Source organism: Vigna unguiculata, chromosome 2, assembly GCF_037176805.1.
Source record: "Vigna unguiculata cultivar grain cowpea cultivar isolate G323 ecotype 2 chromosome 2, ASM3717680v1, whole genome shotgun sequence".
In the NCBI taxonomy this organism is placed as follows: Eukaryota; Viridiplantae; Streptophyta; class Magnoliopsida; order Fabales; family Fabaceae; genus Vigna; species Vigna unguiculata.
Window position 1 is genome coordinate 25862203 of NC_140793.1, and position 50587 is coordinate 25912789.

The window sequence follows — 50587 nt, forward strand, 5'->3', positions numbered from 1 at the left end:
GTCCTAAGACTAGGATCTCTTGCCACTCTTACCACATAATACATTGTACCCTATATGAGTATGAACGATTATCAAAATATTTTCCTATCTAGACATCTCCTATATCAAGACATACACTAAAACACCATCACCAAGAATTTTCCTTGAAACTCTTTAAACATCACCACCTCATGTGCTCACACATCCAGGGGCGGAGCATAGTTGAGGCAGGGAGGGGCCACGGCCCCTCCAAACTTTTTCATTCTTTCAATTTTTTAATCTTTTTTTAAATTATATATGCTTTAAATTTGTTAATTATTTATTTTTAAATTTTTTTAGATGCATATCTTTTTAAATTAGATAATAGTATATTGAAAAGTTAATAAAAATAAAATTAGGTATTTTTTATTTCTATTATAGAGTATAACATTTAATATTAATAAATTAATAAATTATAAAATATAAAATCAAATATAATAAAGAAAATAAATTATTAAGATAATTTTTATTTTTTATTCTAATTGTCTTTTTAGTTTTTCACATATTGTATTTATCTCTCATTTTTACCTAATTTCATTTTGTTATGTTGTGAAGAAACAAAAAAAAGTTAAGAAAAAATTTATTATCTATGTCCTCATTTTTTCTATCTTCTCCTTCCATTCTTAAAAAAGAAAAAAAGTAATTTTCTCCGGTCTCACTTGGTACTGAAATACGTTTAATATTTACCACTATCTTTTTATCTCAGGACCCTTTTGTGTGTGTGTGTGTATATGTATATATATATATATATATATATATATATATATATATATATATATATATATATATATATTTATAGACAATTTTTAATTGTGACTTGTTTATCATAATTTTTTAGTAATTATGTCTCTCAATTATTGGTTATATTATGATAAATTATTTTTAGTCTTAAACTTGTTTTTTAAATAAGTATATTAATGAAAAACAAAAAATTAAATTCATTTTTTAAAATTGATAAAAAATGAGTGAAAATTAAAACATGACAATATGGTTACTCATCGCATACATATGATGGACAATCCATTAAATAGTATAGTTTGTTTTATAGTTATAATTATACTAAAGTATTATTCATTTTTATTGAATGAGTGATAATAATATTAAATATATAAATTTTAAGTATATTATTTTGGCTCCCCCATAAATTTTGATCAAGATTCGCCACTGCATTCTCACCCAACGATACAATGCTCGTCCAACGAGTTTATCACTATAGTTTCAAGAAGAGTTTTTCCAAATAATTCGCCCAACGAATATTTTCTCGCCTAGCGAGTTAAAAGTCAGTGAACCCCTGACTTGAAACTCGCCCAGCGAGTGAATGCTCGCCTAATGGGTTTGCATAATTTTGCAGAATTAGATTTCTGCATAATTCTGTAATCCCAAGAAAATTTCTAAGTTTTCGCTGGACCTTTATAGATACCAAACACATATCACAATCAAGTTTACACCAACATTTAAATCAATTGATTTCAATTACAATCTTAAACATCAACATTTCCAAACAACATCATTTAGAACTTAGATTCCTTAGCTTTCATACATCACATACTATTTCACAGCTTAGATACCAAAATCAATTACAACATAACTAAAAGATTTACTATTTTAACATGTTTATAAATTAAAAAGGTGAAATTAGCTTCCCTTACTTGTTATTCTGCTTAGACGATTCTATAAACGCCAAATACCTCTAACTCCACAGAATGCTCTATCTATACAGACACATCATAAGAACGATAAGAACATATGCCAACGGAGAAACTAGACACAAGATGATAAGGACAGACGACTAGAGAGACAAAAATCCTAGAGAGAAATCAGATAACTATAGAAAAGTGATTTATAGAGGGATAATGTGATAAAACGATAATGAAACTCTTTTATAACAATTTTATTTATACTAAAACTATTTAATATTTAAATAATCGAGTCTCACTGTTTTTGAATCACTATATTTCTTAAAATATCATTTTCTACGATTTTACACTATAACATTAAATGCATTTAAAAATAATATTTTTTTAGTATAATTTAAGGCTTACAGTAGAACTTTAATTTCTTTTTTAATATTTCTTTTCGAACCATGTAAATTTAGAAAAAAAAGTCAAGACCACTCATTAAATTAATATTTAGTAAAACTTAATTGATTTAATTTAAAAAGTTGGAAAGTGATTACATATTTTAAAATTGTTTACGTAATTGGTGAATAAAATATAAATCGTTCTGATATGTATACAAACAATCAAAATTAAAGAGTGAATTATTTTTTATGATAATAAAAAAAAATTAAATTTGAACTTACTAGCCTTTTATAAAAATACGTTAAAGAATAATATACTTTTTTTTTTATGTAATTTGATTTCAATTTTTTTTGTTTAAATTCAGAGAAACGTAAACTATTTTTCTTATTGCTTCTTAAATGATTAATAATAAATTTGAAGCAATCTATAATAATATGGGTGCACATATATATCTTTCCAAATTTTATAACCATATCAATAAATTAACCACAAATAATAAAATACATTATTTAATAGTTTATTCATTTTTCTTTAAACATGTATAATTAAAATTGTACTATAGCATAGCATACAGCAATGACCTCATTTGCCCTACCTCAAACACAAACTTGGACCTCGATAGTGACTGTTATTTCTTGGCTATTGCTTTCTACACCTCATCAAAATTTTCATCCATCCCATAACAAAATTATCCAGAATTTTTTTTCCGTAATAGAAGGAAAAGAGTGATTCCTAAAGAAATCGGAATTATTTATCGTGTTCTGAAAAATAATTTTCGAAAATGATAGGGTGCTGGAAGAAATCTGATTCGATACAGGAAATAATAGCCTTTTTTTTTTTCCTTTTTTTTTTCCTTGTGATAGGAACAAGGAGAAAATGTAGGCTACTTATTATTTTTAGAAGTGGTAAAATGCACTGGCTCCGATGGACCAGCTCGTTTGGAATGCAACAGTCGAAGATGAAAATTTTAATCCATCATGTTCTTTTGGTTTGGCCGGTTCAATCTATTAATTTGATAAGTCAGTTTGGTTCTTTGATTTTTTTGTTATGGTTAAAATATTTTCTCGATTCTCGTTTGTATATATATATATATATATATAAAGGTTGATTTGTAATCAAATTCGTGGTTGTTGTATGAAAAAAAAAATATTAATTAATAAATTTTAAAAAATTGTACAAAAAGTAATACAAATCTCCTCACTTATTTGCTCACTTATTTGCTTATGTGGTTTGACCTATTTTTTCTTCAAGCCAACCATCTAGTATAAGGGTTGATTGTTGAGATTTATAATCAAATTTTTGGTACATAAAAAGTACATCCTTTGATGATAAAAAAAAATTGATTAGCAAATTTTTTAGGGTTGATTGTTGAGATTTGTAATCAAATTTTTGGTACATAAAAAGTACATAAAAATTGATTAGCAAATTTTAAAAAATTTTATGAAAAGTAACAACTCCTCACATATTTGTTCCATGCCCCACTTAGATTGAGATCTGATTTGACCTATTCTCTTTTTCAAGTTAGCCACCTAGCTGAAGCAATAAGGGTTGATTTTGTTAACTTGTGAACAAATTCGTGGTACATAAGAAGTACATTCATTGGATGACAAAAAAAGATTGATCACTAAATTTTAAAAAATTGTACGAAAAGTAATACACAACTTCCCACCTATTTGTTCTTTGTGCCCAACTTATTTGCTTATCTGGTTTGACCCATTTTTTCTTCAAGCCAGACACCTAGTCCAAGCAATAAGTGTTGATTTTTGTAACTTATAATCAAAATTCATGGTACATAAGAGATACATCTCATTGGATGATAAGAAAAAGATTGATTAGTTAATTTTAAAAAATTGTACGAAAAGTAATACTCAACTCCCTACTTATTTGTTTATTATGCCCATTTATTTGCCTATTTGGTTTGGCCTATTTTTTTTCAAGTAAGTCATTCAATTGATTTTTGTGAGTTGTAATCAAATTCGTGGTACATAAGAAGTACATCAAATTGGATAATAAACAAAAGAACAAAAGATTGATTAGTATGTTTACACAAATTGTAGAAAAAATAATATGCAGTTCCCCATTCATTGTTCCTCACTTAGATTGAGATATGATTATACATTTTTTTTAAGCTAGCCACCTATACAAGCAATAATGGTTGACTTATTTGTTCATTGGTAGAAATGTCAAAGTGAGCCAACCCGGCTCACACGGGTTGGCTCACCACAAGCCGGGTTGAAAATGAGTGAACCCAACCCGACTCACTTTCTGGTGAGCCACAAATTTTGTAACCCGGCTCAACCAACCACGGGTTGGTGGGTTAAGTGGGTTGGCTCACCAACCCACCTAAATTTTTTTTGTTAGTATTCAAATATTTAAATAAATTTTTAAATAACCTATGAGATGACAATCATAGTAAAATCAAGAACCAATGTTTTGATCATGCTCACCACCAATATATGAAGAATTATTTCCAAGAAAGTATCCATTAGTCTAAGAAAACATGGCTAATATTACAAATTTTTTGTCCTGCTATTCAACAAAATATAAATAAAAAAACTATACATTTTTTTTCATACTAATTTAGAAAAAAAAAATTATAAGATGGTTACTTGAGTAATTTACTATAAAGATTATAGTTAAAGATTAAAGTATCAACATATATATATATATATATATATATATATATATATATATATATATATATATATATATATATATATATATAACTTGATAATCAAATTAATTAAACATTTAAACTATTCAAATATAATTAAGCAACATTCTAGAATTTAAAAGTATGAAATTGTGAACAAATATAATAGGAGTAGTAAATAATTATTAAAAAAATAAAAGAAAATTAAAAGAAAATTAAAAAAATAAATAAAAAAATTGTAAAAAAATGTTGGTGGGTTAAGTGGGCCAACCCACCTTCAACCCGGCTCGAACCTGTTTAACCCGTGGGTTAAGTGAGCCGGGTTGAGTTCAACCCACTTTTGAAAAAGTTTAATTTTTCTCAACCCAACCTGGCTCGAACCCGTGGTGAGCCGGGTTGGCTCACGGGTTGAAACCCATTTTGACATCTCTATTCATTGGGCACCACTTATTTCTCTATCTGGTTTGACCTATTTTCTTCTTCAAGCTAGCCACTTAGTGTAAGCAATAAGGGTTAATTTTTGTAACTTATAATCAAATTCGTGGTACATAAGAGGTACATCATATTGGATGATAAAAAAAAGATTGATTAATAAATTTTAAAAAATTGTACGAAAAGTAATACACAACTCTCCACTTATTTGTTTACTATTTGTCACTTATTTTCCTATCTTGTTTGACGTATTTTTTTCTTCAAGCCAGCCACCTAGTGCAAGCAATAAGAGTTGATTTTTGACTTGTAAACAAAGTTGTGGTACATAAGAAGTACATCCCTTTGGATGATAAAATAAATTGATTAGTGTTTTAAAAAATGGTATGAAAAATAACAAGCAACTCCCCACATATTTTTTCATTGTGACCCACTTATTTGCACATCTAGTTTGATCTATTTTTTCCCAAGTCAGTCATTGAGTGCAAGCAATAAAGGTTGATTTTTTTGACTTGTAATCAAATTTGTTGTATATACGAAGTACATCCCTTTGGATTATAAAAAAAACATTGATTAGTAAATTTTAAAGGATTGACCGCAAAGTAATACGCAGCTCCCCATTCCCACTTATTTGCCTATCTGGTTTGACCTATTTTTTTTACTCAAGTCAATCATTCAATGCAAACAATAAGAATTGAGTTTTGTGACTTGTAATCAAATTTGTGGTACATAAGAAGTACATCCTTTTGGGTAATAAAAGAGAAGATTGATTAGTAAAATTTAAAAAATTGTACGAAAAATAACGAACAACTCCCCACATATTTGTTCATTGTGCCCTACTTATTTGCATATCTACTTTGACCTATTTTTTTCCCAAGTCAGTTATATAATGCAAGCAATAAAGGTTGATTTTTGTGATTTGTAATCAAATTTGTGGTACATAAGAACTACATCAATTTGGATGATATAAAAACAAGATTGATTAGTGAATTTTAAAAAAATGTACGAAAAGTAATAACCAGCTCCCCACTTATTTGTTTATTGTGCCTCACTAATTTGCCTATTTGGTTTGGCCTATTTGTTTTCAAGTCAGTCATTCAATGCAAGGAATAGACGAAAAAAAAGATTGATTAGTAAATTTTAAAAAATTGTACGAAAAGTAATATACAACTCCTCACTTATTTGTTTATTATGCCCCACTTATTTACCTATCTGGTTTGACCTATTTTTTTAAAGCCAGCCACCTAGTTCAAGCAAGCGTTGATTTTTATAACTTATAATCAAATTCGTGCTATATAAGATGTGCATCAAATTAGACGGAAAAAAAATTGATTAGTAAATTTGATAACATTGTACGAAAAGTAATACGTAACTCTCCACTTATTTGTTTATTATGTCTATCTTATTTTTTTCTATTTGATTTGGCCTATTTTTTTCTTCTAGCCAGCCACCTAGCGCAAACAATAAAGGTTGAATTTTTGTAACTTATAATTAAATTCGTGGTACATAAGAGGTACTTCCATATGGATGATAAAAAAAGATTGATTAGTAAATTTTAAAAACTTGTACGAAAAGTAATATGCAGCTCCACACTTATTTGTTTATTATGCCTCACTTATTTGCCTATATGGTTTGACCTATTTTTTAAAAGACAGCCACATAGTGCAAGCAATAAGAGTTAATTTTTGTAACTTATAGTCAAATTCATGGTACATAAGAAGTGCATCAAATTAGACGAAAAAAAGATTGATCAGTAAATTTTAAAACATGGTACGAAAAGTAATTAGCAACTCCCCACTTATTTGTTTATTATGTCCATCTTATTTGCCTATCTGATTTGGCCTATTTTTTTTCTTCTAGTCAGCCACCTAGTGCAAGCAATAAAGGGTTGATTTTGGTAACTTATAATTAAATTTGTCGTACATAATAGGTACTTCCCAATGGATGATAAAAAAAGATTGATTAGTAAATTTTAAAAACTTGTACGAAAAGTAATATGCAGCTCCCCACTTATTTGTTTATTTTTTCCCACTTATTTGTCTATCTGGTTTGACCTATTTTTTTTTTTAAAGACAACCACCTAGTGCAAGCAATAAGAGTTGATTTTTGTAACTTATAATCAAATTTGTGGTACATAAGAAGTGCATCCAATTAGACGAAAAAGAAAAGATTGAATACTAAATTTTAAAACATTGTACGAAAAGTAATACGCAAGTCCCCACTTATTTGTTTATTATGTCCATCTTATTTTCCTATCTGATTTGGTCTATTTTTTTCTTCTAGCTAGCCACCTAGTGCAAGCAATAGGGGTTGATTTTTGTAATTTATAATTAAATCCGTGATACATAAAAGGTACTTCCCAATGGATGATGAAATAAAGATTGATTAGTAAATTTTAAAAAATTATACGAAAATTAATACGCAACTCCACACTTATTTATTTATTATGTCCCACTTATTTGCCTATCTGGTTTGACCTATTTTCTTTAAAGACAGCCACATAATGCAAGCAATAAGGATTGATTTTTGTAACTTATAGTCAAATTCGTGGTACATAAGAATCACATCAAATTAGACAAAAAAAAGATCAATTAGTAAATTTCAAAAAATTGTACGAAAAGTAATATTGCAGCTCCTCACTTATTTGTTTATTATGCCCCACTTATTTGCCTATCTGGTTTGACCTATTTTTTAGAAAGCCAGCCACCTAGTTCAAGCAATAAGGGTTGATTTTTATAACTTATAATCAAATTCGTGGTACATAAGATGTGCATCCAATTAGACAGAAAAAAAAAGATTGATTAGTAAATTTTAAAACATTGTACGAAAATTGATACGTAACTCTGCACTTATTTGTTTATTATGCCCATCTTATTTTCCTATCTGATTTTGCCTATTTGTTTTTCTAGCCAGCCACCTAATGCAAGTATTAAAGGCTGATTTTTTTGACTTGTAATCAAATTTGTGGTACACAAGAAGTACATCCCTTTGTATGATATTAAAAAACAGATTAATTAGAAAATTTTAAAAAATTATACGAAAATAACACGCAGATCCCACATATTTGTTCATTGTGCTCCACTTAGATTAAGATCTGATTTGACTTTTTTTTTTTTCAAGCCAACCACCTAATGCAAGCAATAAGAAATGCTTTTTGTGACTTATAAGCAAGTTCGTGGTACATAAGAAATACATCCACTGGATGACAAAAAAAGATTGATCAATAAATTTTAAAAAATTGTACGAAAAGTAATATGCAACTCCCTACTTATTTGTTCTTCTTGCACCATTTATTTGCCTATCTGATTTGGCCTATTTTTTTCTTCAAACCAGCTACCTAGTGCAAGCAATAAAGGTTAATTTTTGTAACTTATAATCAAATTCGTGGTACATAAGAAGTACATCTCATTAGACAAACAAAAAAAGATTGATTAGTGAATTTTAAAAAAATGTACGAAAAGTAATACGGAGCTCCCTACTTATTTTGTTTATTATGTCCGCACTTATTCAACAAAAGTTAATTTTTTTAACTCGTAAGAAAATTTGTGGTACATAAGAAGTAGATCCCATTGGATAACAAACAAAAGGTTGATTAGTATGTTTAAAAAAATTGTACAAAAAATAATATGCAGTTCCCCTTTCATTTGTTTACGAAAAGTAATACGCAGCTCCACACTTATTTGTTCTTTGTGCCCCACTTATTTGCCTATTTGGTTTGGCCTTTTCTTTTCAAGCCAGCAACCTAGTGCAAGTAATAATGGTTGATTTTTGTAACTTATAATCGAATTCGTGGTACATAAGAGGTACTTCTAATAAAAAAAAGATTGATCAATAAATTTTAAAAAATGGTACGAAAAGTAATACGTAACTCCCCACTTATTTGTTTATTATGCCCCTTTTATTTGCCTATCTCGTTTGCCCTATTTTTTCCTTCAAGCCAGTCACCTAGTTTAAGCACTAAGAGTTGATTTTTTTGACTTGTAATTAAATTTTTAGTACATATCCCTTTGGATGATAAAAAAAGATTAATTAACAAATTTTAAAAACTTGTATGAAAAGTAATAAGTAGCTCCCCAAATATTGTTCACCACGCCCCACTTAGACTGATATCTGATTTGACCTATTTTTTTTCCATGTTGTACCTAGTGCAAACAATAAGGGTTGGTTTTTGTGTCATGTAAGCAAATTCGTGGTACATAAGAAATACATCCATTGGATGACAAAAAAAGAAAGATTGTATGAAAAGTACTATGCCGCTCCCCACTTATTTGTTTATTATGTCCATCTTATTTACCTATCTGGTTTGACCTATTTTTGTTCAAGTCATTCATTCAATGCAAACAATAAGGTAAGGTTGGTTGTTGTGACTTTTAAGCAAATTTGTGGTACATAACAAGTACATCTCATTTGATAAGAAATAAAAGATTGATTAGTATATCTAAAAAATTGTACAAGAAGTAATATGAAATTTCTCACTCATTTGTTCATTTTTCCCCACTTAGATTGAGATTTGATTTGGCCTATTTTTTTTTTCTTCAAGCCAGTTTCATATCATTGTCTTAATATCAATTTGATTCCTATATTTGTTATTTTAATTCCATTTTAGTCCCATTTTTTTTTAAAATATGTCAATTTTGTCCTCTCTAAATTTAGACCAAATTTAACTTTTATACAAATGTTCTATTGATATTTTTTGTTAACATTGATATTTTTATTAAATATTTTAATAATATTAATTTTATGTAAATTTATATTTTACATTAAAATTTATTTATATTTCGTTTTAAAATTTTAAATATATTTATTTTAACTTGTTATAAAATTGTTTTAAAATTTTACATTTAGATTTATAAAATTGTTATTTTTAAATCAACTCCAACATTTGTATAAAAATTATTGATATATAATATTATACAAATATTTTTAATACAAATTTATCAATCTACATATTTAAAATTTTAAAAAAATTTAAATAATGTTTTATGTAAAATATAAATTTAAATAAACTTAATATTGTTAAAAAGAAATCATTTTAATAAAAATATCATTATAACGTTTATATAAAAGTTAAATTTAGTCTTAATTTGAAGAGAATGAAATTGAAAAATAAAAAAAAGAGGATTAAAATGGAATAAAATTAACAAATTATTGGACAAAATTGAGATTCAGACAATGATTTGGCACGTATCACCATACTGACTTGACACATTACACAATACTGACGTGATGGCAAAAATAATTTTCTTTTAGAAAAATTAAAAATTGAATGAAAAAGAAAAATAAAAAAATAGGAACTCTGACACATAATTAACATTGTTAGTTTTATAATAATGAAAAAGACCTAATTATTACACATTTTCAAAAAAATATGAATATGAGAAAAATAAAAATTCGAAGACCTATTTAAAATTTTAGTAAAAAATCAAGAAGAAACTAAGCATTTTTTTTTTTAAATTACATTAGAAAACCTTTGAAAAAATAGAAGGGGCAACAATGGGTACCATGAAATTGCTATGAAACTAGATTATGTAGATTATGTATCAGTAGCAGAGATATTAGGTGGTATGAATAAAAAGAAATGTAACGGTTCCATTCCACGGAAAAGATTAACAATCATTTTCTTCAAGTCTATTCAATTCAGTTCCTGCGTTAACATAGAGTATGTCCCAGAATGTAAACGGCGGCCATTCTTGTTCCACAATGTAGCCAAGCCAAGCCATCAATTAGAATTTTCCAAGCAACTTCATAATAATTATACCCACAACGTAGTAAAGTTCAAAAACTGCTTCAGCCTTTTCTTTGTCCAGTTGTTCAAACAGCCCACAAATAGGAAGCTTATGTGGTAAACGACCACATTCCATCGTAGAATCTAACACCGCCACTTCTTCCACAAACATTCCCAACTTGCAACAACTACTAAGAAGAGAATTTCTTATATTCACAGATTTAATTTTGACATAAATTTTTCATAGGTTATTGGTAAAAAAGATGCGGCCAATATTCACAAATTAAGAGTGGTGAATTAGTTTTTCCAAAAATTAGTTGTTCTTTTATTTTAAAAATAGTTTTCAAAATATTTTTAATTAATTGACATGATGTATACAAGAATGAATAGTTTTGAACAAGACACTCAAAAATAATGAAAGAAAAACACAAGACACAAAATTTTTTACTAGTTCGATTCTAATGAATTTACATCCCATTTTTAGCAACTCTACCTAAAATTTTTACTAGAATATCAAGAATTAGGAGATTTACTAGATATACAAAAACTTGAAATACACTTCAAAAATTTCAATCATGATAATACTACTCACAGTTACCTATACCTATCACTTACACGGTGAAAAAAGTACATACAAACAATAATAGAAATAATATGAAACGAGTGCACCGAGAAACTATGCAGACTTTACATAATAATAAGGTATTTCTTTATCTGATCTTTAATTGCCAAAGTCGTCACTGAAAAATAAGAAAGAAGGTTAAGTTTTAAACAAAATATTTTTCTGACGAGATTAATCAACTATGTTATTAATCTACCTAATCATTCAAATATATAGCCTAATTAATTAACATGACAGTTTTAACATTTTTAGTATTTATTATATTTGAAAATATCTCATTCATGTTATAATTATTTCTATTCGATTATGTTGTGATTAAATTGATTTTAAGGATAATCTAGTTTGACATACAGTATATCTAGATACATGTTCATATCTTTATAAAATCTACCTATTCTAAACCATTTTTAGCACATCATCAAAAATAATATCTTAATCTTCTTTGATACAATAACAACGATTATTAATTATAATATTAAAAAATTATTACTAAGAAATCTTATATTTTTTCGATGATAGAGGTTTGGAATTTTTTTTTAAATAATTTGAAAAAATGTATTTTCGGTAAAGTTTTAAAATAAGATAAAATTTTGTAAAAGGATAGTAATGAAATTATTCAAAATTAGAGACGTTGAAATTTCACATAAAAATATGAATTTGAAATTTTTTATGATGAGAATAAATACGGTAAGGATGTTGATGCCGAAGAAGATGATGAGATAATAAAAGGGAAGAAGATGACATTGATGATGATAATGATTACATTTTTAAGAAATATTACATTTTTGAGGATGACATTGATGATGATAATGATTATCAATATATTCATTTTTTTTTTCTTTTTCTCAACAACACAATGCTTTTATTTGTTAATAGTTTATTACGAGATTTTTTTTTTTTATAATGTTAACAAAGAAATCTTCGGATTGACTATGATTTTTTTTTTCCAATGTCTCGGCCAACAAAACTTTTGAGCAAACATTGATACAAAAGTGGAAAAGAAACCTGGACAACAACATCAATTAAAAACAAGTTGGTATGTGTTATAAAGTAGAACTATTTGTTTTTTCATATATGCCGGCAAGAACTAGTTATGGTTCATTCAGATAAATTTTTTCTAACCATTCATCGATGGAAAGTGTATCAATTTATATGTACAGTTTATCTTATACCTTATAGGGTTTGGCTGGTTTAATAGAGACAATACGATAAGAAAACATACATAATAAACTATGATAACCTGAGTCGGCATTGTTTGTTTTTTCTTCAACAAAATTGAAGCTTCCAGGAAATTTCAAAATAGAAATAGTGGAAACAAGTCATTGACCATAAAGTATCCCAAGTTAATTGGTTCAGAGACTTGCAACTTGAATCACGTTCCATTAATTAATTCTCCTGATGCAAGTAAATTATTCCAATTAAGCAGAGTGTGAGGTGTAGTGGACCGTATCAATGATCCTTCTCCATGTTAACTAATCAAACCAGAACTGACTGCACATTAAAAATACCGACATTATATTTCTTAGAGGATAGTTGTTGTTGACTTCCAAACCTTTGCAAAATACCAAAACTTATCACTGCATTGCCATTTATGAAGCATACAATTTCTCATACATTTTTATCCTGTGACTCAGAAACAACCTGCAAGATGGCTGAGGCTGTACTCAAGAGTGTGCTTGGAAGTTTGGCCTCTCCAGCTGTAGCAGAGCTGAAACCATTTCTATGTTTCAGGCGAGAAAAGGAAAAACTTGAGAGCATGTTCACTGCAATCAAGGCTACGCTTGAAGATGCGGAAGAGAAGCAATTCTCAGACAGAGCTATAAAGGATTGGGTGGGAAAGCTGAAAGATGCAGCTTACGAGCTTGATGATATTTTGGACGAGTTTGCTTATGAACAAATGCGGCTGGAAGAAGAAGAAAGTGAAGAAGTCAAGTGTTGTATATCAGAAATGGTACTACGCTCTTCCTTAGCCTCTTTTCATCCCATGAATCTTTATTTCCGTTACAATATTGTTCGAAGAATGAATATAGTAAGTGAGAGATTAGATCAAATTGCTAGTGAAAAGAACCAGCTTCATTTGACTTCCACGATTCAAGAGGAAACCCGTGGAGTCCCTGAGTGGCGCCAAACCTTCTCATTTATCACTGAACCAAAGGTCTACGGAAGAGAGCAAGATATAAAAAAAATTGTAGAGTTTTTGGCAGGTGCTGCCTCTCGTCCTGAGAATTTACCCGTCTATCCGATCGTGGGTCAAGGCGGTCTTGGAAAAACAACACTGGCAAAACTCATCTTCAATCACAATGATCTCAAAGATTTTCAGTTAAAAATTTGGGTATGTGTTTCTGAAGATTTCGGTCTCGAGAGAATATTAAAAGCTATCATCGAAGCCGCATCTGAGGACGTCCGCAAGGACTTGGGTCTGGAGGCAACGCAAAGAAGACTTAGAAAGCTGCTTACAGGAAAAAGATATTTGCTTGTTTTGGATGACGTGTGGGATGTGATGAAGCAGAATTGGAAGGATAATTGGCAGGTGCTGAGATCTTTACTGGACTGTGGGGAAAAGGGTTCTTCTGTTTTGGTCACCACTCGCTTCTCAAATGTTGCACAAATCATGGGAACAATAAAACATCCTCATATGTTACCAGAGCTATCCGTAGATTATTGCTGGGAATTGTTTAAACATCAAGCCTTTGAAGCAGACGAGGTAGAACCAGAAGAGCTTGTGGTGATAGGAAGGGAGATAGTAAAGAAGTGTGGAGGAGTGCCTCTCGCAGCAAATACAATTGGTGGTCTTCTACGCTTTTACAGAAACAAGGATAAGTGGCTCAATATTTTGGAAAGTAACCTTTTGGCGTTATCATTGAATGAAAAGTCCATAATGCCTGTCCTTAGACTAAGTTACCTGAACTTACCAATTGAACTCAGACAATGCTTTGCTTATTGTGCAATATTTCCCAAAGATGAACGCATAGAGAAGCAATATTTAATTGAATTTTGGATGGCTAATGGATTAATTTCATCAGATGGAAGGTTAGATGCTGAAGATGTTGGTGATGAAGTGTGGAATGAATTATATAGGAGATCACTTTTTCAGGATATAGAGACAGATGAATTTGGAAAAGTTACAAGTTTCAAGATGCATGATCTTGTTCATGATCTTGCCCAAGTTGTTGCTGATGAAGAGGTTTGTTGCATTACAGCTGAGGATTATGCACCTGTTTTATTTGAAAGAAAAAGAATCCACCATCTCTCGGATTGTCGGTGGTGGCTCAATTCAACCGAATTGCATCAAGTAAAATCTTTGAGGACTTATATAAAGAGCACAGCAACTGAACTTTCTTCTGATGTCTTGAAATGTTATTCTTTACGGATGCTTCACGTATCTGGACTTGAAGAATTATCCTCTTCAATTGATAATTTGAAATATCTAAGTTACTTAAATCTTTCTCGCGGTCGTTTCAAAACTCTTCCAGAATCCCTGTGTAAATTACTGAATTTAAAGATATTGAAATTAGATAGCTGTCGGAGGCTCCAAAAGTTGCCTGACGGTTTGGTACGCTTAAAAGCCCTGCAACAACTGTCTCTTAAATCCTGCAGGTCACTATCAAGATTGGCACCTTATATAGGAAAGTTAAATTCTCTAAGAAGTTTATCCATGTACTTTGTTGGAGAGGAAAAGGGGTTCCTTTTAGCAGAACTGGGTCAACTCAAGCTTAAAAGAGATCTTGAGATCAAACATCTGGAGAGAGTGAAAAATATAAATGATGCCAAAGAAAGCAATATGTCAAGTAAGCAACTGAATAACTTGATGTTGAGATGGAGGACAGTTAGAGAAGGGGAACTAGAAGGGAATGATGAGGAGGTTCTTGAAGCCCTTGAACCTTGTACAGAGACACTTCAGAGTTTGAGAGTGGAAGGGTACCAAGGTGTCCGTTTCCCAGAATGGATGTCAAGTCCTTCCTTGAAAAAGTTAACTCATCTAGAGCTGTGGTCTTGCACAAACTGTATAAAACTTCCAGTGCTGAGGAATCTGCGTTCGCTGAAGTGGCTAGAGATAACCAAGGCAAAATATGTAAAATACGTGCAGGAGGAGTGCTACGATAACGATGTAGGTTTCATGCGTCTAGAATATCTATCGCTCCGAAATCTTCCAAGTCTAATAAGGTTATCAAGTGAGGATGGGGAAAACCAGTTTCCGTGTCTTTCCGCACTTGACATTGAGGATTGTCCTCACTTTTCGTTGCAAGGGTTGCCGTCACTCAAGTTGTTAAGAATGAGCAGAAATCCTAAGTTGAAGGTGTGCCCAGGTTTGGAATGTTTACCCTGTGTTGAGGATTTGACGATTGAAAGCTGTGACGAGGTGGAAGGTTTACAATTTATGACTGGCTTGAAGAAGTTAGCATTAATTCATCTTATGAACATAACCTTGCCTGACTGTTTTGGAGACCTTCCCTTACTCCGTGAATTACACATTTATGGGTTACTTGTTGATGCGTCTTCCAACAAGCCTTAGCCTTAGCCGTCTGGAGGTATTGTATATTCAAGATTGTCATCCTAAGTTACAGATGCGATGTCTGAAGGAAAGCGGAGAGGACTGGCCCGTAATAGCTCACATTCCTAATTTCTATATCGAAAATACCGATGAAGGTATATATGGATCATTCCTTACTTCCTACGTAAATAACATAATAGAATTTTACTTTGGTGAAAACAAATCAAATCCTATTTTTTAGAACTAAAATAATATATTCAAAATTTATATATTTAAAAAAAAATAAAGAATATAATATATAAAAATTTTTAAAAATAATAAGAGAGAAAATAAAAAATATTTTAATAATTTTGTTTTTTTATATATTTAATTTTATTATTTATTATTATAATTTATAAAATAAATAAAAAAATACTTAATTTAACTTTTATTAATTTTTTATATAATTTCATTTAATTTAAAAAGATAGATACAATTTAAAAAATTAAAAATTTATATAATTCAAAAAAAATTAAATATAAAATAATAAAAAAGATTTAAACAATTTGGAAAGGGGGGTCATTGCCCCCACCTGGCCCTTCTAACATCCACCCATACATATACTAAAAGAATAATTTAACTCACTCTGATATTTTTCATTGATGGAGAATCTGCTATTATATAACCAATTACAAACCAAATATTAACAAACCAAACTAAATCTTAATCTAATCTAATATTATCTAATATGCTATTTTATCAAACTAAATCTTAGATACTCCAACTAACTAAAATAACAACCAATTTAAATTTAATTCACTAAATATAAAATACCCTATCACCTTGTTAAATAAAAAAACAACTCCATAATCTAAATATTATTTTACAAAATTAAAGATTATCTAACAATATTTGCGATCCCATTTTCGACATAAAAAAATTAGGCTCTTTCTTTGTTTATTTTGAACTCTTAACTTTACCAAGACTGCTCGTTCTTCTTGGTGATGAGAATCATATTGTTTTCTATATCTTTTGTTATTTCATCATTTTCAGTTTTCATATTCTTAAAACCTTTTATTCTCTAACTGCTAAGTATAGCTAAAATGCTTATATCAGTTGAATCAAGGATAAGACTTGAGTATTGCAATTACTATTTTCAGGTATGGATAACATGAGGCAATACTTGAGGATGCTGAGAAACATTTAGGACTTTTAGAAATATGAGAGATATGAGATATATTGTATAAAGAAATTTGTTGTTGTATTTGATTGATATACCCTATATATAGAGCAAAATGTAACAAGAATATCAACTCTACAATATTTAGAACATTTCAATCTTAATCTAAAATAATAGCTAATTACTATAACTGAAACATATTTTTAAAACTGAAATATTTTCTAAAAACTAATTTAAATAAAAAAAGACATCACTACTAAAAATTCTCATATTATATAGAAATTTTCTTGCAAATTTGTTAAAAAAATTTGCAAGAAAATACTTTTTTCTGTTATTTTTTCTAAGAATCTTAATTGACAAGTAATTCTTTTGTGAGTAATTATTTCCTACAAAATTATAAAATTCGTAAGTATTTTCTACAAAATTTATTGTGAAAAATGTTTTATACAAAATATTTTGCAAAAAAATTGACAGCAATTTTCTGCAATTTTTTTTCATAATAAAATTTATAAGTATTTCCAATAAAAAAAATTAAAACAAAATTGACAAGAAATATAATTTTTTTTAGTAGTACGTTAAATAATATTCTCGGCACCTTCGATTACAAAAATAAGATCGTGAACTCTAATATATAAGTCATGGCATAAAATCTACAAAAATAAACGACAAGCAACTCAACAAGAAACTAAAAAAAAGAAGCCCGGAATGATTTTCAATATGAGAACTTTGTTGAGAAGAATTAGTTATTTTCAATTTGCTACTACGAATATTAACAAAATGATTATAAAAGTGTGTTGAAGATCTAAAGAAGAAAAACGAGTAGTTTAATGCTCAAATCATTTCCCTTTTGCAAGAAGATCAAAGGATAACAAAAGGAAAAGTAAATATGGTTTTGGAGAAACATTAGTTTAAAGAATTCACTTTTAAATTTCTACCACCTTTAAGGAAGAATGGACAATAAAATAAGATCTTGAACTCTACTATAGCTAAGACATGTTTTTGAACAATAATATCATGAAGAAGATGATTATGATAATAAATATGCCGATGGGTTATTATTTTTCTCATATGTATTGTCACGAGACATTATGATTTTATAAATATATATATATATATATATATATATATATATATATATATATATATATATATATATATATATATAACATTAGTTTCATATATATAAAGTATTTGACTTTTAATTTAAAATTTAATGTATTTATAAATATTTTTTCTTATATAATAATTAAATTTGTCTTTTCTATCCACCATTTAGTTTTTCTGAAAAGAACATTTCCCTAAGTCCTTTCCAACTTATCTAAGCAATTTTGAACTTGAACAACCACAAAGACATGATTTTAGATGCAGAATTTGGTTTGAACGTGACTATTTTACTTCTAAAGTTTTATAACTGTTTCTTAAATTATTTTTTGAGAATATATTTTTTATAAGTTTAGTAATATTTTTTATTTTAATAATAATTAAAAATAAATTTTTACTTTTTATTATCATAAGCTAAAGATAAACACACATACCCAGAAATGCATGTCTTTTTCCTAATTTAAATAAAACGATTCAAATTTGTTATATTTTTATTTTAAAATTTAGTATTTTAAATTATTTATTTATAAAAAAATCACTAAAAACTTTAAAAGAAAAAGAATACATTCAATGGCTTAAAAATAGTTTTATCTAACATTAATTCAGAATAACAAAACAAATTAAAATTTAAAACCACAAATATCACACTGCTATGAAGAATAATAGAGAAGAAAAACTTAGTAAGAAAAAAAAAATCATAGGACCAGTCTGATTAATGTGCTAAAAGTAATAAAAACATGTATTTAATAGTAATTGAATTTTAATTTAAATTCGTTTACAAATATCACACTGCTATATATGAAGAATAAGAATAACAAAGAAGAAAAACTTACTAAGCAAAAAAAAATCATAGGACTAGTTGTAACGTGCTATTTAATTAATAAGCGTAATTAAAAGAAACTTCACACACAAATAGTATAACAGTGCAGTCCTGGGGTCTTAAAGACACCCCTACAATCCTAGACACACCACGATGCCAAAAGAAAACCAGTTATAAGACTAACAGAAGAAAAAATAGAGTATTAAAAAGTAAAGCAATACATGGGCCATAGCCCTAACAAAAAGCCCAACAAGAAAAAATCAAGTCCAGCCCAAGTAGACTATGCAGCGGAATGATCTCTCCCCTGTTGGCCACGAGAACCTCTCGCATATGCTCCCATCAATAAATTGATGATCATCGCAAAAGTAGAAGGATAACATACAAGGCATTCAAACAAGAAAGGGTAAGTTAGAGCCAAAAAGATTTCATCAATGCAATCAGATATACTTTCACAGTCCAAAATTCATATATCAACCAAGCATGTTATGACCTTTCAATTAATACACTACGACTCGACTCGACTCATCCGGATACATATAACATGGTCGGGTTCAGCGGATGCTTGCACTTGTGGTGGATACCTCTGCTCACCCCCGAGCTATGTGTCACAAGTCCTGGGGTCTTAAAGACACTCCTACAATCCTAGGCACACCACGATGCCAAAAGAAAACCAGTTATAAGACTAACAGAAGAAAAAATAGAGTATTAAAAAGTAAAGCAATACATGGGTCATAGCCCTAACAAAAAGCCCAACAAGAAAAAATCAAGTCCAGCCCAAGTAGACTATGCAACGGAATGATCTCTCCCCTGTTGGTCACGAGAACCTCTCGCATATGCTCCCATCAATAAATTGATGATCATCGCAAAAGTAGAAGGATAACATACAAGGCATTCAAACAAGAAAGGGTAAGTTAGAGCCAAAAAGATTTCATCAATGCAATCAGATATACTTTCACAGTCCAAAATCCATATATCAACCAAGCATGTTATGACCTTTCAATTAATACACTACGACTCGACTCGACTCATCCGGATACATATAACATGGTCGGGTTCAGCGGATGCTTGCACTTGTGGTGGATACCTCTGCTCACCCCCGAGCTATGTGTCACAAGTCCTGGGGTCTTAAAGACACTCCTACAATCCTAGGCACACCACGATGCCAAAAGAAAACCAGTTATAAGACTAACAGAAGAAAAAATAGAGTATTAAAAAGTAAAGCAATACATGGGCCATAGCCTTAACAAAAAGCCCAACAAGAAAAAATCAAGTCCAGCCCAAGTAGACTATGCAGCGGAATGATCTCTCCCCTGTTGGCCACGAGAACCTCTCGCATATGCTCCCATCAATAAATTGATGATCATCGCAAAAGTAGAAGGATAACATACAAGGCATTCAAACAAGAAAGGGTAAGTTAGAGCCAAAAAGATTTCATCAATGCAATCAGATATACTTTCACAGTCCAAAATCCATATATCAACCAAGCATGTTATGACCTTTCAATTAATACACTACGACTCGACTCGACTCATCCGGATACATATAACATGGTCGGGTTCAGCGGATGCTTGCACTTGTGATGGATACCTCTGCTCACCCCGAGCTATGTGTCACAAGTCCTGGGGTCTTAAAGACACTCCTACAATCCTAGGCACACCACGATGCCAAAAGAAAACCAGTTATAAGACTAACAGAAGAAAAAATAGAGTATTAAAAAGTAAAGCAATATATGGGCCATAGCCCTAACAAAAAGCCCAACAAGAAAAAATCAAGTCCAGCCCAAGTAGACTATGCAGCGGAATGATCTCTCCCCTGTTGGCCACGAGAACCTCTCGCATATGCTCCCATCAATAAATTGATGATCATCGCAAAAGTAGAAGGATAACATACAAGGCATTCAAACAAGAAAGGGTAAGTTAGAGCCAAAAAGATTTCATCAATGCAATCAGATATACTTTCACAGTCCAAAATCCATATATCAACCAAGCATGTTATGACCTTTCAATTAATACACTACGACTCGACTCGACTCATCCGGATACATATAACATGGTCGGGTTCAGCGGATGCTTGCACTTGCGGTGGATACCTCTGCTCACCCCCAAGCTATGTGTCACAAGTGTTATAATGAATCAATTCCCTCACGCACAAGGTTAGCCCTTAATGAGTTTTAGGCCTCCTGCTACTCTCACCACAGGAATCAGTCCGCTCTAAGTGACACTAACTGACTCCTTACAGTGTCAGGATGCGATCCTTACCTTGAATCCTTACCAAGTTATATAGATGGGGCACCACCATGGACACTTACTAACAGGGGCCATGAAATTACGTCCCGACCACTGAAGCACAACCTTGAAGTCCCACCTAGAAATTTCAAGGAATTACGTACTGACCACATATCAAACATGTACAAATAGCCAGGTAATAGATACATATATCATCTATAGGAACCTCATACCAACATTCGTAACCAACCCTCATTAATCATATGTTGAATCAAACCAACTCGTTATTCCCAACCATGAGTAAAGTGCTTCTTCTCATACCAAAACCGTGCCACTGGATTACCAACCATCATGTCCATTGTTGCTCATGTCAAATTCGTGACCACACACACACACACACATACACACACATACACACACACACACACACACACACACACACATATATATATATATATTATATCCAACCTCTCATGTATAATTCATATAAAGATCATGCCAAACTCACAATTCACCACATATAATCCTCTCCCAATCATGCATAATCCTTCCCATTAAGCCATCATACAATAACTCAAACAAGCACAAGCTAAACATCCAAGCACAGAGGGAAACCAACTCGGGACGCATTCTTGCCCAACTCTTTGCTCAGGCTGGAGGGTCTCGCTCAAGCGAGAAGGACTCTCGTTCAGGCGAGCTCCCTTCGCCTAGACGAGAGCTCGACACACACACGACGGCGGCCTCTGCGCATTCTCGCTTAGGCGAGACTCCCCTCGCCTGAGCGAGACACTCGCTCGCTCAAACTTGAGCTGGTTGCTCGAGCGACCCCTCGCGTAAAAAGGTATGGGCGAGCCTCTGTTCATCTCGCCTAGGCGAGACAGGCTCGCTTGGGCGAGATTATGAGATCTCGCCACTGTTCTCCTGCAACAGCCATTCACCCCAAGCCAACTAACATACTAAAACACTCCACGCATTTAGAACCTCATATCGACCATAGAATCTTAGCACAATAGCAAGAACAGCAGAAAAAAATGAATACATGATTAGGTTCTAGCTTCCTTTACTTAGAAAAGGGTTTGTACTAGACTGCGACACTGAACCACAGAGCAACACAACTCTAAAACCAGACTCGCAACTAGAAACAGCGAACAGAAACAGGTTATTACAGGGCCTCCAACTGTGACCATGAAACTAGACTAGAGATGGTGATAAGAGTTAAAGAACACTTACGTGAGCGGAATCAAGGTCAAGCCAAACGTGAATCTGAGGGAACTTTGGAACCCTAGCAGAGGAAGGTGGTAGCAGCTCTAAGGAGGTGATGTTTCTTTTTTTACGAAAAGTGAGCACAAGTTAGGATTTGGGGCAGATTAGGTCTGTTTTCTCCTTTGGGCCAGCCCTAAGATTCAATAGTTAGGGGCAACCTTAAGAAAAATGGCAGAACGAAAAGTGAGCCTTACACCAGTCTGATTAATGTGCTAAAAGTAATAGAAACATGTATTTAATAGTAATTGACTTTTAATTTAAATTCTTTACAAATTATGAAATTATTAAATGACTATTTTATATTATAAAAAAGTATATAAGATTTTAAAATTATAGCACTTATCTTGAAAAGCATTTAAATAATTATTATTTAGCTAATAAATAACATAATTTAAGTTTATGTTTTTAAATAATTATAAATATAAATACATAAGATATAAAAATTTATGATACATATTCTGATAAAAATTGATGTTAAAAAAATTATAAAATTTTATTTTTTTTTCTTAACATTATAAATAAATAACGTAAGTTTTGCAAAGTCAATATAATAATTCAAATTCAAATAAGAATAAAAATTTACTTTTAATATTTTAATTACCGTTATAATATATATATATAAATTCGGTGAAAAGATAATAAGATCTGGTGCAACCAATAACAAAATATAACAGATAAAATAGTTATCATGTTATATCCTACCCACCAAACTGTCCTTAGGTGATAAACTACACTCATATGGTTGATTGAGTTGATTAAAAACAACAAATAATTAATAAATATAATAAAATTGAAATGATTTATTTATTTGTTGGGCATTTGGCGTATCATGTACTGTTAAAAGTGGGTTGGTATTGTTTGTTTTTTCTTGAAACCAATTGTTGCTTGCATGAAATTTTAAAGTACCAAGAGTGGAAATTGAGCATGATTGGTTGAGTGACATGCAACTTGAGTCAGGTTCCATTAATTAATTTTCTGGCATGACCCTGATGCGAGTAAATTAATCCAATTATAGAGAGTGTGAGGTATGCTGGATCAAATGCATGATCGTTATGCATGTTCATTAATCAAACTAGAAGTGACTGCACATTGAAAATACCAAAAATACAGTCTTCAGAGGGCAGTTGTTGACTTCCAAACCTTTGCAAAATCCCAAAACTTATCATTGCATTGCCATTTCTGAAACATACAATCTCTCGCATTTTGCATTTTTATCCCGTGACTTAGAAAGAACCTTCAAAATGGCAGAGGCTGTACTCAAAGCTGTGCTCGGAAGTTTGACCTCTCTGGTTGCAACAGAGCTGGGATCATTTCTGGCTTTCAGTGGAGAAAAAGAAAAGCTTGAGAGCATGTTCACTGCAATCAAGGCTACTCTTGAAGACGCTGAAGAGAAGCAATTCTCAGACAAAGCCATAAAGGATTGGGTTGGAAAGCTGAAAGATGCAGCATACGAGCTTGATGACATCTTGGATGAGTTTGTTTATAAACAATTGTGGTTGGAACAAAAAGATGAAGAAGAAGTCAAGTGTTGTGAATCCGAAATGGTACTATGCTCTTCCTTATCCTCTCTTCATCCAACGAATCTTTATTTCCGTCACAATATTGTTCGAAGAATGAAAAGTGTAAGTGAGAGATTAGATCGAATTGCTAGAGAAAAAGACCAGCTTCGTTTGACTTCGACGGTTGAAGTGGAAACCCGTGGAGTCCCTGAGTGGCGCCAAACCATCTCACTTGTCACTGAACCAAGAGTCTACGGAAGAGAGAAAGATATAAGAAAAATTGTAGAGTTTTTGGCAGGTGCTGCTTCTCGTGCTGAGAATTTACCTGTCTATCCGATCGTGGGTCAAGGCGGAATTGGAAAAACAACACTACCAAAACTCATCTTCAATCACAAGGATCTCATAGATTTTCAGTTAAAAATTTGGATATGTGTTTCTGAAGATTTCGGTTTGGAGAGAATGTTAAAAGCTATCTTGCATGCCGCATCTGAGGAGTGCAAGGATTTGGATCTGGAGTCATTGCAAAGAAAAGTTAGAAATCTGCTTCCCAGAAAAAAATATTTGCTTGTTTTGGATGATGTGTGGGATGTTACGAGACACAATTGGGAGGAGAATTGGCATATGTTGAGATCTGTACTGGACTGTGGAGAAAAGGGTGGTTCTGTTTTGGTCACCACTCGTTTTTGGAATGTTGCGGAAATCATGGGAACAGTTAAACATCCTCATAGATTATCAGAGCTATCCGAGTATTATTGCTGGGAATTATTTAAACACCAAGCCTTTGGAGCAGACGAGGCAGAACCAGATGAGCTTGTGGTTATAGGAAGAAAGATAGTAAAGAAGTGCGGAGGAGTGCCTCTGGCAGCAAAGGCAGTTGGAGGTCTTCTACGCTTTCACAGAAATAAGGATAAGTGGCTCAATATTATGGAAAGTAACATCTTAATGTTATCATCCAATGAAAAGTCCGTAATGCCTGTCCTTAGACTAAGTTATGTGAACTTACCAGTTCAACTCAGGCAATGTTTTGCTTATTGCGCAATATTTCTCAAAGATGATCTCATAAAGAAACAGTATTTAATTGAACTTTGGATTGCTAATGGATTCATTTCATCTGATGGAAGGTTAGATGCTGAGGATGTTGGTGATGAAGTGTGGAATGAATTATATAGGAGATCACTTTTTCAGGATATAGAGACAGATCAATTTGGAAAAGTTACAAGTTTCAAGATGCACGATCTTGTTCATGATCTTGCACAATTTGTTGCTGATGAAGAGGTTTGTTGCATTAAAGATGACTATGTTGCACCTGTTTTATTTGAAAGAAGAAGGATCCACCATCTGTCAGACCATCAGTGGAATCTACATTCAACCCAGTTGCATCAACTAAAATCATTGAAGACTTATGTAAAAAGCAGAACAACTGACGAACTTTCTTCTGACTTATTGAAATGTTATTCTTTACGGTTGCTTCAAGTAAGTCTAGTTAAAGAATTATCATCTTCAATTGGTGATCTGAAACATTTAAGATACTTGAATCTTTCTCATGGTGGTTTCAAAACTCTTCCAGAATCCCTCAGTAAATTACTGAATTTGCAAATATTAAAATTAGATTATTGTTATAATCTCCAAAAGTTACCTGACAGTTTGGTACGCTTAAAAGTCCTGCAACAGCTGTCTCTTAAAGGATGTGTGTCGCTGTCACGCTTGGCACCTCACATGAGGAAGTTAACTTCTTTAAGGAGTTTAACCATGTACTTAGTTGGGAAAGGAAGAGGGTTTCTTCTGGAAGAACTGGGACCATTAAAACTTAAAGGGAGCCTTGAGATCAAACATCTGGAGAAAGTGAAAAGTGTAAACGATGCCAAAGAAACCAATATGCCAAGTAAGGAGCTGAATAAACTGACTTTGACATGGGATAGATTCAGAGAGGAGAAATTTGTAGGAAATGATGAGGAGGTTCTTGAAGCCCTTCAACCTAATACCGACACACTTCGGTGTTTGAGGGTGGAAGGGTACCAAGGTTCCCGTTTCCCACAATGGATGTCTACCCCTTCTTTCAGGTATTTAACTTATCTAGAGCTGTTGTTCTGCGAAAACTGTGTAAAACTTTCTGAGTTGGGGAAACTACCTTTACTAAAGAGGCTAGACATAGTTGGGGCAAAATATGTAAAATACGTGGACGAGGAGTGCTACAATGGTGGTGTAACTTTCATGGCTCTGGAACATCTGTTACTTTGCTGGCTTCGGCGCCTTACAAGGTGTTAGGAATAGTCCAAGTGTGAGTCAAAAAGTCCCACATTGGATAGAAAAGACAAAGTTGAACACTATATAAGAATAAAGACCCATAACAACATTGCTTTAAGGTTTTAGGGTTGAAGTGGTGTCTAAGGTCTTATATGTGTAAGACTAATGTCATATAACCATATAGAACCGCAATCTCTCAATGACCATGCCATAACCATGTCTATAACCATGACCATAAACCAAAATTATATGAAAAATAACCAAAAAAGAAAAGTTGAACACTATATAAAAATAAAGATTACCTTAAGGTGGTTTTAGGGTTAAAATGATGTCTAAGGTCTTATATATGTGAAAAATATAAAATATATAACCTATCACAAGGCTATCACGTGAAAATGGAAAAAACCTGTTTCCACGCCTTTCCATTCTTGAAATCGACGAGTGTCCAAACTTCTTGGTAGAGGATGAGTCGCTGCAAGGGTTGCACTCTCTCAAGAAATTAGAAATGTACAATTGTACTAAGTTGAAAGTGGGGGCAGGTTTGCAATTGTTAACCTGTCTTGAGGATTTGACGATTGAGAGATGCGGCGAGGAGGTGGAAGGTTTACAACATATGACTGCCTTGAAGAAGTTAACATTAAGAGATCTTCCAAACATACAATTCTTGCCTGACTGCTTTGGAGACCTTCCTTTGCTTCGTGAATTACACATTGTCGGTTGTCGCAAGTTGTTGCGTCTTCCCACAAGCCTAAGCCTTAGCAGTCTCAATGAATTGAGAATTGTATTTTGCAATTCCGAGTTGAAGAAGCGATGTGAGAAGGAAATTGGAGAGGACTGGCCAATAATAGCTCACATTCCCCGTCTCCATGTCTAAACTTCCTGTGTACTGCTGCAGGTATGTTATGCATCCTATTGCAGGACCATTTCCCAAGACATAAAAAAGAAGCAAATTCTTAGTGAATAAGCAAAGGCGAATATTAAAGCCTAAAATGAAACCAGAAAAGCTATTTCGATTAGAAAAAACATCACATACAAACAAGAACACATTGTATAAGATATTTGTTCTGCTGTTTTGTTTTCCCTATGTTTATATAAGTCTAGGTTGTGCTTATCACTACTGCGATCCGACCTACTTGACCTCTGTTACTGAATGAAGAATATAACATAAAAATCCCAAAATCAGAGAAAAATCATCATCACCAGAGAATAACACCAGATGAAAATTTGTATAACACATAGACTACTCTCCCATGCCCTTGCTCTTTGACTCCAAGTAGTATAAGAAAAGCCAAATACAAGCTTAAAATGTATTTGATTCAGGCAAAGAATATCATAGACTTAGAGCTCATTATACTAACACTAACCTCTTGGTTATTCTTGGCGATGTGAAATTTTTCAAGACATGTTATTTTTATATGAGCCCAACAATAATCAATAATATCGTTTCTTTGTTCTTCGTAATGTTCAATTCATCATTGTAATACATTCTTTGAGGAGGGTATGTCAAAAGGACTTTCTTTTAACTATGAAAATAATTCTTTTCTATCTGATAAATTTTGCTGTTGTCGCCAAATTTTAGGATTTCTCCTCTCTTTCATTCCCATTACATAGCGGGTTAACTACTCAATTTAAAAATCTCCTCGTATGCTCCATATTTCATTTTATGCAGATTGCAGATTTCCATCTTATATATTAGTACACAACTTTTTTTATTCTTAAACTGATAGTTGTATACTAATTTGTGGTCACAATCATGTCCCTGCCACCTTCAAATCCAAAATTTCAAGCTTCCCGCATGCTGTTAGAAGATTTTAATGTCTCTTTTCTTCATGTTAGATCAAAATGAAGTTTAGTTTAAATAGTTTTAGCAAACATGTCATTATACAATGGTGAAATATATTTCTATTCTATGCTTCTTTGTTGATTTTACCTCTTAAGGTCTTTTATCAATATAGTAAAAAGTGTATTTGCATGATTTACTACTTCATTCATTCTATTTCCTGGTCATCTCATCAAATATATTTAAAATTGTGTTTGATGTTTGTCAACATCGTAAAGAGCCAGGGACATACAGTAAAGTCATTTGATTCGGTTTAAGAGAAATTCTTTAGTGTATGATAAATACAAGGCTTAAATACTTTTTTGGTCCTCATTTTCGTAGTGTTTGTTGCAGATGGTTCTCATTTTGACACAATATTTAAAATGGTTCTCATTTTTAGAGAATGTTTAAAATGGTCTTCATTTCCACAATTCGTGTTTTATTTGGTTCTTTTCTATAACACCGTTTAAATCATTAATGGAGTATTGTACATGTGGCACAGTTTGTATTAGGGTGTGTTACGTGTATGGTTAATTAATGTTAAATTTTAAATTTAGGGGAAATTTTGCAATTAGGAAAATTTCTTCATCTTTATCTTTCTTGAGCTCGGATTTGTAGAGGAAGCGGCTAATATTTACTATTTCATCATTGGATTGCAGTTGCGCTCTTCATTTCAGTTTTCCCGTTAATCATCATCAACGAGGTAGGCGGGTTTAGGATTTTCTGGGTTGTGTTTGCTCGTGGGGTTAGGGTTTTCGTAATTCTATTTTGGGGTTTGTTTTTCTTTCGATTGTTGTGATGTTCTGCATGTTTTCTAAATTACTTCCATGATTTTGTGTAGTTTGTGTCTGTAGATGGGGTTCAGTGGGGTATTATTTTAGTTGGTTTGTTTGTTGGTTGTCGGTGTTGGTGTAATGGTCCCCATTATATTTGTAATTGATTGCAGCCTCTTCTTAGCAACCCTCGGTGACTTTTCCAAATCATTAATCTGCCTCATTTGTGTCATCCTTTTCATCAACACTGCCATTTGAAAAAGTTGCAGCCCACATCATTGGAACCACCACTCTATAAATCAATAAATCAAAAATTAAAACCAATTTATTATTAACACAAAAATAAAAACAGATTGTACCCAAAATTTTCTACCAATATTCTTTGGAGTTCTTGCCATCCTCAAAGTTGTCATCTCTCCGCAGCTACAAATCAGGGTTAATTCATTTCTCGTTGAACCACCAACAGTGCACGAAGTGATACAATACGATTACCTCCAACGATTACAACCAGAGATAAAGGAAGAAGATTGGGACTGTAATAACATACCTATATAATGGGATTGCAGGAAGAAGAAGATTGCAGCAACACCAATTGGGAATGGAAGAACAAGATTGTCAAAACTCACCAACTGCCCAAACATTCCTTACCAAAACCCTAGCTCACTTATTTATCCATAAATATCTAATTACCACACATGTATAGTACACGTAACACACCCTAATACCTAATACAAATTGTGTCACTTGTACAATACTCCGTTAATAATTTAAACAACTTTACAGAAAAGGACCAAATAAAACACGAATTGCGAAAATAAGAACCATTTTAAACATTCGGTGAAAATGAGAACCATTTTAAACATTTTATCAAAATGAGGACCATCCCCAACAAACACTACGAGAATGAGGACCAAAAAGGTATTTAAGTCTAAATACGATAGATAATTATTGGCTCATGAGTACAACATGGCGATGTTTAAATGCTAACACATTGATGGAGGTTCTAGAAAAAACCTTGGTCATAAAAGTTCGTAAAAAAACATGGTTGGACATTATAAACTGCATAATTTCAATTATATGAGGGGCAACCCTATTTGTTTTCAGAACCAAATCAATTGCTTTAGTGGAAGACCGAGTCAACAGACTTCTAAAATGAACATCTTTTGTACATCACAAAAATATTTGGTAGTTTATGTTCCTATTATATTGAATAGTCTCACATAAATTGAAATTTAAGATGGTTTAAATATCTTTTTCTCTTTTCACCTTTTAAATATTTTTTCAAAGACAAAAACGTGATGAAACGAACAATATTTTTGATATATACTAATTGATGATGATCATTTCATTAAAATTTGTAAAGCTGTGGAAAAGATTAACAATATATCGGATATATTTTGATCGACAATAATCATTTCATTAAAACTTATAAAGTTGAGAAAAAGATTAATTTTAATTAATTAAAAACTCTTTCCTTCCTCGAGAACCCTCTCATTCATTCTCTTATCTGCACTATTATTATTTTGTGGACATTGTGTTCCTCTAGGGTTTTTGTCCCATGTGAGTCGGGTAAAGTAAGAAGAAGTGGACTAAATTTACAACTCTAATTATAATGCGAAGAAGACAAATATAACAAAACATCATGTGTGTTAAATACATACATGGAGTCTCATCTTCATGTTTGTTAAATACATACTCCCTAATAAAAAATATCTTAAAGTCCTTCCATGTAATAACAATGATTAATACAATCTTCTTCATTTTCTTCATAACGTCAGTGTTTGAAATCCCATTTTTCTTTTATAAATTTAACAACACAAACAAATATTATAAATTTATTAATTATTCAATTAATACCAAAGTAATTCATTGTCACTAGGGAAGGGAAGTTGACATACTTGAATATCATGTCATAAGAGGTTCTCATTATCCTCCTGAACATATACAAAGATAGAGCGCAAGCAACTCAACACGAAATTGAAGGAAAATAATTATGATTTTCAACAAAAAAACTATTAGGTTATCCAAGTGTGAGTCTAAGTCTCACATTGGCTATAAATGAGAAAGTAAAGCACTACATAAGGATAAAAAACAAATTTACGTGGTTCAGTCAACTCAACTGCACTCGTCTGAGCCGATTTTAACATCGGTTCTGATACAGAGGAGGTTTCACGGGGGAGAACAAACACCAATGAGACATGAGCCCAACAACATAAAACATTGATACCTCTCTCAACCCAAAACCTTAAGACAATAGGTTTAGGGGTATTTATCCTTATATAGTGTTCTACTTTCTTATTTATGGTCAATGTTGGACTTAAACTCATATTTGAATTCCTAACAAGAACTTTGTTGAGGCAATGCAAAAGAACATCATGAAAATTAGTTCTTTTCAATTTGCTATTCCAATATCAACAAAATGATTATAAAAGTGTGTTGAAAGTTGTTGAATATCTAAAGAAGCAAAATTATAAACAATGCTATAAAATCATTCCCCTTTAGCAAGAAGATCAAAGGAAAAGAAAAGGAAAACTAGATGGTTTGGAGGAGCATCGGTTCAAGGAGATCCACTTTACCATTCTGTCACATTTAAGGAAGAATGGACAATGAAACAAAATCTTGAATTTTACTGGCTAAGACATGTTTTTGAACAAGAATCTCAAGAAGAAGATAATGACAATAAATATGGTGAGAATGACCACGATATATATATTAAAGTGAGTTGATCATGACATGATTATCATTTGAACAAATATTACGATTTTGAGTATTAGATTAAAAATATAATCACAAAGAAACCTCAAAAAGCAAGTTTAAATTCCTAAGAACAAGTCTTAAATATCGAGGAGATATATCAAGGATGGGTTTTAAATTTTAATAAGTTTCTTAAGTATTACATATTTAAATAAAATAAATTACTTCTGATGACAAGACATTAAAAAACGTAAAGTTTAGTTTAAATCTTTTCATTTACAAATACACCATGAGTAAAGGGGATTGGAAATCTATGCATAATTGTTTTTGTAATCCTGGGTTATTTGTTAGTGTGAATTTGCTCTGATGGTAGAGTATTATCTTATAATAATATTAAAAAAAATTCTTCTCCATTTTTGTCTCGCCTGTATTTAATCAAAATTTATTCATCATTCACTCTCATATCTTTTCCATAGTTAATACTTTCACATACTAACATCCTGTATTTGACCAAAATTTATTCATCGTTCAGTTTGATAATTTTTCTTAGTTAATACTTTCAGAAACTAACATTCATTGTAATGGTGTTAATGCATTACTCATGTTTTAAAACATAGTGTAGTTATTATCACTGCAAGGCCAGATTGTTATTTAGTTTCTCATCTTTGTCTTTTGTTTATATTATCTGTACACCGACAAATGTTTTATCTCTAAGTTAGAACTCAGTTATAACCTGATGAAGCCAAGACGCTACCTGAAATTTATGTGTTATAAAATATAAGTTTCACTTTTTCTTTTCATATATGACGGCAAAAACTAGTAATCGTTTAGATAAAATTTGAGTTCTAACAATTCATGGATTGAAAGTCTAAAAAATTATATATGCACTGTCGCCATAAACTGTTGAGCTTGAAACAGTTACAACTGTTGCCAAACCTTAAGTATTTGAAATGGTAGTAGAGTTTGGAAGAATGTATTAGTCAATGCTTGTAGTGGCGTTACAAAACTGATGCCATCTGTCTTTACATCAGTTTTCACTGCACATTCAATATGAAGCCATGTAGTCTATATATTTTTATAGTTCTCATATGAAATGGAGTTGAATATGTGAAAGTTTTATTTCATCTTCATTCTAAATGGGCATATATACGGTTTATCTTATACCTTATACAGTTTGGCTGGTTTAATAGAGAATATATGATAAGATAATAACGTAAACTATGATCACCTGAGCCGGAATTGTTTATTTTTTCTTCAACCCAATTGATGCTCGCAGGAAATTTCTAAGTAGCAATAATGGAAACAAGTCATTAAACCTCAACTATCACGAACCATGTTCCATTCATTAATTTGCTGGCACGTATGGAAGAAAATTATTCAAAGCAGAGTATGCGATGTGGTGGACCCTGTGCATGATCGTTATGAATGTTAATTAATCAAACCAGAAGTGTGCACATTAAAAATACCAAAAATACATTTTTTTAGAGGGTAGTCGTTGACTTCCAAACCTTTGCAAAATCCCAAAACTTATCAATGCATTGCCATTTCTGAAGCATACAATCTCTAGCTTTTTCATCCTGTGACTCAGAACCTGCAAGATGGCTGAGGCTGTACTCAAAGGTGTGCTTGGAAGTTTGACCTCTCTGGCTGCAACAGAGCTGGGGTCATTTCTGGCTTTTAGAGGAGAAAAGGAAAAGCTTGAGAGCATGTTCACTGCAATCAAGGCTACTCTTGAATATGCTGAGGAGAAACAATTCTCAGACAAAGCTATAAAAGATTGGGTGGGAAAGCTGAAAGATGCAGCTTACGAGCTTGATGATATCTTAGACGAGTGTGTCTATGAACAATTGCTGCTGGAAGAAGAAGAAGAAGATGTCAGATGTTGTGTCTCGGAAATGGTACGAAGCTCTTCCTTATGCTCTTTTCATCCCAAGCATATCTATTTCCGTTACAAGATTGCAAAAAGAATGAAGATACTAAGTGAGAGATTAGATCGAATTGCTACCGAAAGGGACCAGCTTCGTTTGACTTCGATGATCCAAGAGGAAACCCGTGGAGTTTCTGAGTGGCGTCAAACCTTCTCACTTGTCAATGAACCAAAAGTCTACGGAAGAGAGGAAGATATAAAAACAATTGTAGAGTTTTTGGCAGGTGCTGCTTCTCGGGCTGAGAATTTACCAGTCTATCCGATCGTGGGTCAAGGTGGACTTGGAAAAACAACCCTGGCAAAACTCATCTACAATCACAGGGATCTCAAAGATTTTCAGTTAAAAATTTGGGTATGTGTTTCTGAAGATTTTGGTCTGGAGAGAATATTAAAAGCTATCATCGAAGCTGCATCTGAGGAGGTCTGCAAGAATTCTGGTCTGGAGCCAATGCAAAGAACACTTAGAAAGCTGCTTTCAGGAAAAAGATACTTGCTTGTTTTGGACGACGTGTGGGATGTTATGAATCAGAATTGGGAGGAGAATTGGCAGATGTTGAGATCTGTACTGGACTGTGGGGAGAAGGGTGCTTCAGTTTTGGTCACGACTCGCTTTTCAAATGTTGCAGAAATCATGGGAACAATAAAACATCCTCATAGATTATCAGAGCTATCCGAGTATTATTGCTGGGAACTATTTAAACATCAAGCCTTTGGAGCAGACGAGGTAGAACTGGAGGAGCTTGTGGTTATAGGAAGAAAGATAGTAAAGAAGTGCGGAGGAGTGCCTCTGGCGGCAAAGGCAGTTGGAGGTCTTTTACGCTTCCACAGAAACAAGGATAAGTGGCTCAATATTATGGAAAGTAACCTTTTAATGTTATCATCCAATGAAAAGTCCATAATGCCTGTCCTTAGACTAAGTTATCTGAACTTACCAGTTCAACTCAGACAGTGTTTTGCTTATTGTGCAATATTTCTCAAAGATGAACTCATAAAGAAACAATATTTAATTGAACTTTGGATTGCTAATGGATTCATTTCATCTGATGGAAGGTTAGATGCTGAGGATGTTGGTGATGAAGTGTGGAGTGAATTATATAGGAGATCACTTTTTCAGGATATAGAGACAGATCAATTTGGAAAAGTTACAAGTTTCAAGATGCACGATCTTGTTCATGATCTTGCACAATTTGTTGCTGATGAAGAGATTTGTTGCATTACAGACGAGGATTGTGCACCTGTTTTATTTGAAAGAAAAAGAATCCACCATCTGTCAGACCATCGGTGGAATCTTTATTCAGCCCAGTTGGATCAACTAACATCATTGAGGACATATCTAAAGAGAACACGAAGTAAGGAACTTTCTTCTGATGTCTTGAAATGTTATTCTTTAAGGCTGCTTCACGTAAATCTACTTGAAGAATTATCCTCTTCCATTGGTAATTTGAAATATCTAACTTACTTAAATCTTTCTCGCGGTCGTTTCAAAACTCTTCCAGAATCTCTGTGTAAATTACTGAATTTAAAGATATTGAAATTAGATTACTGTCAGAGCCTCCAAAAGTTGCCTGACGGTTTGGTACGCTTAAAAGCCCTCCAACAACTGTCTCTTAAAGTCTGCAGGTCCCTATCAACATTGCCACCTTATATAGGAAAGGTAAATTCTCTAAGAAGTTTATCCATGTACTTTGTTGGAGAGCAAAAGGGGTTTCTTCTATCAGAACTGGGACTACTCAAGCTTAAAAGAGATCTTGAGATCAAACATCTAGAGAGAGTGAAAAATATAAATGATGCCAAAGAAAGCAATATGTCAAGTAAGCAACTGAATAACTTGATGTTGAGATGGAGGACAGTTAGAGAAGGGGAACTAGAAGGAAATGATAAGGAGGTTCTTGAAGCCCTTGAACCTTGTACCGAGACACTTCAGAGTTTGAGAGTGGAAGGGTATCAAGGTGTTAGTTTCCCACAATGGATGTCTAGTCCTTTTTTCAAGAATTTAACTTCTCTGGAACTGTGGTCTTGCACAAACTGTATAAAACTTCCTGTGTTGAGGAATCTGCCTTCGCTGAAGAGGCTACAGATAACCGAGGCAAAATATGTAAAATACGTGCAAGAGGAGTGCTACGATAACGATGTAGGTTTCATGGGTCTAGAATATCTAACACTCCGAAATCTTCCGAGTCTAATAAGGTTATCAAGTGAGGATGGAGAAAACCAGTTTCCGTGCCTTTCCACACTTGACATTGAGGATTGTCCTCACTTTTCACTGCAAGGGTTGCCGTCACTCAAGTGGTTAAGAATGAGCAGGAATCCTAAGTTGAAGGTGTGCCCAGGTTTGGAATGTCTACCCTGTCTTGAGGATTTGATTATTATGAGATGTGGAGAGGTGGAAGGTTTACAACATATGACTGGCTTGAAGAAGTTAGCATTAATTAATGTTCCAAAGGTATCCTTGCTCCAAGAATTACGCTTTGAAGACCTTCCCTTGCTCCGTGAATTACACATTATTGGGTGTTACTCGTTGATGCGTCTTCCAACAAACCTTAGCCTTAGCCGTTTGGAGGTATTGTGTATTAAAGATTGTGATCCTGAGTTAGAGATGCGATGTGAGAAGGAAAACGGAGAGGATTGGCCCATAATAGCTCACATTCCCCATGTTTATACACGCCAAATATTATGATTGGTGTGCCTGCATTGCAGATATGTATTGTTGTCCTGTTCCTCATAAATACAACAAACAGAGTAGTTTTACTTCATATGGTTTGAAGATTGATAGCAGGTCAATGATATTTGATAAATATTTACATCTATTTCACACTAGATTCAGTATTCTTTACTTTCCTTTTTTTTTTCTTTATAGGTATAAGAGTTCATTTTATTTTATGTTTATTTTACCTTTAAGATGCGGGTGTCGAAATTTTTGTTTATAGTATTTGCTGTGCACTTTCAGAGTTGAGGACCTGTGTTTGTATAATTTGAAGACGATGTGTTTTTCACTATTATAGCGATTTGCCAGGCATCTTTTGTTTTATTTGTATTTCAACTTAGGAAAACTCAAGAAATAAAAAGCGATTTCTATAATTTATCTATACATTTTTTTTTTCGATTTATCTTTTAAACTACTGTTATTTTAAATTAAAATAGTTACATTACCATTTTTACATTTTAAATGATTGATAATTTAAATTTAACTGTCTTTAAAATTAAAATAATTATCTCCTTATTTTATCAATTTAAATAATTATTTCAATAAATTAATTGTTTACAATAAAAAAATAGTTTCCACTATTCTTAATAAAGAAAAAAAATTACACAAATTTTTAACTTCTTTTTTTAATTTTATTATTTAAGTAATTATTTTTTGTTAAACTCAAATTACTACTCCTAATAAAAAAACATCACTATAAACAAAACCCTTCGATAATAATTAAATTTAATAATAAAAAATAATTAATTATTATGATGACCAATTTAAATATTAATTTATAAATTAAAAATAATTAATAATTAAATTAATTTTAAAAAGATATAATTATCTTTAAATTTGTAATTAAAATAGTTTCCATTATAAATTATGAATTAATCTTTAAGTTCTTGAGTATCATTAACATTAGTTAATTAAATTTTAAAAAATTAATTTTTAGATTGATCTCTGAATAATTAAAGATGTTGATGTCTTATGAAGCAGTTTTTTTTTTTTTTTTTCAGTTTTCCTACACGCAGACAAGAACTAGTAATATTTCCTTCAGATAAATGTTTTTAGTCCTAACCATTTAATGATGGAAAGCATGGAAATTTATGTGTACTGTCGCCATAAATTATTGATTTGAAACAGTTATAACGGTCGCCTAACCTTAAGTATTTGGATGGTCGTAGTAGGGCTTTGGAAAAAATGTTTTGGTTAATCCTTGCAGTGGCCTTACAAAACTGATGCCGTCTGTTTTTACATGAGTGTTCGCTGGACATTCAATTTACATGAAACCAAATAGTTTATACATTTTTATATAAAATGGAATTGAAAACACAAACGTTTTGTTGCATCTTCACTCCAAATGGGTATATGTACAGTAAAACTCACTTACTTTACTATCTTTATTTTAAAGGACTGCTCTAAATAAGTTGGGTCTAGGGCTGGTCCATAAGAAACAAAGTTCCTAAAGAAACTGAAACACTTTCATTCTTCTCACTTTTAGAAAAATAGCCTCCTTTCTCTTAGAACAGTAATGTTCCTCTGCTAGATTTGGGTTCATCCAAGTTCAACTGACTTCAACCCATTTCTTTCACTCACGTAAGTTACTTTCGATACATACTCTCCTTTTTAGTTTAATCTTCGTGTTTGCCGTTAAGGTTCCTCGTAATAATCTCGTGCTTCCTCTGTATTGAGATTTTCAGCTCTCTTAAATATGCTTTTGGAGTTGTCTTGCTCATTCGCTTAAGGGTCGGGTCGTTTTGACTAGCTCTTTCCAGGCAAGGGAAGCTAGGGTTTATTTTTTAAAGTTATTTTGCCGATTTTTGGTCTGTTGTATGGTTGTGATGCTTGAATGAGGTTGTTGGTCAAATAAAAATGTATGATGTGCAAGTATGTTTGATTGATGTGACGCTACTTTTTTTCTACACTACACACTTTTCAAAAAATGAAGATTTCTACTACGTTAACCGTTGGATCGAGCTGAAATTTTAACAGCTGATCCTTAACACATAATTCTTGACTTTGACTAGTCGGATCTTTAATCGGAGCTCTGTAGTGAGAGAAGTTTTTATCGCAAGGTCACTGAATTTGTGTTGTTGACAGCACTGCACACTTTTCGTAAAATGAAAGTTACTACTTCGTTCGTTGGATCGAGCTGATATTTTAACAACTGATCCTTAACACATAGCTTTTGACTTTGATCGGTCCGATCTTGAATCAGAGCTCTGTAGTGAGAGCTGTTTTTATCGCAAGATCGCTGTAGTTTGGTTGTTTCTCTAATCTTGAATGTTTATTACTGGCTTGAATCTAATTGTTATATTAAAAGCATGTGATAAATGATTATGCATGAATGATGTGATTCATGGATTGTGGATGATGGGTTTGGTATTAACTTGGCATGTGATTTAAATGAGATGGTTGGTATCAAGGAGACATGGTATTGATATGAAATACAAATATATATTCACTGTTTGGGAAGAATGAGTTAGTATGGATTCAACATTTGGTTATGAATGAGAATGGGTTGTAAAGGTTGGCATTAGATATTGTGTATGGTAAACATTACTTGATTGATTGAACATGATTGGTCTGTGGTCAGTGCGTAATTCCTTGAAATCTCTAGGTGGGATTTCAAGGTCGTACTTCAGTAGTCGGGACGTAATTCTATGGCCCCTGTTAGTGGGTGTCCATGGTGGTGCCTCATCTATATAATTTGATAAGGATTCAAGGTAAGGATTGCATCCTGACGCTCTAAGGAGTCAGTTAGTCTCACTTAGAGCGGACTGACTCATGTGGTGAGAGTAGGAGGAGGCCTGAAATTCATTAAGGGTTAACATTGTGTGTGAGGGAATTGATTCATTGTAACACTTGTAACAAATAGCTCGGGGTGAGTAGTTCAGGGGTGAGCAGAAGTATCACCACAAGTGCGAGCATCCGTTGAATCCGACCAGATTATATGTATCCGGATGAGTCGAGTCGAGTCTTAGTGTATTGATTGGGAGGTCATAACATGCTTGGATGATGTATGTATATTGGACTGTGAAAATATATCTGATTGCATGATAAAATCTTTTAGGCTCTAGCTTACCCTTTTGCTTGTTTGATTGCCTTGTTGTTCTTCTACCATTGCGATGATCATCAATTTATTGATGGGAGCAAATGCGAGAGAGGTACTCAACAGAGAAGGATGGTTTCGCTGCACAGTCTACCCGTGCTACACTTCATGTCTCTTTGGGTTTTTCTTTAGGGCGAAGGCCCGTGTATTGTATTGCCCTTAAGGTTTTATTTCGAATACTGGCTATCTCTTATTGCTTTTGGGCTGTAGGTATTGTAGGCATTGTAGTGAGCTTTAGTATTTACTTTTAAGTACCTTGGATAACTGTAAGGAGCGATTTTATACTCCGCAACTTACTCCCTATACCTTCTAGGATTAGATGGTTAAATAGACATATGATAACAACATAATAAATTATGATCACCTGGAATTGTTTGTTTTTTCTTCAAACCAATTGTTGCTTGCAGGAAATTACAAAGTAGCAATAATTGAAAGAAGTCATTGACCCTGAAGATCACGAACCACGTTCCATTCATTAATGTGCGGGCACGTCACCTGATGCAAGTAAATTATTCCAATTAAGAGCTGTGTGGGGTGTGGTGGACCATGTGCATGATCGTTATGCATGTTGATTAATCAAACCAAAAGTGACTGCATATTAAAATTACCAAAAATACATTTCGCATAAGGTAGTTGTTGTTGACTTCCAAACCTTCGCAAGATCCCACAACTTATCGTTGCTGCCATTTCTGAAGCATGCAATTTCTCATACATTTTTATCCTGTGTCTCAGAAAGAACCTCCAAGATGGCTGAGGCTGTACTCAAGAGTGTGCTTGGAAGTTTGGCCTCTCCAGCTGTAGCAGAGCTTAAACCATTTCTATGTTTCAGACGAGAAAAGGAAAAACTTGAGAGCATGTTCACTGCAATCAAGGCTACGCTTGAAGATGCGGAAGAGAAGCAATTCTCAGACAGAGCTATAAAGGATTGGGTGGGAAAGCTGAAAGATGCAGCTTACGAGCTTGATGATATTTTGGACGAGTTTGCTTATGAACAAATGCGGCTGGAAGAAGAAGAAAGTGAAAAAGTCAAGTGTTGTATATCAGAAATGGTACTACGCTCTTCCTTAGCCTCTTTTCTGTTGGGAATAGTCCAAGTGTGAGTCAAAGTCCCACATTGATAGAAAAGACAAAGTTAAACACTATATAAGAATAAAGACCCATAACAACATTGACTTAAGATTTTGGTGTCAAAGTGGTGTCTAAGGTCTTATATGTGTAAGACTAATATCATATAACCATATAGAACCACAATCTCTCAATGACTATAAACCAAACTATATGAAAAAAATATATATAAAAAGCCCAACATTTTCATCCCATGAATCTTTATTTCATTTGACTTCCACGATTCAAGAGGAAACCCGTGGAGTCCCTGAGTGGCGCCAAACCTTCTCATTTATCACTGAACCAAAGGTCTACGGAAGAGAGCAAGATATAAAAAAAATTGTAGAGTTTTTGGCAGGTGCTGCCTCTCGTCCTGAGAATTTACCCGTCTATCCGATCGTGGGTCAAGGCGGTCTTGGAAAAACAACACTGGCAAAACTCATCTTCAATCACAATGATCTCAAAGATTTTCAGTTAAAAATTTGGGTAGGTGTTTCTGAAGATTTCGGTCTCGAGAGAATATTAAAAGCTATCATCGAAGCCGCATCTGAGGACGTCCGCAAGGACTTGGGTCTGGAGGCAACGCAAAGAAGACTTAGAAAGCTGCTTACAGGAAAAAGATATTTGCTTGTTTTGGATGACGTGTGGGATGTTATGAAGCAGAATTGGAAGGAGAATTGGCAGGTGCTGAGATCTATACTGGACTGTGGGGAAAAGGGTTCTTCTGTTTTGGTCACCACTCGCTTCTCAAATGTTGCAGAAATCATGGGAACAATAAAACATCCTCATATGTTACCAGAGCTATCCGTATATTATTGCTGGGAATTGTTTAAACACCAAGCCTTTGGAGCAGACGAGATAGAACAAGAGGAGCTTGTAATGATAGGAAGGAAGATAGTAAGGAAGTGCGGAGGAGTGCCTCTCGCAGCAAAGGCACTTGGAGGTCTTCTACGCTCTCACAGAAATAAGAATAAGTGGATTAATATTTTGCAAAGTAACCTTTTGACGTTATCACCGAATGAAAAGTCCATAATGCCTGTCCTTAGACTAAGTTATCTGAACTTACCAATTGAACTCAGACAATGCTTTGCTTATTGTGCAATATTTCCCAAAGATGAACTCATAGGGAAGCAATATTTAATTGAACTTTGGATGGCTAATGGATTCATTTCATCAGATGGAAGGTTAGATGCCGAAGATGTTGGTGATGATGTGTGGAATGAATTATATAGGAGATCACTTTTTCAGGATATAGAGGTAGATGAATTTGGAAAAGTTACAAGTTTCAAGATGCATGATCTTGTTCATGATCTTGCACAATTTGTTGCTGATGAAGAGGTTTGTTGCATTACAGACGAGGATTATGCACCTGTTTTATTTGAAAGAAAAAGAATCCAGCATCTCTCGGATTATCGGTGGTGGCTCCATTCAACCCAATTGCATCAAGTAAAATCTTTGAGGACTTATATAAAGAGCAAAGCAACTAAGGAACTTTCTTCTGACGTGTTAAAATGTTATTCTTTACGGCTGCTTCACGTAAGTCTACGGGAAGAATTGTCGGCTTCCATCGTTGATTTGAAACATCTAAAATACTTGAATCTTTCTTGTAGTGATTTCAAAACTCTTCCAGAATCACTATGTAAGTTACTGAATTTAAAGATATTGAAATTAGATTACTGTCAGAGGCTCCAAAAGTTGCCTGACAGTTTGGTACGCTTAAAAGCCCTCCAACAACTGTCTCTTAAAGTCTGCAGGTCACTATCAAGATTGGCACCTTATATAGGAAAGTTAAATTCTCTAAGAAGTTTATCCATGTACTTTGTTGGAGAGCAAAAGGGGTTCCTTTTAGCAGAACTGGGACTACTCAAGCTTAAAAGAGATCTTGAGATCAAACATCTGGAGAGAGTGAAAAATATCACTGATGCTAAAGAAAGCAATATGTCAAGTAAGAAACTGAATAACTTGATGTTGAGATGGAGCATTGTTAGAGAGGGGGAACTAGAAGGAAATGATGAGGAGGTTCTTGAAGCCCTTGAACCTTGTACCGAGACACTTCAGAGTTTGAGAGTGGAAGGGTACCAAGGTGTCCGTTTCCCACCATGGATGTCTACTCCTTTCTTAAAAAATTTAACTTCTCTGGAGTTGTGGTGTTGCACAAACTGTATAAAACTTCCCGTGTTGAGGAATCTGCGTTCGCTGAAGAGGCTAGAGATAACCAAGGCAAAATATGTAAAATACGTACAGGAGGAGTGCTACGATAACGATGTAGGTTTCATGGCTCTAGAATATCTATCACTCCGAAGTCTTCCAAGCTTAATAAGGTTATCAAGTGAGGATGGAGAAAACCAGTTTCCGTGCCTTTCCACACTTGACATTGAGGATTGTCCTCACTTTTCGCTGCAAGGGTTGCCATCACTCAAGTTGTTAAGAATGAGCAGGAATCCTAAGTTGAAGGTGTGCCCAGGTTTGGAATGTTTACCCTGTCTTGAGGATTTGACGATTGACAGCTGTGAAGAGGTGGAAGGTTTACGATTTATGACTGCCTTGAAGAAGTTAGCATTAGTTAATCTTATAAACATAAAATCCTTGCCTGAGTGTTTTGGAGACCTTCCCTTGCTCCGTGAATTACGCATTTTTGGGTGTTACAAGTTGATGCGTCTTCCAACAAGCCTTGGCCTGATAGGTTATATTTTTTCATATATGGTTTATAGTCATGGTCATGGCATAGTTATGGTCATTGAGAGATTGTGGTTCTATATGGTTATATAACATTAGTCTTACACATATAAGACCTTAGACACCACTTTTACACCAAAACCTTAAGGCAATGTTGTTATGGGTCTTTATTCTTATATAGTGTTTAATTTTGTCTTTTCTATCCAATGTGGGACTTTTTGACTCACACTTGGACTATTCCCAACATGGCCTTAGCCGTCTGGAGGTATTGTATATTCAAGATTGTCATCCTAAGTTACAGATGCGATGTCTGAAGGAAAGCGGAGAGGACTGGCCCATAATAGCTCACATTCCTCATCTCTATTTCTAAAATGCCGGTGCACTGCAGGTATATATGGATCATTCCTTGCTTCCTACGTAAATAGCATAATAGAGTTTTACTTTCTATATATTTGCGATCCCATTTCCGGCGTAAAAAAATTGAGGCTCTTTCTTTGTTTAATTTGAACTCTTAACTTTACCAAGACTGCTTCTTCTTCTTGGTGATGAGAATCATTTTGTTTTCTATATCTTCTGTTATTTCATCATTTTCAGTTTTCATATTCTTAAAACCTTTTATTCTCTAACTGCTAAGTATATCTAAAATGCTTATATTAGTTGAATCAGGGATCAGACTTGAGTATTTGCGATTACTATTTTCAGGTATGGATGACATGAGGCAATACTTGAGGATGCTGGGGAAACATTATCTATTCAATAGAGGTATAAGAGTGCAGAATCATTTCGCAATCATGTCCCTGCCACCTTAAGATTCAAAATTTCAAGCTTCCCACAGGCTGTTCGAAGATTTTAGTATCTCTTCATTTCGTTTAAGTTCAAAATGAAGTTTGGTTCAAATAGTTTTCATAAACATTTACTTGTACAATGTTGAAATATTTGTATTGTTTGCTTCTTTGTTGATTTCACCCTCTACGGTCATCTTATCAAATATATTTAAAATTGTGCTGATGATTGTTAACATCTTATAGGAGTCAAGGAACATACAGTGGCGAGGTTCCACAAACTATCTTCATCATAAAAGTTAGTAAACACATGGTTGGCCATTGCAAACTGCTTCATCAATTATGTGAGGGGCACCCCCTCTCGTTTTCATAACCAAATCAATATTGCTTTGGTGGAAGACAGTGTGAATAGACTTATGAAATACACATCTTTTTGTATATCTCAATAATCATCTGTTAATTTATATTAGTTTCATTAAACAGTGGGAAAAAGATTAAAAATTTATTGATAAAAAACTTTCCTGGGATCAGCCCATGAGTTCAAAAGAAAGAAAGCGGATCGACATATATTTGACATCAAAAGATACCTTTGTCCAAGGGTTATGTGTAAAAGATACACTAAATATATGTGACATCATAAATTTGATCATAAATAAAGTTTTTATGGACGAAAACTCCTAAAAAATTAAATTTATAAGTCATTTTATTATATTTTAATTAAGATTAAATATGTTTTTGGTCCCTCAAGTTTCAGTAAAATTTGGAATTAGTCTCTTTCAAAATTTTTGACCAATCTAGTCTTTCATCTTTAAAAATGCGTAAATTTAGTCTTTTTAACCAAATTTTGTTAAGTTTATTTGATGTTTCAAGTACATTTCATAATAGTATTTAAATTGTTTATACTGTTTGACACATTTTCGTATCAATGTTAACTCAAATATTATTATAAAATACATTTAAAATGTCAAATAAACTTAACAAAATTTGGTAAAAAAGACTAAATTCACGCATTTTTAAAAATAAATCACTAAATTAATATAAAATTTTGAAGAGGGGTTAATTCCAAAATTCACAAAACTTGAGAAAACAAAAACATATTTAACCCTTAATTTAATTATGTTTTAAGTTCTCATAAATTTGAAAATTTTTAATTAAGTTTCTCATAAATTTTTGTGATCGAATAAAATTAAATTTTTTAATTGAGTTTTCTTTTAATTTTACTTTTTCTACTAATTTGGACGTAGTTGTTAAGTTTCTGACGTGCTTTTTTTTGTCAAGTCTTCAAATTTAGTTGTGGTCTTATATTATTTTATTATTTTATTATTTTATAATTTTATATTTTGTAATTTATTATTTATAATTTTATAATTTTAATATTTTAATTCAAAATTATGTAATTATAAATTTTATGAGATACAAAATTATAATATATTTTCAATTTTTATTTGAATCATAAAATTATAATTTTATAATTATACAATTTTGAATTAAAATAATAAAATTATCAAAATATTAATTTATAAAATTTAAAAATTTTAATTTTAAAATTTTAAATTTTAAATTTTAAAATATTGAAATAATAAGATAACAAGATTAATCAGGTGACATAACACGTAAGACTCGATTAAAAATATTAAATTTATTGAATATTTAATAAATCATAATAATTTAGCTAAATTCAGTTGAAAATTCTCAAATTAAAAAACTTATGATGAAATTAAAACATTATTAAGCATGTACCATTTATCTCTTATCCTTACGAAACTTACTTACATATCGTATTGAATTCCTAAGTAAAAATTCTATCTTGAACTCCCAAAAAGAAAATGCTAAAAAGAGATTTCTTAATGGGTTGCTAACTTCATACCTTTTGCAAAAGGAGGCTCCTTTGTTTGTTAATCTTATCATTAGACTGCCATCTTTGAAGGATACAAATTTTTGCAGTTTCATCCTGTCACTCGAAACCTGCAAGATGGCTGAAGCTTTACTCGAAGGTGTGCTTGGAAGTTTGACCTCTCTCGCTGAAGCAGAGCTGGGACCATTTCTGGGTTTCAGTGAAGAAAAGGAAAAACTTGAGAGCATGTTCACAGCAATCAAGGCTGCTCTTGAAGATGCTGAAGAGAAACAATTCTCAGACAAATCTACAAAGGATTGGATGGGAAAGATGAAAGATGCAGCTTACGAGCTTGATGATATCTTAGACGAGTGTGTCTATGAACAATTGCGGCTGGAACAAGAAGAAGTTAGGTGTTGCGTATCAAAAATGGTACTAAGCTCTTCATTTTCCTCTTTTCATCCCATGAATATCTATTTCCGTTACAAGATTGCGAAAAGAATGAAGATCCTAAGTGAGAGATTAGATCGAATTGCTAGTGAAAAGGACCAGCTTCGTTTGAATTTCACGGTTCAAGAGGAAACCCGTGGAGTCCCAAAGTGGCGCCAAACCTTCTCACTTGTCACTGAACCAAAAGTGTATGGAAGAGAGGACGATGTAAAAAAAATTGTAGTGTTTTTGGCAGGTGCTGCTTCTCGTGCTGAGAACTTACCAGTCTATCCGATCGTAGGTCAAGGTGGACTTGGAAAAACAACACTGGCAAAACTCATCTTCAATCACAATGATCTCAAAGATTTTCAGTTAAGAATTTGGGTATGTGTTTCTGAAGATTTCGGTCTGGAGAGAATGTTAAAAGCTATCATTCAAGCGGCATCTAACAAGGAGGTGTGCAAGGATTTGGGTCCAGAGCCAATGCAAAGAAGACTTAGAAATCTGCTTACAGGAAAAAGATATTTGCTTGTTTTGGATGACGTGTGGGATGTTGTTGGACAGAATTGGGAGAACAATTGGCAGATGTTGAGATCTGTACTGGACTGTGGGGAAAAGGGTGCTTCAGTTTTGGTCACCACTCGCTTTTCAAATGTTGCAGAAATCATGGGAACAGTAAAACATCCTCATAGATTATCAGAGTTATCCGTAGATTATTGCTGGGAATTGTTCAAAGACCAGGCCTTTGGAGCAGACGAGGTGGAACCAGAAGAGCTTGAGATGATAGGAAGGGAGATAGTAAAGAAGTGTGGAGGAGTGCCTCTCGCAGCAAATGCAATTGGAGGTCTTCTACGCTTTCACAGAAATAAGGATAAGTGGCTCAATATTATGAGAAGTAACCTTTTGACACTATCACCGAATGAGAAGTCCATAATGCCTGTCCTTAGATTAAGTTACCTGAACTTACCAATTGAACTCAGACAATGTTTTGCTTATTGTGCAATATTTCCCAAAGATGAACGCATAGAGAAGCAATATTTGATTGAACTTTGGATGGCTAATGGATTCATTTCATCCTATGGAAGGTTAGGTGCCGAGGATGTTGGTCATGATGTATGGAATGAATTATATAGAAGATCATTTTTTCAGGATATTGAAACAGATGAATTTGGAAAAGTTACTAGTTTCAAGATGCATGATCTTGTTCATGATCTTGCACAATTTGTTGCTGAAGAAGTTTGTTGCATTACAGACGATAATGTTGCGCCAGTTTTTTTTGAAAGAAAAAGAATCCACCATCTCTCGGATTATCGGTGGTGGATCCATTCAACCCAATTGCATCAAGTAAAATCTCTGAGGACTTATGTAGATAGCAGAACAACTGACGAACTTTCTTATGACGTGTTGAGATGTTATTCTTTACGAGTGCTTCACTTAAGTCGATGGAAAGAATTGTCATCATCTATTGGTGATTTGAAACATCTAAGATACTTGAATCTTTCTTACGGTGATTTCAAAAGCCTTCCAGAATCCTTATGTAAATTACTGAATTTGCAGATATTGAAATTAGATTATTGTTACAGTTTGCAAAGATTGCCCAACAGTTTGGTACGTTTAAAAGCTCTGCAAGAGTTGTCTCTTAAAAACTGCAGGTCGCTATCAAGATTGCCACCTTATATAGGAAAGTTAACTTCTTTAAGGAGTTTATCCATCTTCTTTGTTGGCAAGGAAAGAGGGTTCCTTTTAGCAGAACTGGGACAACTCAAGCTTAAAAGAAATCTTGACATCAAACATTTGGAGAAAGTGAAAAGTGGAAATGATGCCAAAGAAATCAATATGTCAATTAAGCAACTGAATAAGCTAACATTGACATGGGGAAGATTCCGAGAGGGAAAATTGGAAGGAAATGATGAAGAGGTTCTTGAAGCCCTTGAACCTTGTACCGAGACACTTCTGAGTTTGAGAGTGGAAGGATACCAAGGTTCCCGTTTCCCAGAGTGGATGTCTAGTCCTTCTTTCAGATACTTAACTTATCTAGTGCTGTGGAGTTGCAGAAATTGTGTACAACTTCCCTTGCTGGCAAAACTACCTTCTCTAAAGAGGCTAAACATAGTATGGGCAGAGTATGTAAAATACTTGCACGAGCCAAGCTGCGATGATGATGCAGCTTTCATGGCTCTAGAATTTCTATCACTCTGCAGGTTGCCAAGCCTACTAAGGTTATCAAGTGAGGATGGGAAAAATCTTTTTCCGTGCCTTACCACCCTTGAAATTGATGATTGTTGTAACTTATTGGCAGAGGAAGTGTGGCTGCAAGGGTTGCAATCTCTGAAGAAATTAAAAGCGAAGATGTGTCCTAAGTTGAATGTGTGGGCAGGTTTGCAATGTCTAACTTGTCTTGAAGATTTGACGATTGAGAGATGCGAAGAGGTGGAAGGTTTACAACATATGACGGCTTTGAAAAAGTTAACACTAAGAGATGTTCCAAACATACAATCTTTGCTTCATGAATTACGCTTTGGAGAGCTTCCCCTGCTTCGTGAATTACGCATTGGTGAGTGTTACAAATTGATGTGTCTTCCGACAAGTCTAAGACTTAGCAGTGTGGAAATGTTGAGTATTATGGGTTGTAATCCTGAGTTAAAGAAGCGATGTGAGAAGGAAACTGGGGAGGATTGGCCAATAATAGCTCACATCCCCCGTGTCTATACACACTGAATATTATGATTAGTATAATTGTGCAGTGCAGGTATATAGTGGATTCTATCCCTTACTTCCTATATTTTGAGGATTTATAGTATTTACGGTGCACTTTCCAAGTTTTGAGGACCGTATGTTGTAAAGTTCTGCACAAATTCATTATACTCTTCGGTGCTGTAAACAAAAATCATGCAGGAATGAGTATTTCCCTAGTAATCTTTATTATAAGTATTTGAAATTATTGTTAAGTTGATCTCTATTTGTAAATTCTGTGTATATGGGTTAGAGTAACTCAAGTACTCTAGTATAGTTATATAAAAAAAAATTCTTTGCTGATTAAAGAAACTGATTATAAATTTTTATTATTAATTAAATGAACTAACTGAACTAATTGAAGAACCTATTTAATTATTTGACATTCTGCTTAATCGATTAGAACATAAAGATCTGTAATTATTTTTCATACGTTTGAGATATTGGATTAATAGCGTCCATTCTTATTTTAAATCAATGTTTTCAAAAATGTATCTTTTGCAATCATTTTTAGCTAATATATTTAGATTTACATTTGTTCATACTTTCCAAAGTGTTCTGCTGCGTTTCTTCTGACGTGATATTCTTTACTGCTGCTTCACTTTACTATTCAAAATTTAATAATCACCTTATATGCTCCATAGTTTTATGCCGATGTTATATATTCGCTGTGGTGTGCATTGTTTTTTATTCTTAGAACTGAAAATGATATTCTTCTTTGTGGTCACCTTGAGATCCAGAGTTTCAAGTTTCTTCTTTTCATTTAAGTTCAAAGTGAATTTTAGTTTAAATTGTTTTGACAAACGTGTCCTTGTACATTGTTCAGATGTTTGCATTGTTGGCTTCTTAGTTCAGTTTATCTCCCTCCAATGTTTGCATGATTTAGTACTTCATTTATTTTTTTTCGCAGTCATCTCATCAAATATATTAGATGATGTTTGTTAACATGACAAGGTTTGATATTAAAAATGACTAAATTCTCAGTCTAAGAAAACTGGTCAGCATGTGATAAAAAGAGAGATAAGTATTAGCTTTGTTAATGACTTAAGAGTTAAATTTTATTTTTTACTATAGTTTTTATAAAATCTATAACAATATGTAAAGAGATTCTTTCTTTTGTGTCTACATTTCATATTACCAATTCTACCCTTTATAATATAATTTTTTATTAATTTTTTTAAAGTTAACATTTAACTTTACCTATTTTCTATAAAACTGTTTATCTTTTTTTTTATTAACAATTAATTTCTCTATTTATTTTACTTTATTTTATATATTAATTTAATAACATTATACTATTATCACCTTTTAATATATTATTATTCATATTTAAAAAATCTTACACACAGACGTTATAGTAATATTAGTGAAAATACATGTATTCACTTTTTTTTATAATATCAAATTAAAAGATTAATTTTTCTTATTATAACTATTAAATAAAATTATTATTAGATTTAATATATATATATATATATATATATATATATATATATGAATTACTTGTGAATTTTGAAAATAAAGGTTACATATATGGAATTTTCTGCAAATTATTTTACAAAAAATATTATATAGAGAAATTACTTGTGAATTTTGAAATTTATAAAAAAAAAAACATACCGGTGAATATAAAATTTTAAAGAAAATCAGCCGCATGAAATTTAAATATATATTAAAAGGGAACTTCCTGAATTCCAACTTAATATTTTCATAAATTATTCTGTGGATCTTTTACTGGAAATTT

At 32.7% G+C, this 50587-nt stretch overlaps 4 protein-coding genes and 1 pseudogene across 4 annotated transcripts; all 5 read left to right on the top strand.

Moving 5' to 3' along the window:
• Positions 1–12714: 12714 nt before the first annotated feature.
• On the top strand, positions 12715–17238 carry LOC114169678 (disease resistance protein RGA2-like). The gene is made up of 2 exons (XM_085669601.1): positions 12715–16115; positions 17100–17238. The coding sequence occupies exon 1, from the start codon at positions 13060–13062 to the stop codon at positions 15979–15981; it is 2922 nt and encodes a 973-aa protein (XP_085525727.1). The 5' UTR covers positions 12715–13059; the 3' UTR covers positions 15982–16115; positions 17100–17238.
• A 6157-nt stretch (positions 17239–23395) lies between these two features.
• Positions 23396–27228, top strand: LOC114173979 (disease resistance protein RGA2-like). The gene is made up of 2 exons (XM_085669682.1): positions 23396–26285; positions 26653–27228. The coding sequence occupies exons 1-2, from the start codon at positions 23770–23772 to the stop codon at positions 27143–27145; spliced, it is 3009 nt and encodes a 1002-aa protein (XP_085525808.1). The 5' UTR covers positions 23396–23769; the 3' UTR covers positions 27146–27228.
• A 5525-nt stretch (positions 27229–32753) lies between these two features.
• On the top strand, positions 32754–36237 carry LOC146888469 (disease resistance protein RGA2-like). Its single transcript, XM_085669580.1, has one exon. The coding sequence runs from the start codon at positions 33156–33158 to the stop codon at positions 36159–36161; it is 3006 nt and encodes a 1001-aa protein (XP_085525706.1). The 5' UTR covers positions 32754–33155; the 3' UTR covers positions 36162–36237.
• A 3794-nt stretch (positions 36238–40031) lies between these two features.
• Positions 40032–44097, top strand: LOC114174572 (disease resistance protein RGA2-like). Its single transcript, XM_085670117.1, has 4 exons — positions 40032–40381; positions 40587–43061; positions 43312–43453; positions 43768–44097. The coding sequence occupies exons 1-3, from the start codon at positions 40032–40034 to the stop codon at positions 43433–43435; spliced, it is 2949 nt and encodes a 982-aa protein (XP_085526243.1). The 3' UTR covers positions 43436–43453; positions 43768–44097.
• Positions 44098–45674: 1577 nt separating this feature from the next.
• LOC114170405 (disease resistance protein RGA2 pseudogene) lies at positions 45675–49032 on the top strand (annotated as a pseudogene).
• The last annotated feature ends 1555 nt before the right edge of the window (positions 49033–50587 follow it).

What these genes read in the sequence shown, in the direction of transcription:
- LOC146888469 (XM_085669580.1), top strand. Translation starts at nt 33,156, where the DNA reads ATGGCTGAGGCTGTACTCAAAGGTGTGCTTGGAAGTTTGACCTCTCTG.
- LOC114169678 (XM_085669601.1), top strand. Translation starts at nt 13,060, where the DNA reads ATGAAGCATACAATTTCTCATACATTTTTATCCTGTGACTCAGAAACA.
- LOC114174572 (XM_085670117.1), top strand. Translation starts at nt 40,032, where the DNA reads ATGGCTGAGGCTGTACTCAAGAGTGTGCTTGGAAGTTTGGCCTCTCCA. An exon ending in CTGTTGGGAATAGTCCAAGT is followed by an intron (nt 40,382 to 40,586) that starts GTGAGTCAAAGT and finishes ATATATAAAAAG; the next exon opens with CCCAACATTTTCATCCCATG. An exon ending in ATGCGTCTTCCAACAAGCCT is followed by an intron (nt 43,062 to 43,311) that starts TGGCCTGATAGG and finishes CTATTCCCAACA; the next exon opens with TGGCCTTAGCCGTCTGGAGG.
- LOC114173979 (XM_085669682.1), top strand. Translation starts at nt 23,770, where the DNA reads ATGGCAGAGGCTGTACTCAAAGCTGTGCTCGGAAGTTTGACCTCTCTG. An exon ending in TGGCTTCGGCGCCTTACAAG is followed by an intron (nt 26,286 to 26,652) that starts GTGTTAGGAATA and finishes ACCTATCACAAG; the next exon opens with GCTATCACGTGAAAATGGAA.